At 43.2% G+C, this 64,665-nt stretch overlaps 1 pseudogene across 1 annotated transcript; it reads left to right on the top strand.

Annotated features, from left to right (window-relative positions):
• Window positions 1-28,274: 28,274 nt before the first annotated feature.
• Window positions 28,275-47,677, top strand: LOC311103242 (annotated as a pseudogene). Its single transcript has 4 exons — window positions 28,275-28,476; window positions 28,615-28,713; window positions 31,038-31,268; window positions 47,574-47,677. The product of its transcript is annotated as an uncharacterized misc_RNA (transcript).
• The last annotated feature ends 16,988 nt before the right edge of the window (window positions 47,678-64,665 follow it).

Consider the following 64,665-nt stretch of genomic DNA (forward strand, 5'->3'; position numbering starts at 1 on the left):
GAAAGAAACATTTGAAGAGTATTCCAACAGGACCAAAGAGTGACAGAGATGCTCCCTCCCCTCTGCCCTTAGATAGAGAGAGAAGAGAGAGACATGGAAAGAGACATGTAGCCAGCTGACTTCCCCCTGTCTCTTCCAACCTCTCTGTGGACAAAACAACAGACGGAGCAAAACAAAAAGCCATTTCAGAGCGACTCCAGAGTGCAGGGAAAGTTCAGCAGGGTCATTGAGACTACAAAGTCAAGTGACGGTAAATACTGGGAAATATAATACCACTTTTGAGGTTAACTGTAAGGACTTCTGGGATCTGGGCATTCATAAAGCATCTCAGAGTGTGATCAGTTTTGCCTTTTAGATAATAATGAATAAGATGATATGGACAGGGGGGGACCTGACACTAGATCAGCCCAGCTACTTTGAGACGCTTTATTAATACAGGCCCTGAACTTAAGATGAGAACAGAGGACACATCACACTACCACAACACCCTGTGTGATGATCCTAACTTGGCGTCAGGACATCAGCGCATTACACTCAAGTGTAATCACATAGTAGGTTCTGAAGGACATGCCCGACCGTGTGGCATCTGCTACATGGGGGTGACATGACAATTAACGCATTCTTAGTCAAAGATAGCAGCAGCGGTTGGAATTGAATGTTTCAAAAATGTTCCTGGAGACGTGCCCACACCAAAGAGTGGCAGGCTAGCAGCAGCAGTAGTGCCTGGCCTGACTGCAACAACGGAGGGGGAAGCTAGCCAGGAGAGGGGTCAGAGACAGGGGCAGGGGGAGATAATGTGGGCACACCCTGCTGCCAGGCTTTACTGGAAGCACCAAGCCAGCTGTGCCCTCTGGTTTCCCTTCCTTGACACATTCAATGGTAGCCTGGTCCCTGATCTGTTTGTGTTGTCTTGACAATGTCAGGCAAAGACAATGACCACAGGAGTTGGCAAGAGAGCACAAACAGATCTGGGACCAGGCTAGGAGTTGGCAAGAGAGCACAAACAGATCTGGGACCAGGCTAGGAGTTGGCAAGACAGCACAAAGAGATCTGGGACCAGACTGATTCAGAGGAGGCTCGTACAGTAAGGAGGGGCAGGGACATGCGGATAGAACCGCCCTTTTATGGGCCATCAGGAAGACAAAAGATGTGGTCACTCAGCTCAGACACAGCGGTCACTCAGACAGAACGGTCACCGCAGTCTCCTCTGGGATAGAGGACAATAAAAAAGATAACACTTCCTATGAATACCCTCTTCATAATGCATTATAAGCACATTTATATGATGTATTATGAACAAGGTTTTTATAGGAAGTGTAACCAAAAGCTCAGATGGTAGCCTTTGGAAGTTTAGAGATGTATAAAATACATAAATTAATAAATCGCAATCTTACTCAAATGTGGAGTCACAGACATTCACAGTATTGCTGCAGAGATTACACAATTAGGAGCAGTTCAAGAGAAGAAATGGTCTGCTTCTACTGGTTGATTAACTATGAATACCACTGTAATAACCTAAGTGTATTCATAAACTGGGTGGTTCGAGCCCTGAATGCTGATTGGCTGACAGCCGTGGTATATCCGTTTAACCCCTGTAATAACCTACTATAGGACACACTACAGATGAGACCTAGTGAAGTCTGGTTAAGAATAAAACAGGGATGATCTATATTTAGAACATAGGTCCAATAATAAGGCCTATAACCAAAAATGTCTCTCACTATAAAAAATATGCCGTGCCATAACTTCTGGCCCTTATCTTCATTTCTGAATAGAACATTTCAAATAGAACTGTGAACAGGCTTACTGCTTACTGTACACAGTCTGTCTGAATGACCCAGATGATAGTTGATACATCTTGATGAATGCTGACAGCTGGTTGAGGCCAAAGGAGCGTGAACGTAAGAATGAAATACAGTGTTACCCTGACACCTAGTGGCAATAACATTGTCTAGGGCAGAGACAGTAGTTCATCATTTGTGAAATTGACATTGAATTTGACTGACCAGGGTTTCAGAAATGTAATTGTTCAAACCATTATATTTCAAAAGAAACTGTATTTCCCTGAGAAGAAATTGTAACAATCCTACACTACAGATGCATGCATTCAACAGTTACTTTTCTAAATGCCTGTGCTGCAACTGTACATCGTTAGTGTGACAAACTATCTTGTAGGGTGACGTCAAGCAGAGATGGGCAGTATTTCTGTATTTAAAATACGTATTTAGTCATTTAAATTACACTGGGCTGAACTATACTCCAATGTGTTTGGTATTTTGAAAATACAAATCTATAAAAATAATTATAGCGGTTTTATAGCAGTGCCTCATATGGAACTCCCTGTGGAGGGGTGGCGGTAGCCATAATAACTTTGGTAGCTGGTTAGCTTTCGCCTTGTAGTGTGGGCTAACGGAGTCTTAAAAGTCTCCATGTTCTCTTCCACCGTGGTGGGGAAATTGCAGCACGAAGCAGGTAGTGCTAGGTGGGCTAGTGGGTACAGAATCTAGCCGTGTAGCACTAGCTTGGACCGGAGACTGAGAAGAAGTAAACTTTTCATTTCGGTAAAAGCACTCAACACTCTGGACGAGCGGCTGTAATCCTACACTCCGTGGACGTCCGAGAGGCTGTAATCCTACGCTCCTTGGACGTCCTAGCGGGTGACCTGCGAACAGTTAAACAGGAAAACAGGGATTCAAGTCATGCTGAGGAGTGCTTAGAGAGCTTGTGATCTCCGTAAGGAAGAAAACAAGAATGTCAGAGGGCGGGACCGTGGCACCTTATAAATAAAATAAAAGAAAATGTTATTTGTCACATGCGCCGAATACAACAGGTGTAGACTTTACCGTGAAATGCTTACTTACAAGCCCTTAACCAACAATGGAGTTTTAAGAAAAATAAGAGTTAAGAAAAATATTTACTAAATAAACTAAAGTGAACAATAAAAGAGCAACAATAAAATAACAATAATGAGGCAATATACAGGGAGTGGGGGTTAAAAGGAGTGGGAGTTCCCCACAAGTCGCCACGCTTCCAGTCTATCTCTGTCACACCCTGGCTCTGGGACTCATTATGTTGAGCCTGGGTGTGTTCATTTCTATGTGTGTATTTCTATGTTGGTGTTCATTCTAGTTTGTTGTATTCTATGTTTGCCTGAGTGACTCCCAATCAGAGGCAACGAGTGTCAGGTGTTGGCTGGTTGTCTCTGATTGGGAGCCATATTTAAACTGTCTGTTTTCCCTTTGGGTTTGTGGGTTTTTGTTCCGTGTTCGGTCATTGATACCGTGGACGTCACGAGTCGTGTTTTGTTTTGTATTTTGACGCTTTAACTAATTAAAGTCATGTTTGTTCATCACGCTGCGCCTTGGTCTACTCCTTACCTCGACCTTGACAATCTCCGACAGACGTTGTGTGATTGGAGCTTCCTGTGGTCCCTCCCCGAACGGGCCTGTCCCATCGTGAGATACCGAAACGAGTATTTGAAAGCTCTCCTTTTACTTGTATCATTGAACATCCTGCAAATAACCAGCAGAGGGCGACCATTTTGAATCCATTCACATTCACTATGTTGGTAATGCTTACAAATTAGACCTTAACTCTAAAACAGGGATAGGGAACTGGCAGCCCCTTTTGTAGGCCCGCGGATCAATTTTCACTTAGGGCCCCCGAAAGGCTAGGGTCGGCTCTGACTGCATGTGTGGGTATGAATGTATGGGTATGCAGACCCGTGAGCAACTATGGCACCTAATGATGAGTTCAGATTTTTTGTGGCCCACAGCCCCATCAAAGTTGCCCATCCCTGCTCTTTAAACGTCAAACTTCTAAACTTCTTCCAATGGATGCACATCATATTTCTCTCCCCAAATAATAGCCTACATTTTTTCTAATTCCTTATGAGTAAAAGTGTAGTAGTTTGAGTTTAGCTATTTGTGATGAAATATGTGGTCTAACTCACCAGATATGTTAATGTATATACACTGAGTGTACAAAACATTACTAACACCTGTTCTTTCCATGATAGACCGTAGACTGACCAGGTGAATCCAGGTGAAAGCTATGATCCCTTATTGATGTCACTTGTTAAATCCACTTCAATAAGTGTAAATGAAGGGTATGAGACAGGTTAAAGGAGGATTTTTAAGCCTTGAGAAAAAATTGAGACATGGATTGTGTATGTCTGCCATTCAGCCAACTTCACACAACTGTGGGAAGCTTTCCCTGTGGAGTCAACATGGGCCAGCATCCCTGTGGAACGCTTTCGACACCTTATAGAGTCAATGCCCGACGAATTAAGGCTGTTCTGAGGGCAAAAGGGGTTACAACTCAATATTAGAAAGGTGTTCCTAATGTTTTGTACACTCCGCGTATATGATTAGCCTAAAATAGTGTACAAAATAGTTTGCAGATGATGTAAATAATATTTGTTTGTCTGATGTGATTAATAAGGAACATCCAGACGAGATGGGGCAAAGGGAGTGGCTAATGAGTCTGGCTGCACATCTGACTTGCTGACTTACTGCAAAATTAGAAATTATGTGACTAAACTCAACAAAAATAAAAAAATTAACTGTATTATGAAGCCAAGATCAATGATATAAAGCCACATTGATAATTTTTAACAGAAGCTTTACACAAAGTCTCTGTATGACCCAGCTGACTAATAAGTGTCTCAGTGTTCAGTGTCTGCAGTTTCTCTGCTCTAACTCACTCTGAGACTTTTATACTGCCACATATGAATATTCATAAACATATCATAGGTGAGACAAATGTGTTGTCCACTTCTTAGAGGTCCAATCCTGCGAGGGCGGATATCTCATTCTCTCGTGCTGTATCACGAACGCACGCGACACACACACACACACACACAACGAGTACACACACAGACGTGTACACAAACACTAAAGTGTGACACTGATTTTATACTTGTTGTGCATGATACATTATACTGAAGGGATTTGAAAAATACATTTTATGATGCACTTGGACACATCATCAGTGATGTAACCTGGGGTCATGGAGTATTTCGAGTCTTTCAACATCAGACACCCTCGCCCAGGTGACCCAGTCATGGTTGATCAAGCCCAGACTTGCGTTCAAGTAGCACTATGGTTTTGATGGCCTTCCGCCTGTTGGCCCCTGTGATGCCCCCACACACACATAAACACACACACACGAAAACACGCTCACACACACTCAGGTAACACTTTACTTGATTATAGATAGGCATTCATAACACATATATGAAACCACTCATGTCATCAGCGGAGAGAGATTTTCAAAATAAAATTCCCAATAGAACACATTTTACTTAGCCATTGTACAACTGGAACTTGTCTTTTTGATGTCACAGTACCCTACCCCTGACATCAAGATGAGTAACCTTGTTTGAGACATTGTGGTGCACAGGAGACCCGGGTTGGAATCCAGTCTGTGTCCGGACGGGTCTCTGCTAGGAGGGGGAGGTCAAAGGGGGGTGAAGTGTAACAGAGGTGGTTTGGTAGTTTGATGAACCCTACACTTGTGTGTTGAGTAACTTTGTGTGAGACCTGAAGACTTGTGTTAGCTCCCCCAGAGATAAAGAAGATCACACCTTGGAACCGTTTTCTGGTTGTGCCTTGCTTAAGGGCAGGAGATATCCCCTGGGATTAGATACCAGCAACCCTCCAGTTGCCGCTTCTCATCCACCAGATTTTTCCCATCAGACCTACGATTCAAAGCAGCATAGCTCAGTAAGTCAACAAGAGACCCAGGTTGTAACTCAGTTGATAATGCCAGCAAACTGTCAATCCCTACTGCGGTGTTAAGCAAGGCATATCAGAATCAGAATCAGAATGGTATGTGCATAAACCCCTGAATTGCTAATGCTACCTGGGTAATGCTCTGAGGCTTACCCCGGTGCTCCCAGACTCACTGTGTAAATAGTGTGTCAGGGGGCTGGTATTATGACAGTAAAAATACGCACTTCCATTATACTGATAAATAAAGAGCTATACGAAGGGACTTTTATTTTGAAAATTGCTTACAAATGATGTTGAATAAATGTGTTATGACTGTTGTTATGAATTATACTGCAACACTCATGAAGGTGTTATGACTGTTGTAATTAATTATACAGCAACACTCATGAAGGTGTTATGACTGTTGAAATGAATTATACAGCAACACTCATGAAGGTGTTATGACTGTTGTAATGAATTATACAGCAACACTCATGAAGGTGTTATGACTGTTGTAATGAATTATACTGCAGCACTCATGAAGGTGTTATGACTGTTGAAATGAATTATACAGCAACACTCATGAAGGTGTTATGACTGTTGTAATGAATTATACAGAAACACTCATGAAGGTGTTATGACTGGTTCCATAAAAGTGTTATGTATACCCCATTAATATGATGTTACCTGTGTGTGCATATGTGTGTCTGTCGTCCTCCCGTTCTTCTGTACCATATCTGTTTGTGCTAACATTCCACTCCGTGCTATAACTTGTTATGCCAATCATTTTTGTTAGCACAAACAGGTCTGGTACTAGGGCTGATGTGTGCATGTGTGTGTGTGTGTGTGTGTGTGTGTGAGTGATGGTGTTTGACTGAAAAAGGTTACCTGTTCAGAGAGGTATTTGTCCCATTAGAAAGACTGCTTCCTTGACTGGATGGACACCTTCCAAAGAATGTTGATTTAGATTCTAGGTTGACATTTTAACTATTCGTATCTGTTTAAAATCATTTTAACCCACCTGAGGAGGAGCACTATGCCCGAGACTGCTTTTAGTACATTTTCAATGGAAATGGACATAACCCTTTTAACCCCTAATAAAAAACAACATTGATAATGCATGCCTTCTACAACATGTATACTTACCTGGAATGGCCTTAACGTGAAAAGAACACGTGAAAAAACACCTGGTTTTTGGACACTTATATCACGTGATTTTTTTAAATTATTTTTTTGTACGGGCACTTCAGGTATGTACATGTGAAGTAATAACTTGTGAAAATATGGTTTCACGTGTGAAATTAAAGCTCAACATGTGAAAACAGCTATTTCACATATGAAACTGTAAATTTGACGTGTGGCCTTTTAAAACATCAATACTTACCTGATGTGCACGGAGTATCGCTGCTCTGGAGAGGACCTGACCTGTGCTTAACCTTCTCTGCCCGCTCCTGTTGGACAAAGGAAAACAAAGCTCATTACAAAAACAAAAACAACAACAACCACAATTACTTATCCATGCGTGTGTGTCTGTGTGTGTTATTGTGTGTGTCTGTATGTGTCTGTGTCTCTGTGTATGTGTGTGTGTGTGTGTGTTTAACTATACTTGTGGGGACCAGAAGTCCCCACAAGAATAGTAAACCAAGAAAAATTTGACCAACTGGGGACATTTTGTTGTACCCCACAAGGTCAAATGCTATTTATAGGGGGTTTAGGGTTAAGGTTAGAATTAGTGTTAGGGTTAGTATTAGGTTTAGGGTTAGGGTTAGGAGATAGGGTTAGTTTTAGGGTTAGGGTAAGGAGCTAGGGTTAGGTTTAGGATAAGGGTTAAGGTTAGGTTTTTGGGTTAAGGTTCGGGTTAAGGTTAGGGTTAGGGTAAGGGTATGGGTTATGGCTAGGGTTAGGGTTAGGTTCAGGAAAATAGGATTTTGAATGGGACTGAATTGTATATCCCCAGAAGGTCAGCTGTGCAAGACTGTGTGTGTTTGTGTGTGTGTGTGTGTGTTGGCACTAGACTGAAAAATTTACCTGTTCAGAGACAGATCTGGCCCATGACAAAGACTGCTTCCTTGACTAGATGTACACCTTCCAAAGAACGTAGATTCAGAATCAGATTCAAGTTTACTGTCCTACAAGAGAAAAACCTTAGCACAGCTCACACATTATATACACAAAACAACAACCACAAACAATCATCCAACAACTCACAGCCACGAAACACCCCTGTATCACCCCTCCCCCAACCCTGTCTTTCTATTTTAATAAAGTGATTTATCCCCTCCCCCAATCCAAACCCCTTACCCTAAACCGGGCCTAAATTCTATTCCCAACTCTATACCGTAAACCTAAATCCTTACCCTAAACCGGGTTTGTAACCTATACCCAACCCCCTCTTCTTAATTTTTCTTGTGATTTTTTTTTACCCAATAAAGGATTGTTTTTAATAAAAGTCAAGTCAAGGACAACAAGAAAATGTGAACTATAATGCCCCTCCACCCTTGTCCCTTGTCCCTTGCCCAACCCCAAACCTCAACCGGAAACTGAAAATTGCATGCACGAGTGTCTGTGTGTGTCAGTGTGCGATTGTGTGTGTGTATGTGTGTGTGTGTGTGTGATTGTGTGTGTGTGTGTTGGCTCTAGACAGAAAAGTTTACCTGTTCAGAGAGGGATCTGTCCCATGACAAAGACTGCTTAATTGACTGGATTGACGTCTTACAAAGAATGTAGATTCAGAATCAGATTAATGTTTATTGATACCTGTTACTTGTTATGGACCGTGTGGCACTGCAATGGAGGCCACCATTTTAACCATCAACAACAATTTCACTGCACTGAAAGCTGAATATATATTTTTAATGTTATCTCACTCATAACGAGATCAAGTGATATCATGTTAAATTATCGATATTGGTGCCCACCTCTAGTTTGGCCCCAAAGCATCTGTCACATCTCCTCCTGTTGCTCCCCTCCGGCACTCTGATTCGCCGGTCTACTGAGCCACCGGTCTGAGTGCACCACCTCGGCAACACCAGAATGGAAACCCAACGCACCCTAATCACCTCCAGCGCACCTGCACCTCATCATTTCATCACCACCCCTATTTAGCCCTGGACTGTTCTGGATGATGTTGTGTGTGATTGTTTAGCTTCGTGTCGGTTGCGCTGTCTTTGTTATTTCTCTTTCTCATTGTTAAGTTGACCTTGTTAATGTCTGCGTCCCGCCTCTTCGTGTACTCGTCACAGCATCGTGCTTGTGCTTCTGCACTCTCCTTAGTTACAACAGACAGAGAAGGTTGTAGCTTACATCCTAAATTAGCCTACAGTAGATAAATGTTTCTGGAATGTTCATTCAAATTGCTGCAGGGTTTTTATTTCAGCTAATCAGAAATATGAAGCAGAGACCTAGCCTACATCATCACGTCGTTCACATTGGTTGAGAGTTCAGAAGAGGGTGAGTAAAGAGAGAAACGTGAAGGGAGGGGAGGGTAAGCAGCAGTTACTCACATTGTTTTTGCAGAATGTGAATCTGGGGGGAGGAAAGGGGCAGTTATCAGACAATGGATTTTTAAACACTTCTGAAGCGTGAGCAAACTGATTTCCTGTCTTGTATTTGTAGCTACTGGTCCTGGTGAGCCTGATGGTGGCAGAAGGGAGAACTGTGGCATGCTTTGGACACAGTACGAGACCTGGAATGAAAATGTGTGCTGCAGGGCTACCCTGGATCTGTGCGAAATATGCATATGTTTAACAACTCATAATCTATGCATGTGCATGCATAGCACATACACACACGCTCATTCAAAAGGATCACGTCACTCTCTGTATCAAACCTGCTCTCTCCCTTCCAACACATCCTGAACAGTAAGGTCATCAGCTGACCAAGGACTGTACAGACGTTGACACTTGATTCATACAATTGTGAAAATTTGGTTGAAACTGTAAGACATGCTTTGTTGTCTTTTATTTTAAATTATCGATTTGTTTATTTTCTTTACCTGCAAATAAGTAGCATCCTGACCTACCTTATGTTATATTGACCTATCTTAAAGGCCCAATGCAGTCAAAAACGTGATTTTCCTGTGTTTAATATATATTTTTTCACACTATGAGGTTGGAATAATACTGTGACAATGATGATAATGCCCTTTTAGCGTAAGATCTGTTTAAAAGGACTGCCTAAAATTTCTGCCTGTTTTGGAGTGATGCAGTTTTGGCCTGCCTGGTGACATCACCAGGAGGTAAAGTAGTTAATAGACTAATAAGTTCCAAACCTCTCTGCCAATAACAGCTAGTTTTCAGTTTTCCCCCTCCACACCCCTCCCAGACAGTCCTAGCAAAATTCTTGCTTGTGAAATTGCTCTTGCTAAGAAGCTATTTTTGACTGTTTTTATAACACAGTAAGGGACTTAATTGTTACACTATAATTATTTGATACTGAGATGAAAGCATCTGCATTGGGTCTTTAATTGTCCTGTAAAATAAAGGCAAAATAGAAATAAATTATACTGTTTTATATCTTGTGCTAATAAAATGAAATCCATCATTTCAGATACTGGTATGACGCTACAAGCTTGGCACACCTGTATTTGGGAAGTTTCTCCCATTCTTCTCTGCAGATCCTCTCAAGCTCTGTCAGGTTGGATGGGGAGCGTCGCTGCACAGCAATTTTCAGGTCTCTCCAGAAAAGTTAAATCTGGTTCAAGTCCGGGCTCTGGCTGGGCCACTCAAGGACATTCAGGGACTTGTCCCAAAGCCACTCCTGCATTGTTTTGGCTGTGTGCTTAGGGTCGTTGTCCTGTTGGAAGGTGAACCTTCGCCCCAGTCTGAGGTCCTGAGTGCTCAAGAGCAGATTTTAATCAAGGATCTCTCTGTACCTTACTCTGTTCATCTTTCTCTCAATAATGACTAGTCTCCCAGTCCCTGCCGCTGAAAAACATCCCCACAGCATAATGCTGCCACCACCATGCTTCACCGTAGGGATGGTGCCAGGTTTCCTCCAGACGTGATGCTTGGCATTCAGGCCAAAGAGTTCAATCTTGGTTTCATCAGACCAGAGAATCTTGTTTCTCATTGTCAGAGTCCTTTAGGTGCCTTTTGGCAAACTCCAAATGGGCTGTCATGTGCCTTTTACTGAGGAGTATCTTCCGTCTTGCCACTCTACCATAAAGGCCTGATTGGTGGAGAGCTGCAGAGATGGTTGTCCTACTGGAAGTTTCTCCCATCTCCATAGAGGAACTCTGGAGCTCTGTCGGAGTGACCATCTAGTTCTCGGTCACCTCCCTGACAAATGCCTTCTCCCCCGATTGTTCAGTTTGGGGGAAGGACAGCTCTAGGAAGAGTCATGGTGGTTCCAAACTTATTTCATTTAAGAATGATGGAGACCACTGTGTTCTTGGGGACCTTCAATGCTGCAGAAATGTTTTGATACCCTTCCCCAGATCTTTGCCTCGACACAATCCTGTCTTGGAGCTCTACGGACAATTCCTTCGACCTCATGACTTGGTTTTTGCTCTGACATGCACTGTCAACTGTGGGACCTTATATAGACAGGTGTGTGCCTTTACAAATCATGTCCAATCAGTTAAATTGACCACAGGTGGACTCCAATCAAGTTGTAGAAACATCTCAAGGATGACAAATGTAAACAGGATGCACCTGAGCTCAATTTTTTGTCTCATAGCAAAGGGTCTGAATACTTATGTAAATAAGGTATTTCTGTTTTTTCATTATGGGGTATTGTGTGTAGATTGAGGAACATGTTTTATTTAATCAATTTTAGAATAAGGCTGTCACGTAACAAAATGTGGAAAATAGGAAGGGGTCCTAATACTTTTCGAATGCACTGTAGGTTTATATTCATACAGCGTACAAAAAAGTTAAAGATGTTTGTTTGTGATCAACTATTTACCCCTTACTGCAATCACTAATAGGTGGTGGTAAGCCCAGAGATGTAGACAGACCCAAGTTTGAATCCTCCTCAGTGCAAGGTTTTTATTTGACGAAAAAAATGCTGCATATAAAACGTTGTAGGCCTACATTTAAGATAAGATATACTTTGTAGACGGGTTGATTGTTTAGCAACAAAAGGGTTGGATTAGATTGTTGACAACATGTAAACTATATTTCGTCTCCAATGTTTGTTGGAAACCTAAATACATTTGGATAATGACCACTTGCAGCACTTGTTGTCTCTCAAATACAGTGCCTTGCAAAAGTATTCATCCCCCTTGGCGTTTTTCCTATTTTGTTGCATTACAACCTGTAATTTAAATTAATTTTTATTTGGATTTCATGTAATGGACATACACAAAATAGTCCAAATTGGTGAAGTGAAATGAAAAAAATGTATAATGGAAAAGTGGTGCGTGCATATGTATTCACCCCCTTTGCTATGAAGCCCCTAAATAAGATCTGGTGCAACCAATTACCTTCAGAAGTCACATAATTAGTTAAATGAAGTCCACCTGTGTGCAATCTAAATGTCACATGATCTCAGTATATATACACCTGTTCTTAAAGGCCCCAGAGTCTGCAACACCACTAAGCAAGGGGCACCACCAAGCAAGCGGCACCATGAAGACCAAGGAGCTCTCCAAACAGGTAAGGGACAAAGTTGTGGAGAAGTACAGATCAGGGTTGGGTTATAAAAAAAGATCAGAAACTTTGAACATCCCACGGAGCACCATTAAATCCATTATTAAAAAATGGAAAGAATATGGCACCACAACAAACCTGCCAAGAGAGGGCCGCCCACCAAAACTCACGGACCAGGCAAGGAGGGCATTAATCAGAGAGGCAACAAAGAGACCAAAGATAACCCTGAAGGAGCTGCAAAACTCCACAGCGGAGATTGGAGTATCTGTCCATAGGACCACTTTAAGCCGTACACTCCACAGAGCTGGGCTTTACAGAAGAGTGGCCAGAAAAAAAGCCATTGCTTAAAGAACAAAATAAGCAAACATGTTTGGTGTTCGCCAAAAGGCATGTGGGAGACTCCCCAAACATATGGAAGAAGGTACTCTGGTCAGATGAGACTAAAATTGAGCTTTTTGGCCATCAAGGAAAATGTCTGGCACAAACCCAACACCTCTCATCACCCCGAGAACACCATCCCCACAGTGAAGCATGGTGGTGGCAGCATCATGCTGTGGGGATGTTTTTCATCGGCAGGGACTGGGAAACTGGTCAGAATTGAAGGAATGATGGATGGCGCTAAATACAGGGACATTCTTGAGGGAAACCTGTTTCAGTCTTCCAGAGATTTGAGACTAGGACGGAGGTTCACCTTCCAGCAGGACAATGACCCTAAACATACTGCTAAAGCAACACTCGAGTGGTTTAAGGGGGAACATTTAAATGTATTGGAATGGCCTAGTCAAAGCCCAGACCTCAATCCAATTGAGAATCTGTGGTATGATTTATAGATTGCTGTACACCAGCGGAACCCATCCAACTTGAAGGAGCTGGAGCAGCTTTGCCTTGAAGAATGGTCAAGAATCCCAGTGGCTAGATGTGCCAAGCTTATGGAGACATACTCCAAGAGACTTGCAGCTTTAATTGCTGCAAAAGGTGGCTCTACAATGTATTGACTTCGGGGGGATGAATAGTTATGCACGCTCAAGTTTTCTGTTTTTTGTCTTATTTCTTGTTTGTTTCACAAGAAAAAATATTTGTCATCTTCAAAGTGGTAGGCATGTTGTGTAAATCAAATGATACAAACCCCACAAAAATCTATTTTAATTCCAGGTTGTAAGGCAACAAAATAGGAAAAATGCCAAGGGGGGTGAATACTTTCGCAAGCCACTGTACATCGTTACAGTTGTTGGTTAGCTACCTAGCGAATTTTTGCCAATTAGCATTGACATGAAATCAGATGAAACTCCCTTGAACAAGCCACTTACGATTCCCCACATGGCAGTTTCTTGTCATTGTTGCTCGCTACTGTATCTGGCCGTCCAGAACCACAACAGCACACCAACTTCTACCCCATTGACGCATGCACATCTTTTTTATGACGTTGTTAACTAACCCATCTATCAGTCCAGGCGAGATGGACAATAAGTGTACATGTCCATGTAATATAACATATATGACTATTAGGCCATAGCAGTGTGTTAGTCTGCAAGGCTGAAGAAAGACACAGCTCCTTATTTAATGAATTCTTAATCTTCATTTTCAAGCCATTGGCTGCACTTCCCTTCTCAGCACACTAACACAATAAATGTAATTCTAAATTACAAAGGGGGGAAAAAACTCATGTGGGATTCAAACCCGTGCCACAATCTGTGACAATTATCAGGAGCTAGGCGCTCTACAATTTGACCAGTCAGTCAAATGCATGTGATCTACATAAAGTTGCTTTGACTATCAGAAGGTGCTGTTGGACTTCTGTTAAAGGCCTAGTGCAGTCAAAATTCAGATTTTTTCCTGTGTTTTCTATCATATTATATAATAGCTGATGATACTAACGCTGTAAAATTGATCAGATTAGCAAGTCCTGTCATGATCACTTGGTTGGTACAGGCGAGCACATCAGCGGTGGAGCTCGAATGATTGCTCTCTGTCTCATGGAAATAATTATAGTGTTTAGCTGTATATGGTCAGCTAACTAGTTGGTTGTTTTGTCTTGTTTCTACCAATGTAATTCATGTGGAAACTGCCCAAGCTGCTTGGTATAGCTAGCTAGCTGTCAGGCAAGAATCGTTATGTGGCGGTAAAATTGGGAGGCGCTCGCAAAACGTCAACCTTAAATGTCACTTTCATTAGCTAGCCATACAGACAACCTGCTAACTAGCCACCGAACTGGAGATTAGAGGAATTTCTGTTTATCTTTGAAGTGAGACGATCAAGTGACAGCGTCGCCAGCTAAGCACAATGTAGCCTCCAATCAACTTTAGTTTTCTTGCCTGACAGACTAACTACAGAGTTCGCCAATGTTAGCTGATTAGTTAGGAAGCTGGACAGTTTCCAAGTGAATAGCATCGGTAGAAACAGCAACAATTAAGCAACTTGTTAGCTGGCTATGTAAACAAATATCACTGCATCTCAATATCATATGAGCTACACTGCGCAGGCATCTACCCTAACACAACAGCTAAGCTGTCAAATAATAGGAAAATGAGGCAATGTATAGCCTATGAATATCTGTACCTAGCAAACATGATAAACCATAACCTAAGCCCAACAGATAAACAGAAATTCCTCTAATCTCCAGTTCGGTGGCTAGTCTCCTCATGGGAGGCGTGTAACTGTACCACAATTGATTATGGAAACCCCTAGAGGTGATTATTAGGAAAAGATGATGTGTATGGTTGAGAAAAGGAGAGGAAGGGTGAGAGAGAGATGATGTTCCTGACACAATTGTATCCTATTTGTTGCTCCGGTCCTCTCTCTCTTTCTCTCTCCCTCTCCATCTGTTCCATGACAGCAGTAAGGGAAGTGATGGGGAGAGTCAGGGCTCAGCACCAGAAGGTAGGGAGGATGAGGTGGAGATTATTGGAGGGATAAAGATGTGGAGCAAGGAGGGAGAGAGGAGAGGAGGGAGAGAGGAGAGGAGGGAGAGAGGAGAGGAGGGAGGGAGGAGTGGAGAGTGGAGACAGAGAGAGAGAGGAAGAGGAAGAGGAGAGTGAAGAGGAAGGAGGACTGGAAGGAGAGGGGAGTGGAGGAAGAGGAACATGGAGAGGAGCAGGAGGAGGAGGAGGAGGAGGAGGGAGAGCTTGGCTTAGCCTAAAGAGTTGTAATAGAGCACATGATGGACTGTCTCTTTTCACATCATCATGTCTGCTGACAACTTATTTTCATCCATACCTCTGGTGAGAGATCTTCTTGATGCTGACACATACTATTTTGGCACGGTAAGGCCCATTAGGAAGACTTTCCCCAAGGCCATTATGGAGGGCAAGCTCCACAGAGGTCAGAGTCTAAAATGGTCTGTGGATAATGTTGTGGCATGACGCGGGAGGGACAAACGAGATGTGGTACTTTCTATGTTCTAACAGCACAGGGAATAACACCCTAAAACCAGTATCAAAAATACAGACAGAATTAACTCATATCTGTTGCAGAGCTCGTCCTGGATTATAACAAGAAAATGGGCGGGTTTGACCATCTCAGGAGCTACTATAATGTTGGACGCACAGGCAGGAAATGGTGGAAGTATGTGTTTTGGGGGATGGTCAACATTGTTATTATCAATGCTTACATTGTGTGTGGGACCCTGCAAAGGCCCTTTTCCAGAAACCGCAGGCACGTGTCCCTGAAGGCATTCAAAATGCAACTTGTGCATTCGCTTTGTGATGTCTACAGTAGCAAGAAGCAGCGAGCTAAGAGTGTGTCACCAGGGGGTGTGGACCGAGTTGTTCCTCATAATTTGAAAGCAGGTTACTCCCTGGTAAAGTTTGAAGGGGCGCAAGAGTGTTGGGTGCATCTGGATTGGATGCAGAGCAAAGAGTGGGAGATGTGTTGAAACTTCCTTTGGGTGCCCTACTGTCACGGATTCTGCCGAGGCTGCTCCTCCTCCTTGCTCGTGCAGGCTTCGGCGTTCGTCGTCCCCGGAGTACTAGCTACTGCCGATCGATGTTTCGTTGTTTGTCTTGTTTTGTCTTGAGTAGTTACACCTGTTGTCTATTATGTTTGATTGTATAGCCTATAATTACCCTTGTCTCACGTTTGGTATTTGTGTGTTATTGTTTTGTGTCTAGTCGATATTCGGCATTGCTGTATTTTCCATATTACGTGTATGGTGTTTTTCCCTCCAGGTTCGGAGGTTTTGTTTTGGGCTTTACATTCAGTAAAGTAAGTCTGCTAGTATCTCTGTGTCCTGCGCTTGACTTCACTCGCCGCATACACATCGCACCTTGACAGAATAACACACCACACCATGGAGTCAGCAGGATCAGCGGTACCAACGGGATCATTGGAGGAGCGCGTAAGCAGCCAAGACGCCATGATCCAGAGACTGGGGACCGCCATGCAGGATGTTATGGACACTTTAAGCCGATGAGAGAGAGGAGGTTTGCCCACACCTCCTCCAACAATACCACCACCCTCGGCCATACCCATCGTTCCATCTCCGGAGTCCAGTGGGATTCGGCTCTCGCTCCCGAGGGCTTATGATGGCACCGCGGCCGGGTGTCAGGGTTTCCTGCTCCAAGTAGAACTCTACCTGGCAACCATTCACCCGGCGCCCTTGGGATACGAGAGCGTTTCCGCCCTCATCTCCTGTCTGTCAGGCAAGGCACTGGAGTGGGCCAATGCCGAATGGAGGGGAATAGACGCCGCTACAGTCAGTTATGCGGAGTTCTCCCGCCGCTTCAGGGCGGTTTTCGATCATCCCCCAGAGGGGAAAGCGGCGGGGGAGCGTCTGTTCCACCTCAGACAGGGGAAGAGGAGCGCGCAGGAATTCGCACTGGATTTCCGGACTCTGGCGGCCAATGCGGGATGGAATGAGAGGGCCCTCATCGACCACTATAGGTGCAGCCTACGGGAGGACGTTCGCCGAGAGTTGGCCTGCAGGGACACCAACCTAAGCTTCGATCAGTTGGTGGACATGTCGATTCGTCTGGATACCCTGTTGGCTACCCGCGGACGTCCGGAGCTGGGGCCGTCCATTCCATCCCCCAGCACCTCCGAGCCGAGCCCTATGGAGCTCGGGGGTGCTGGTGCTAGAGAGAGGAGGAGAGAGACCAGGAGAGAGGCCGTCCCCTACACCAACTGTGGCCGCAGAGGACACACTGCGGTTCGGTGCTGGGGAGAGTCTCCTAGGGATCGAGGCAGCAGGTCACGCACTGATGAGTCATTCCAGGTGAGTAAGCACCCAACTCACCCAGAGCTCTCTGTTGTCCACATGTGTATCCAAGTTGTGTTTCCCGAGGTTTCTTCTCACTCCCAGCATAAGGCGCTAGTCGATTCAGGCGCAGCTGGGAATTTTATTGATCACAGTTTCTGTTATAAGTTAGGGATTCCCCTCATACCAGTTGATGTGCCCTTCCCTATCCATGCCCTAGACAGCCGCCCTTTGGGGTCGGGATTGATTAGGGAGGTCACAGCGCCACTTAAGATGAAGACGCAGGGGGGTCATGAAGAGATTATACAGTTGTATTTGATCGACTCTCCTGCGTTTCCCGTGGTGTTGGGGCTTCCTTGGTTAATATCTCATGACCCCAACATTTCATGGCAACAGAGGGCTCTCAGGGAATGGTCTGATCAGTGTGTCGAGCGGTGTATAGGTGTTTCCGTAGGGGCGACAATGGTGGAAAGTCTGAACCAAATGCCCGCACTGCACATTCCTCCTGAGTATACAGATTTGGCACTCGTCTTCAGTAAGAAGAGGGCGACTCAATTACCACCTCATAGACAGGGGGATTGTGCGATAGACCTCCAGGCAGGCGCTGCACTTCCGCGTAGTCATGTGTATCCTCTGTCTCAAGAGGAGACGGCGGCTATGGAGACATACGTCACCAAATCTCTGGGACAGGGATACATACGGCCCTCCACTTCTCCTGCGTCCTCAAGTTTCTTTTTTGTGAAGAAGAAGGATGGAGGTCTGCACCCGTGTATTGATTACCGTGGTCTCAATCAGATTACCATTGAATACAGTTATCCTCTCCCTCTGATTGCGAGTATGACGGAGTCATTAAACGGGGCGCGATTCTTCACAAAATTGGATCTCAGGAGCGCTTACAACCTGGTGCGCATTAGGGAGGGAGATGAATGAAGAACAGCATTTAGTACCACCTCGGGTCACTATGAGTATCTCGTCATGCCCTACGGGTTAATGAATGCTCCTTCAGTCTTCCAATCATTTGTGGACGAGATTTTCCGGGATTTGCATGGACAGGGTGTAGTGGTGTATATTGATGAGATTCTAATATACTCCGCTACACGAGCCGAGCATGTGTCCCTGGTGCGTTTGGTGTTGGGTAGGCTGTTGGAGCATGTCTTGTATGTGAAGGCGGAGAAATGCCTGTTTTTCCAGGAGTCCATCTCCTTCCTGGGACATCGGTTGTCCGCGTCAGGGGTGGAGATGGAGATTGACCGCGTTTCAGCCGTGCGTAATTGGCAGACTCCCACCACGGTTAAGGAGGTGCAGCGGTTTTTGGGTTTTGCCAATTACTACCGGAGGTTTATCCGGGGTTTTGGACAGGTAGCAGCTCCCATCACCTCCCTGCTAAAGGGGGGCCCAGTGCGTTTGTAGTGGTCGGCTGAGGCGGACAGGGCGTTTAGACATCTGAAGGACCTGTTCACCTCAGTTCCGGTGCTGGCACATCCGGACCCCTCTTTGGCGTTCCAAGTGGAGGTGGACGCGTCAGAGGCGGGGATTGGTGCGGTACTGTCTCAACGCTCGGGCACGCCTCCTAAACTCTGTCCCTGTGCCTTTTATTCTAAGAAGCTCAGTCCGGCGGAACGTAATTATGACGTGGGGGACAGGGAGCTGCTAGCGGTGGTTCAAGCCCTAAAGGTGTGGAGGCATTGGCTTGAGGGGGCTAAACACCCTTTCCTCATTCTGACTGACCATCGTAACCTGGAGTACATCCGGGCAGCGAGGAGACTGAACCCTCGTCAGGCTAGGTGGGCCATGTTTCTGGCCCGGTTCGTATTTAAGCTCACGTATATACCAGGGTCACAGAACGTGAAGGCAGACGCCCTGTCCCGGCGATATGACACAGAGGAGAGGTCCATTGAGCCCACTCCCATACTTCCGGAGTCTTGTCTGGTGGCACCGGTGGTGTGGGAGGTCGATGCGGAGATCGAGCGGGCGTTAGGTACAGACCCTACTCCTCCTGAGTGTCCAGAGGGGCGGAAGTACGTGCCGCTCGAGATCCATGATCGACTGATATATTGGGCTCACACGTCACCCTCCTCTGGTCATCCTGGTATTGGCCAGACAGTGCACTGCCTTAGTGAGAAGTACTGGTGGCCAACCTTAGCCAAGGACGTGAGGGTTTATGTCTCCTCCTGCTCGGTGTGCGCCCAGTGTAAGGCACCTAGACACCTGCCCAGGGGGAAGATACAACCCCTACCCGTTCCACAACGGCCGTGGTCTCACCTATTGGTGGACTTTGTCACGGACCTTCCCCCCTCCCAGGGGAATACCACGATTTTGGTCGTTGTGGATCGGTTTTCTAAGGCCTGCCGTCTCATTCCAATGCCAGGTCTCCCTACTGCCCTACAAACTGTTGAGGCCCTGTTTACACACGTCTTCCGGCACTACGGGGTGCCTGAGGATATAGTGTCTGATCTGGGTCCCCAGTTCACCTCTAGAGTCTGGAGGGCGTTTATCGAACGTTTGGGGGTCCCGACTAGCCTTACCTCGGGTTTTCACCCTGAGAGTAATGGGCAGGTGGAGAGAGTAAACCAGGATGTGGGTAGGTTTCTGAGGTCCTATTGCCAGGACCGGCAGGAGGAGTGGTCGGGGTATATCCCCTGGGCAGAGATTGCCCAAAACTCACTTCGCCACTCCTCCACTAATCTTACTCCTTTTCAGTGTGTGTTGGGGTATCAGCCGGTCCTGGCACCCTGGCATCAGAGCCAGATCGAGGCTCCTCCGGTGGATGAGTGGTTTCGGCGCTCGGAGGAGACATGGAACGCTGCGCATGTCCATCTGCAGCGGGCTATCAGTAGGCATAAGGCGAGCGTCGATCGCCACCGCAGTGAGGGTCCAGTTTATGCACCTGGAGATCGAGTCTGGCTCTCGACTCGAAACCTGCCCCTTCGCCTGCCCTGCCGGAAGCTGGGTCGGAGGTTTGTGGGGCCATTTAAAGTCCTGAGGAGATTGAACGAGGTATGTTATAGGTTACAACTGCCCATAAATTACCGCATTAACCCCTCGTTCCATGTGTCTCTCCTCAGGCCGGTGGTAGCTGGTCCACTCCAGGAGAATGAGATACGAGAGGCTCCTCCGCCCCCACTAGACATCGAGGGGGCTCCGGCGTACTCAGTCCGGTCCATCGTGGATTCGAGACGTCGGATGGGGGGTCTGCAGTATCTCGTGGAGTGGGGGGGGTACGGTCCGCCGTACCCCAGTTCCACCGGAGTCATCCGACTCGCCCTGCTCCGCGTCCTCCTGGCCGTCCTCGAGGCCGGGGTCGGCGCACGGCTGGATCCGCGCGTCAAGGGGGGGGGGGGGTACTGTCACGGATTCTGCCGAGGCTGCTCCTCCTCCTTACTCGGGCAGGCTTCGGCGTTCGTCGTCCCCGGAGTACTAGCTACTGCCAATCGATGTTTCGTTGTTTGTCTTGTTTTGTCTTGAGTAGTTACACCTGTTGTCTATTATGTTTGATTGTATAGCCTAAAATTACCCTTGGTATTTGATATTTGTGTGTTATTGTTTTGTGTCTAGTCGATATTCGGCATTGCTGTTTTTTCCATATTACGTGTATGGTGTTTTTCCCTCCAGGTTCGGAGGTTTTGTTTTGGGCTTTACATTCAGTAAAGTAAGTCTGCTAGTATCTCTGTGTCCTGCGCTTGACTTCACTCGCCGCATACACATCGCACCTTGACACCTACGTGTTCTGTGCCTGTGTTGCAGGATGGGGCCATGCTTCCAGAAGTTCCCTAACATGTTGTAGGCTAAATGCAAACACTAAAGTTTCCTACAAATCTCAAATTGTGTATCTGAATCTAGCCTAACACTTAGTGTGTTTTGTATATTCTCTATTTATCTGTCTCTATCTAATACTTGTTGCATTTACTGAATTGTTGTCAAAGTATTATATTTTTACATTTTGTGCCATTTTGTAGGATGGGGCCATGCTTCAACAAGTTCCTTGACATGTTGTAGGCTAAATGCAAACACTCACATGACAGTGTGACATTAATTTGTCCTACAAATCTTGTAGGCAAATTGTGAATGTTTTAAAATAGTTTGTGCTCTTTAAAACTAGGTTAACTTGTAATTGTAATTTGTTCTTTGTTTCTGAGCTATGTCTGTTTGTTAGAAATGTGTGAGAAAATTAGCTTTATATTGAAAATTATCAGTAATATACAGCAGCATTCTAGAATTCTATTGAGGTCAAAAGGGTTAATAGACCAATACCAAAGACAGTTCCAATTCTCTCTGCCAATTTTCAGTTTTCCCTCCCCACTCAGACCACTCCCAGACAGTCCTAGCAAAATTCTTCCTTTCAAATTTTTGGTTGTTGCTAAAAGGCCAATTTTGCCCATTTGAATGGGAACCTATTACAGTAAGGCACTTACTTGCCACCTAGAAATGATTTCATATTGATATAAAACAGCTGCATTGGGCCTTTAAGTACACTTTCATAAACAAGTGTTGGATCACGTCAAACTACGTCAACGATTTGAATTGGCTGATACGGAATATGTTACCGGATATAATCACAGACAGCTGTGTGAGTTAGCATAGGGCTAAATGTGCCAGGTTATGTAAAGGGGACAGCTAACATGTAGCGTTTTTTATCACGTGTCAATGATTGCTAAACGGAGGTCCAGGTTATACTTAAACGTTTTCTAATGTTTGCAAGTGTGGACACTGTATGTTTGCAATTACATTGATTATACTGCAGAATGATAAATAAATAAAAATATTTTTCTTATCTCATTCAATGTGTTATTGATTGGATTTATTGCACCCGTTGTTGATTTGGATGTTGGGAAAATGGGTGCATCCGTAGACTTTACCAGAAAATATTTCTTTCCAAACACCAGCAAAAAGTGTTCTGACTCATTTGCCACCAGTTTTGGGGATTCAAAACATTTTATTTGAAAACACATGATCTGGAACGTTCTAGGCAAATTAAGTTTTGGCTAGCTGCTCCACCAAACACCAAAGGTATAATAATTAGGATGTTTTCCTCACATGCAAATATGTACATGTATTTCCTGACCTACCTTGTTTTAGACATTTCTACTGCATGTTATACTTTATGTTGAATGCTGTTTTTTTAATCTTGTGCTAATAAAAATAAATACAGCAATTCAGATACTGGCTCTGTTCCACTATATCCAAACTGTATTAGAGATCAGTGCGGTCGGTGCTGTTTAAGATAAGGGAGGACGATTTATTTTATTTTAGGAGCATGGCCTTTCTATTACAGCATATGGGATGACTGTCATTCATATTCCATTCACCCAGGTCAATGTAACATCGATAGGTTTAGGCTACTACATGATAGTCAAATGTTCCCTGTACCCATCATGAGGTTGCTACAACCTAGCCTATGAATGAATGTTTACAAGGTAGGTGCACAGGTCGAGAGAAATTTGAGTGGTCAAAGTGACAGACATTGACACATTTAATACCGCCTTGCACACTCTTGCCTGTATCGAGTTGATCTAGGTTGTAATCATCAGTCCAACAGTTGCAAATGAGAGTTTCTATTGGACAAATTCAGGTATGTTTATCCCCGTTTTGTTTTCCGTTTGCTTCCGTTTAAGAAACATTTTTTAACAGAATTGGCAGAATGAATACACCACTGATCACATGCAAACACAGAACTAGCAGCCACATATAAACAGCATGATCACTTTACTTGTTATATATATATAATTCCTTCTTCTTCCGCTCTCTCCTCCTCTCACCTTTTCCCTTCACTTGTGGACTATACAAAAGCTGTCTGTGACCAGGCGAAAAAACCTTTCCAAGCCAAACCTTCATATCATAACCGCTAACCTCTAAGTACAGCCTACATTGTTGTCACCATATTAACGTCATAGTCAACATAGCTACTAGAACTAAAGCATAGTAGACCCGTTACAATCATGCAGTACAGTGTACAGCAAGCAGTTTAGCCGTTACACCGGGCGGGCCCCACCGGCAATAAATTAATACAACCAAAAGCTTACCTTGACTAGGAAGATTTCCAGTGTTGGATAGCCAGCCAGCTAGTTAACATACACTACATGACCATAAGTATGTGGACACCTGCTCGTCGAACATCTTACTCCAAAATCATGGGCATTAATATGGAGTTGTTCCCCCCTTTGCTCCTATAACAGCATCAACTCTTCTGGGAAGGCTTTCCACTAGATGTTGGAACATTGCTGTGGGGACTTGCCACAAGAGCATTAGTGAGGTCGGGCACTGATGTTGGGCGATTAGGCCTGGCTCGCAGTCGGCATTCCAATTCATCCCAAAGGCGTTCGATGGGGTTGAGGTCAGGGTTCTGCGCAGGCCAGTCAAGTTCTTCCACACCGATCTCAACCAACCATTTCTGTATGGACCTCACGTTGTGCACGGGGGCATTGTCATGCTGAAACAGGAAAGGGACTTCCCCAAACTGTTGCCACAAAGTTGGAAGCACAGAATCGTCTAGAATGTCATTGTGTGATGTTAAGATTGTTGCTCTATGGAGATTGCATGGCTGTGTGCTCGATATTATACAGCTGTCAGCAACGGGTGTGGCTGATATAGCCGAACGCACTAATTTGAAGGAGTGTCCACATACTTAGCGTCCCTCTCTGTTTGAACCGGGTGTTTGAGTAGGCTAAACTAGCTAGCTGCATTAGCTAGCTGTAAGTTAATTTTTTTATATATTTTTTACCTACGAAATCTCTCTCTCTCCTCCTTCATATTTGAAAAAATGTATTTGTTCAAAACTGTTCAACTATTGTCTTTCTCTCTCTTCGAGTCAACCACTCACCGCATTTTATGCACTGCTGTGCTAGCTAGTTGTAGCTTATGCTTTCAGTACTAGATGTATACTCTGATCCTTTGATTGGGAGGACAACTTGTCAGTTCATGCTGCAAGAGCTCTGATATGTTGCAGTAGACCTCGAATAAATGAAATCAAATGAAATCAAATGTTATTTGTCACATGCACCGAATACAACAGGTGTAGACCTTACAGTGAAATGCTTACTTACAAGCCATTAACCAACAATGCAGTTTTAAGAAAAATAAGTGTTAAGTAAAAAAGAGAGAGGTAAAAAATAGACAAAAAATACGAAAAATAGAAACATAACTAATAATTAAAGAGCAGCAGTAAAATAACAGTAGCGAGGTTATATACAGGGAGTACCGGTTCGGAGTCAGTGTCAATGTGCGGGGGTACAGGTTAGTCGAGGTAATTTATGTAATATGTACATGTAGGTAGAGGTAAAGTGACTATGCATAGATTATAAACAGAGAGTAGCAGCAGTGTAAAAGAGGGGGTGGGGGATTATTTCACTATTTTTATTTTTATGAAATTCACTGAGAAAGATGGTCCTCCCTTCCTCCGCTGAGGAGCTGTTAGAGATACATGTCAGTGCCAGAGTCTAGTGTAGCAGGCTAAGCTCCTGACTCCAGACTACACATGGCCCCTTGGTGATGGGGTTTTAGTCCTGGCTCGGCCGTCTGTCTGTCTGTGCCCCTACATCCTTTCTGTCACTCTCTATGTCTATGTGATGGAGACTCCAGAAAAGGAGTTCTTAAACTACCCCATCCTGATCAGACCAGTCACCTCCGATTCACTTACACACACACACACACACACACACACACACACACACACACACACACACACACACACACACACACACACACACCTATCAAGGTAGACTGCAGGTGTATTGCTGGAGTGAGAAGGAGAGCCAACAGCAACACCATCGTAGCAGCAGAACAGTAAATGAATGGTCCAATATGCAAACGTGAAAGGAAGGAGATTATACATTTCTTTGTGGCTTTTCCAGATAACCTTGTTTTCTTCCTTCCTTCTCTTCCTGGTATGGCAGTTCCCTGTGCATCTTGGTTACTACACACTGGTCACAGATGTCAATTGAACGTCTATTCCACGCAGTGGTGTAAAGTACTTAAGTAAAAATACTTTAAAGTACTACTTAAGTAGTTTTTTTGGGTATCAGTACTTTACTTTACTATTAATATTTTGATTACTTTTACTTTTACTTCACTACATTCCTAAAGATAATAATGTACTTTTTTACTCCATACATTTTCCCTGACACCCAAAAGTACATTTATTACAGGAAAATAGTCAAATTCACACACTTATCAAGAGAACATCCCTGGTCATCCCTACTGCCTGTGATCTGGCGGACTCACTAAACACAAATGCTTCATTTGTAAATTATGTCTGAGTGTTGGAGTGTGCCCCTGGCTATCCGTCAATAAAAATTAAAATAAAAAATATTGTGCCACCTGGTTTGCTTAAAATAAGGAATTTTAAATGGTTTATACTTTTACTTTTGATACTTAAGTACATTTTAGCAATTCAATTTACTTTTAATACTTAAGTATATTTAAAAACAAACTTTTACTCAAGTAGTATTTTACTGGGTGACTTTCACTTTTACTTGAATCATTTTCTATTAAGGTATCTTTACTTTTACTCAAGTATAACAATTGAGTACTTTTTCCACTACTGATTCCACGTTGGTTCAGCATAACTTTATTGAAATTATGTGGAAACAGAGTTGATTCAACCAGTGTGTGCCCAGTGGGTGTCACACATAACAACCCCAGACTGACTGGACGGCTCTCAAGTTGAGACAGTGGTAGACCATGGAGATGTCTGGGGACATTGTTTATGCCAATGAAGATGTTAGGGGAAAACAAAATTTTTCAGGGGACCAGTTTTATAATGGAGTAGACCACATCTATGCTAAGATGTCCGGGTTTGGCCGGTGTAGGCCGTCATTGTAAATAAGAATTTGTTCTTAACTGACTTGCCTAGTTAAATTACAAATACAAATACAAAAGGCTCCTGAACAGCTTCTACCCCCAATATATAAGACTGCTGAACAGATAATCAAATGGCTACTCGGACCATTTGCATTTTATCCCCACCAACATGTACACTACCAGTCAGAAGTTTGGACACACCTATTAATTCAAGGGTTTTTCTTTATTTTCACTATTTTTTACATTGTAGAATACTAGTGAAGACATCAACACTGTGAAATAACACATATGGAATCACATATGGAATCACATATGGAATCCCCCGACCTCAACCCAATTGAGATTGTTTGGGATGAGACGGACTGCAGAGTGAAGGAAAAGCAGCCAACAAGTGCTCAGCATATGTGGGAACTCCTTCAAGACTGTTGGAAAAGCATTCCAGGTGAAGCTGGTTGAGAGAATGCCAAGAGTGTGCAAAGCTGTCATAAAAGCAAAGGGTGGCTCTTTGAAGAATCTCACATTTCATTTGTTTAATGATTCCATATGTGCTATTTCATAGTTTTGATGTCTTCACTACTATTCTACAATGTAGAATATTGTCAAAATATAGAAAGACCCTTGAATGAGTAGGTGTGTCCAAACTTTTGACTGGTACTGTTCATATGACCTTATTCACCTCACCTACCTCGTACCCCAGTACATTGATTAGGTACCGGTACTCCTTGTATATAGCCTTGTTGTTGTTATTTTATTGTGTTACTATTTCCTTTTTTTATTTGCTACTTTTCTTACTTTTTAACTGCGTTGTTGGGAAAGGGCTTGTAAGTAACTATTTCACAGTAAAGTCTACACCTGTTGTTCTCCTACTGGCTGGGATCATAAGACTGTACCTCTAAATCAAATAAAATAAAATTTGATTGGTCACATACATGTGTTTAGCATATGTTATTGTGGGTGTAGCGAATTGCTTGTGTTTCTAGCTCTGACAGTGCAGTAATATCTAACAAGTAATATCTAACAATTTCACAACATGTACCCAATACATACCAATCTAAGTAAAGGAATGGATTTAAGAATATATAAATATATGGACGAGCAATGTTAGAGTGGCATAGACAAGATACAGTAGAATAGTTTAGAATACAGTATATACATATGAGATGAGTAATGCAAGATATGTAAACATTATTAAAGTGACTAGTGTTCCATTTATTAAAGTGGCCAGTGATTTCTAGTCTATGTCTATAGGCAACAGCCCCTAATGTGCTAGTGATGGTTGTTTAGCAGTCTGATGGCCTTGAGATAGAAGCTGTTTTTCAGTCTCTCGGTCCCAACTTTGATGCACCTGTACTGACCTCACCTTCTGGATGGTAGCGGGGTGAACAGGCAGTGACTCTGGTGGTTGTTGTCCTTGATTAACTTTTTGGCCTTCCTGTGACATCGGGTGCTGTAGGTGTCCTGGAGGGCAGGTAGTTTGCCCCCGGTAATGCGTTGGGCAGACCGCACTACCATCTGGAGAGCCCTGCGGCTGCTGTGAGTTCATGTGTTACTGGCTGGGGATCAAAGGACTGTACCTCTACTGTGAGTTCATTTATGTAAATTTATTATCATCAAGTTAGAAATGTTGACTATTAATTTCCTGGTCTTGTAATCAGTAACTTTTGGATGTTTTGAGCCTTTGCAGATGACAGAGCAAATATTGTGCAGGACATCACTGGAGCGAGGAGGAGAGCCATTAGCAACACCATCGAGGCAACAGAAAAGTAAATGAATGGTCCAATATGAAAATGTGAAAGGAAATGGAGGATGAATTTGTTTGTGGCTTTTCCAGATGACCTTGTTTTGTTCCTTCCTCCGCCTCCTGGTTCATTGAAATGACGTGGAACCAACGTTGATACAACAAGTGTGTGCCCAGTTGGTATCACATATAGTAAGCCCCAGACTGACTGAACGTCTCTCTAGTTGAGACGGTGGTAGAGCATGGAGATGTCTGAGGACTTTGTTTATGCCAATGAAGACGTTAAGGGAAAACAAAGTGTTTCAGGGGACCAGTTTTATAATGGAGGAGACCACATCCATGAAGACAACATCTATGAAAATCCAGACACCATTGAGTTTCCTGACTTGAAAAACATGACTGAGGATGTTACCCCAAGGAGCAGACCAGGAGCTGAACACTCAGGTAACGTCCAAATACATGTACACAAGCATGCACGCACGCACAAAGGCACACACACACACACACACACACGCGCACACACACACACACACACACACACACACACACACACACACACACACCTCCTTTATGTGTCCACAGAGGCTGAGCAACAAAAGAGATCTTTAAGAGCTGCTGCAGTGTGTCTGGGGCTGCTGAGTGTTCTACTACTGGCTGGGATCATAGGACTGTACATCTACTGTGAGTTCATATATTAATGGCTGGGATCATAGGACTGTACCTCTACTGTGAGTTCATATGTTACGGGCTGGGATCATAGGACTGTACCTCTACTGTGAGTTCATATATTAATGGCTGGGATCATAGGACTGTACCTCTACTGTGAGTTAATTTGTTACTGGCTGGGATCATAGGACTGTACCTCTACTGAGAGTTCATACACTACCAGTCAAAAGTTTTTCTTTATTTTTTATATTTTTTATATTGTAGAATAATAGTGAAAACATACAAACGATGAAATAACACATATGGAATCATGTAGTAACCAAAAAAGTGTTAAACAAATCAATATATATTTTATATTTGAGATTCTTCAAATAGCCACCCTTTGCCTTGATGACAGCTTTGCAAACTCTTGGCATTCTCTCAACCAGCTTCATGAGGTAGTCACCTGGAATGCATTTCAATTAACAGGTGTGCCTTGTTAAAAGTTAATTTGTGGAATTTCTTTCCTTCTTAATGCGTTTGAGCCAATTGGTTGTGTTGTGACAAGGTAGGGGGGGTATACAGAAGAGAGCCCTATTGGGTAAAAGACCAAGTCCATATTACGGCAAGAACAGCTCAAATAAGTAAAGAGAAACGACAGTACATCATTTCTTTAAGACATGAAGGTCAGTCAATCCGGAAAATGTCAAGAACTTTGAATGTTTCTTCAAGTGCAGTCGCAAAAACCATCAAGCGCTATGATGAAACTGGCTCTCATGAGGACCGCGACAGGAATGGAAGACCCAGAGTTACCTCTGCTACGTAAAAATGTATGCACACATGACTGTAAGTCACTTTGGATAAAAGCGTCTGCTAAATGGCATATTATTTTATATTATATTTAGGATAAGTTCATTGGCGTTACCAGCCTCAGAAATTGCAGCCCAAATAAATGCTTCACAGAGTTCAAGTCACAGACACATCTCAACATCAACTGTTCAGAGGGGACTGTGTGAATCAGGCCTTCATGGTCGAATTGCTGCAAAGAAACCACTACTAAAGGACACCAATAAGAAGAAGAGACTTGCTTGGGCCAAGAAACACGAGCAATGGACATTAGAACGGTGGAAATTTGTCCTTTGGTCTGGAGTCCTAATTTGAGATTTTTGGTTACAACTGCCGTGTCCTTGTGAGACGCGGTGTGGGTGAACGGATGATCTCAGCATGTGCAGTTCCCACCGTAAATTATGGAGGAGGAGGTGTTATGGTGTGGGGGTGCTTTGTTGGTGACACTGTCTGTGATTTATTTAGAATTCAAGGCACACTAAACCAGCATGGCTACCACAGCATTCTATAGCGATACGCCTTCCCATCTTGTTTGGGCTTAGTGGGATTATCATTTGTTTTTCAACAGGACAATGACACAACACACCTCCAGGCTGTGTAAGGGCTATTTTACCAAGAAGGAGAGTGATGGAGTGCTGCATCAGATGACCTGGCCTCCACAATCCCTCTACCTCAACCCAATTGAGATGGTTTGAGATGAGTCGGAGTGAAGGAAAAGCAGCCAACAAGTGCTCAGCATATGTGGGAACTCCATCAAGACTGTTGGAAAAGCATTCGAGGTGGAGTTGGTTGAGAGAATGCCAAGAGTGTGCAAAACAATCATCAAGGCAAAGGGTGGCTATTTGAAGAATCTCTAATATAAAATACATTTTGATTTGTTTAACACTTTTTTGGTTACTACATGATTCCATATGTGTTATTTCATAGTTTATACAGTATTTCATGTAGAAAATAGTAAAAATAAAGAAAAACCCTTGAATGAGTAGGTGTGTCCAAACATTTGACTGGTACTGTATGTTAATTGCTTATCATCTTGTTATACGTTTTGGCTATTAATAACCATTTTTTTTTACTGAGTAACTTTTGGATGTTTTGATCCTTTGCAGATGACAGAGCATGTAACAACCTGACTGAGGAAAGATACCAGTTACATACCAGTTACAACAATCTGACTGCAGAGAGAGACCAGTTAAAGACCAGTTACAACAATATGACTGCAGAGAGAGACCAGTTACAGACCAGTTACAACAATCTGACTGCAGAGAGAGACCAGTTACAGACCAGTTACAACAATCTGACTAAAGAGAGATACCAATTACAGACCAGTTACAACAATCTGACTGCAGAGAGAGACCAGTTACAGACCAGTTACAACAATCTGACTGAAGAGAGATACCAGTTACAGACCAGTTACAACAATCTGACTAAAGAGAGATACCAGTTACATACCAGTTACAACTATCTGACTGCAGAAAGAGACCAGTTAAAGACCAGTTACAACAATCTGACTGCAGAGAGAGACCAGTTACAGACCAATTACAACAATCTGACTGCAGAGAGAGACCAGTTACAGACCAGTTACAACAATCTGACTGCAGAGAGAGACCAGTTACATACCAGTTACAACAATCTGACTGCAGAGAGAGACCAGTTAAAGACCAATTACAACAATCTGACTGCAGAGAGAGACCAGTTACAGACCAGTTACAACAATCTGACTGCAGAGAGAGACCAGTTACAGACCAGTTACAACAATCTGACTGCAGAGAGAGACCAGTTAAAGACCAGTTACAACAATCTGACTGCAGAGAGAGACCAGTTAAAGACCAATTACAACATTCTGACTGCAGAGAGAGACCAGTTACAGACCAGTTACAAAAATCTGACTAAAGAGAGATACCAGTTACAGACCAGTTACAACAATCTGACTGCAGAGAGACACCAGTTACAGACCAGTTACAACAATCTGACTGAAGAGAGAGACCAGTTACAGACCAGTTACAACAATCTGACTGCAGAGAGAGACCAGTTACAGACCAGATACAACAATCTGACTGCAGAGAGATACCAGTTACAGACCAGTTACTACAATCTGACTGCAGAGAGAGACCAGTTACAGACCAGTTACAACAATCTGACTAAAGAGAGATACCAGTTACAGACCAGTTACAACAATCTGACTGCAGAGAGAGACCAGTTAAAGACCAGTTACAACAATCTGACTGCAGAGAGAGACCAGTTACAGACCAGTTACAACAATCTGACTAAAGAGAGATACCAGTTACATACCAGTTACAACAATCTGACTGCAGAGAGAGACCAGTTACAGACCAGTTACAACAATCTGACTGCAGAGAGAGACCAGTTAAAGACCAGTTACAACAATCTGACTGCAGAGAGAGACCAGTTACAGACCAGTTACAACAATCTGACTAAAGAGAGATACCAGTTACAGACCAGGTACAACAATCTGACTGCAGAGAGAGACCAGTTAAAGACCAGTTACAACAATCTGACTGCAGAGAGAGACCAGTTACATACCAGTTACAACAATCTGACTAAAGAGAGATACCAGTTACATACCAGTTACAACAATCTGACTGCAGAGAGAGACCAGTTACAGACCAGTTACAACAATCTGACTGCAGAGAGAGACCAGTTAAAGACCAGTTACAACAATCTGACTGCAGAGAGAGACCAGTTACAGACCAGTTACAACAATCTGATTAAAGAGAGATACCAGTTACATACCAGTTATGACAATCTGACTGCAGAGAGAGACCAGTTACAGACCAGTTACAACAATCTGACTGCAGAGAGAGACCAGTTAAAGACCAGTTACAACAATATGACTGCAGAGAGAGACCAGTTACAGACCAGTTACAACAATCTGATTAAAGAGAGATACCAGTTACAGACCAGTTACAACAATCTGACTGCAGAGAGAGACCAGTTACAGACCAGTTACAACAATCTGACTGCAGAGAGAGACCAGTTAAAGACCAGTTACAACAATCTGACTGCAGAGAGAGACCAGTTACAGACAAGTTACAACAATCTGACTAAAGAGAGATACCAGTTACAGACCAGGTACAACAATCTGACTGCAGAGAGAGACCAGTTAAAGACCAGTTACAACAATCTGACTGCAGAGAGAGACCAGTTACATACCAGTTACAACAATCTGACTAAAGAGAGATACCAGTTACATACCAGTTACAACAATCTGACTGCAGAGAGAGACCAGTTACAGACCAGTTACAACAATCTGACTGCAGAGAGAGACCAGTTAAAGACCAGTTACAACAATCTGACTGCAGAGAGAGACCAGTTACAGACCAGTTACAACAATCTGATTAAAGAGAGATACCAGTTACATACTAGTTATGACAATCTGACTGCAGAGAGAGACCAGTTACAGACCAGTTACAACAATCTGACTGCAGAGAGAGACCAGTTAAAGACCAGTTACAACAATATGACTGCAGAGAGAGACCAGTTACAGACCAGTTACAACAATCTGATTAAAGAGAGATACCAGTTACAGACCAGTTACAACAATCTGACTGCAGAGAGAGACCAGTTACAGACCAGTTACAACAATCTGACTGCAGAGAGAGACCAGTTACAGACCAGATACAACAATCTGACTGCAGAGAGATACCAGTTACAGACCAGTTACTACAATCTGACTGCAGAGAGAGACCAGTTACAGACCAGTTACAACAATCTGACTGCAGAGAGAGACCAGTTACAGAGGGAGATAGACATGTTTCGGAATTTAACTTGTGGTCAGTGAGCAGCTATTTATTTACTTTCTCCACTATATATTGAATTTCTCATTAAGATCTAGTCCAGTGAATCGTGGTTTATAACATGTGTTATTATTATTAATATTATTAATATTATTAATATTATTAATATATTTAATATTATTAATATTATTATTATTATTAGTGGTAGTAGTAGAGTATTGTTATTATTATTATTATTATTATTATTATTACTGATGTTATTTTTATTATTGCTATTATTATTATTGATGTTATTTTTCATTATTATTCTTATTATTTATGTTATTATTCTTGTTATTGTTATTATTATTATTATTATTATTATTATTATTATTATTTTGTTTTGTTGTGTTGTGAAACAGAGAGAAGTGGTTGTCCTGATGGATGGACGAAGTTTAACTGCAGCTGTTACTCCTGGGAGGAGAGCAGACAGGACATGCTGAGTATAGGAGCAGACCTGGTGATCATGAAAAGCAGAGAGGAACAGGTGAGATGCTCTGTTGCAGGTCCATTTTTGGAATGTTGTTTGTTTCAGTGTCTGAATATTGTTAGTACATTGACTATATTCCAGAAAGATTAATAAAAATCACTTTCCTAATCTAATTCAATCTATTAGTGGTTGGATTAATTGCACCTGTTGTTGATATGCTTGTTGGTAAAATGGGTGTACCTCAAATCACTCAGGTCAAAACACAAAAAATGTGTTTCCAAACACCAGCAAGAAAGTTATAATACCAGATCTATACCAGATCATAGCTAGATCTAGCTAGTTAGCTAGTTAGCTAGCTACAGGAGGAATTAAAATTATTAAACTTTCTTTACAGCACATCACACAATACATTATCTTTCACATACGCTTTAAAAGCAATTAAGTTTTCATCTTAAAACACGTTGTTTAACTAATTCTAACTAACTAACGTTATCACATTGTTTAACTCATTCTAACTAGCTAACGTTACTAGCTATACATGTTGTTGGTTTGCCATGAGCAGATCATCTCAGTTCTAATGTGTTGTTGTGTTAGTAAGTTTCACTCTTCTTCCAATTTATGATTCGCCGACACAAGCGCTCTCAATACCTTTTCATTGGATCTGCAAACTGTCCATTTGTGTCAGCGAATCATATCGCTACAATTTCATGGACATTTTGGAGATCCAATGAAAATGTATTGAGATTCGCTGAAATTTGAAGTAGGATTATACATACTAACACAACAACACATATTCTCATTGTTAGCCTATGCAGGGTTCCCAGAAATTACTAACATCTGGATGTGGGAACTTCGCACAGGCGTTTCTTTTTACGCCTGCTAAGTTATATTAGATGTATTCGGAAAGTATTCAGACCCGATTACTTTTTCCACATTCTGTTATGTTACAGCCTTATTGTAAAATATATTAAAATGTTATATTTCCTTCATCAATCTACACACAATACCCCATAACAACAAAGCAAAAACCGTTTTTTTGAAATGTTTGATAAAAATAAAAAAGTATTCAAACCCTTTACTCAGTCCTTTGTTGAAGCACCTTTGGCAGCGATTACAGCCCCAAGTCTTCTTGGGTATAACACTACAAAGCTGTATTTTGGGAGTTTCTCCCATTCTTCTCTGCAGATCCTCTCAAGCTCTGTCAGGTTGGATGGGGAGCATCGCTGCACAGCTATTTTCAGGTCTCTCCAGAGATGTTCCATCGGGTCCAAGTCCGGGCTCTGGCTGGGACACTCAAGGACATTCAGAGACTTGTCCCGAAGCCACTCATGCGTTGTCTTGGCTGTGTGCTTAGGGTTGTTGTCCTGTTGGAAGGTGAACCTTCGCCCCAGTCTGAGGTCCTGAGCGCCCTGGCACAGGTTTTCATCAAGGATCTCTCTGTACTTTGCTCTGTTCATCTTTCCCTCAATTCTGACTAGTCTCCCAGTCCCTGCCCCTGAAAAACATAGCCACAGCATGATGCTGCCACCACCATGCTTCACCGTAGGCATGGTGCCAGGTTTCCTCCAGATGTGACACTTGGCATTCAGGCCAAAAAGTTAAATCTTGGTTTCATCAGACCAGAGAATCTTGTTTCTTATGATCTGAGAGTCCATTATATGCCTTTAAGCAAACTCCAAGCGGGCTGTCATGTGCCTTTTACTGAGGAGTGTCTTCCATCTGGCCACTCTACCATAAAGGCCTGAATGGTGGAGTGCTGCAGAGATGGTTGTTCTTCTGGAAGGTTCTCCCATCTCCACAGAGGAACTCTGGAGCTCTGTCAGAGTGACCATCGGGTTCATGCTCACCTCCCTGACCAAAGCCCTTCTCAGTTTGGCCGGGTGGCCAGCTCTAGGAAGAGTCTTGGTGTTTCCAAACTTCCTCCATTTAAGAATGATGGAGGCCACAGCTTTCTTGGGGACCTTCATTGCTGCAGACATTTTTCGGGACCCTTCCACAAATCTGTGCATCGACACAATCCTGTCTCGGAGCTCTACGGACAACTCCTTCGAACTCATGGCTTGGTTTTGGATATGACTTGCGCTGTCAACTGTGGGACCTTATATAGACAGGTGTGTGCCTTTCCAAATTATGTCCAATCAATTGAATTTACCACAGGTGGACTCCAATCAAGTTGTAGAAACATCTCAAGGATGACCAATGGAAACAGGATGCACCTGAGCTCAGTTTCGATTCTCATAGCAAAGGGTCTGAATACTTACAGTACCAGCCAAAAGTCTGGAAACACCTACTCATTCAAGGGTTTTTCTTTATTTTCACTATTTTCTACATTGTAGAAAAAATTATAAAACTATGAAATAACACACATGGAATCATGGAATCATGGGCGGCAGGTAGCTTAGTGGTTAAGAGCGTTGTGCCAGTAACCGAAAGGTCGCTGGTTCTAATCCCCAAGCCGACTAGGTGAAAAATCTGTCGATGTGCCCTTGAGCAAGGCACTTAACCCTAATTGCTCCTGTAAGTCGCTCTGGATAAGAGCGTCTGCTAAATGACCAATTTATTTTTATTTATGTAGTAACCAAGTGTTAAAAATTAAAATATATTTTATTTCTGAAATTCTTCAAATAGCCACCCTTTGCCTTGATGACAGCTTTGCACACTCTTGGCATTCTCTCAACCAGCTTCACCTGGAATGCTTTTCCAACAGTCTTGAAGGAGTTCCCACATATGCTGAGCACTTGTTGGCTGCTTTTCCCTCACTCTGCCGTCCGACTCATCTCAAACCATCTCAATTGGGTTGAGGTAGGGGGATTGTGGAGGCCAGGTCATCTGATGCAGCACTCCATCACTCTCCATCTTGGTAAAATAGCCTTTACACTGCCTGGAGGTGTGTTGGGTCATTGTCCTGTTGAAAAACAAACGATAGTGGGACACTAAGCCCAAACCAGATGAGATGGCGTATCGCTGCAGAATGCTGTGGTAGCCATGCTGGTTAAGTGTGCCTTGAATTCTAAATAAATCACAGACAGTGTCACCAGCAAAGCACCGCCACACCATAACACCTCATCCTCCATGCTTTACGGTGGGAACTACACATGCAGAGATCATCACCCACACCTCGTCTCACAAAGGACACATTTCCACCGGTCTAATGTCCATTGCTCGTGTTTCTTGGTCCAAGTAGGTCTCTTCTTAATATTAGGGGTTTCTTTGCAGCAATTCGACCATGAAGGCCTGATTCACATAGTCCCCTCTGAACAGTTGATGTTGAGATGTGTCTGTGACTTGAACTCTATGAAGTATTTATTTGGGCTGCAATTTCTCCCGAGTGGCGCAGTGGTCTAAGGCACTGCATCGCAGTGCTAGCTGTGCCACTAGAAAATGGACTGTCGTTTCTCTTTGCTTATTTGAGCTGTTCTTGCCATAGTATGGACTTGGTCTTTTACCAAATAGGGCTATCTTCTGTATACCCCCCTACCTTGTCACAACACAACTGATTGGCTCAAACGCATTAAGGAAAGAAATTCCACAAATTAAGTTTTAACAAGGAAAACCTATTAATTTAAATGCATTCCAGGTGTAGTATCTAAACAGTTTATGACTTTGCTGACGTTTGCAAATGGTGTGTTAGAGGAAGTTGACTCAGCTTCCGGAAGCATCTGGAAAGCATTACTATAGGGGCCCCCTAAAACAGAGGAAGTCTGTTATGTGAAGGCCAGGGATTGGTCTATTCAAATCACGCCATCTTATGTTACATAGGGCATAGGATATATATACCATGGTTGGAACAAAGGACGGGGAGAAATAATATATTAGTGATTGGGTTGGTTGTTCTCCGGATTTTCTGCAGAAATCTGTAAATTGACGCTGAAATCTTTGATGTAATAAACCATTATAATCAAGGACAGTGTCAGCGGATTTCTTGTCATCACAGCATCTCAGCATCGTTATCTCGACACTACACAGGTGACTACCTCATGAAGCTGTTTGAGAGAATGCCAAGAGTGTGCAAAGCTGTCATCAAGGCAAAGGGTGGATATTTGAAGAATCTCAATTTGTTTAACACTTTTTTGGCTACTACATGATTCCACCCTTTCAAAACTATGTTATTTCATAGTTTTGATGTCTTCACTATTATTCTACAATGTAAAAAATATTAAAAATAAAGAAAAACCCTTGAATGAGTAGCTGTTTCCAAACTTTTGACTGGTAGTATTTCTGTTTTTTGTTTTTAAAACATTTGCAAAAATGTCTAAAAACCTGTTTTTGTTTCGTCATTATGGGGTATTGTGTATAGAGTGATGAGTAAAACAATTAATTTAATCAATTTTAGAATAAGGCTGTAATGTAACAAAATGTGGAAAAAGGGAAGGTATCTGAATACTTTCTGAATGCACTGTACATGGGTAATAGCTTGTTAGAATGAGTTAAACAACATATATTGAGATGAAAAAGTAATTGCGTTTCAAATGTATGTGAAAGATAATGTATTGTGTGATTTGCTGCTGTGGTATCAAAATAACGATGCTGATTATGCTGTGATGACAAGAAATCCGTTGACACTGTCCTTGATTATAATGGTTTATTACCTCAAAGATTTCAGCGTCAATTTACAGACTCCTGCAGACATCTGGAGAACAACTGACCCAATCTCTAATATGTTATATTCTCCCCGTCCTTTGTTCCAACCATGGTATTTATAATATGTAACATGATATGGGTGGTTTTCCCATAAACCAATCCCTGGCCTCCACATAACAGACTTCCTCTGTTTTAGGGGGCCCCTATAGTAATGCTTTCCAGATGCTTCCGCAAGCTGAGTCAACTTCCTCTAACACACCATTTGCAAACGTCAGCAAAGTCATAAACTGTTTAGATACTACATATTTCCCCCCATCGAGACTAATTAAGTCTCGAAAACAAAAAGAATAGGATTATGACAAATATTTTTTTTTCTTATTGAGTAACTTTAGCAATAAACCAAATTTATGGAGAGTAAACAAATTTTTCTATGGAGTGTAAATACATTTCTATGAAATATGAACAAATCTTTATGGAGTGTGAGAGCTTTCTTTCCAAATATCCATCAATCAATCAAGACAGTAAAATTCTCTCACGGCCCCTCTGCCCCAGTTGACCACCTAAGTACTCCAGATCAATTTATAAATCTTTATCAATGCATTTTAAACCATGATGCAACTGAATACACATGAAAGCCTCAGAAAACAAAATACATTCAAAAATGTCCAAATTCAGGCTGGTCGACCCATCGGACCCGCCTGTGGATTCTCTCTGTCCCTGCCTAGACCCAATATCCCTAAGCATCCACGAAAAAACAAAAACATCTGAGGTCCCCACATTTATCCAACAACAGAAAATATCATTCTTCAAAAATTAATACAGAAAGAATATGACACAAATTATTTATTACACATGCAAATATGTCTATATATCATTGCAGACACTGGAATGTAGTCCACTACACTGCATCTCCTCAGCAGTGTCGACTTTCAATGCAACGTCGATGATGGAATCTGAACATTTCCACACCTTCCTTGTTCCACTTCCTCCAGTCCATTCATATTGTTAATGTTTGAGTATTTGAATCCCCTCTACACATTCCCCCATATGCTTCTGGAAGAAAAGAAAACACCAACCAGTATCTTTTGCAAAACAAACACATGCAAATTAAAACATCAATATCAACAATAATATAAAAATGATATATAAAATGAATCACATTCCATTTCCCCCCTTTGATTCATAAGAAAATACTAAATATCACAATAATATGTAAAGACGTGAAAAATTATCGGATATTCAACATTTCCTAGAGTTATTTCAACCCTAGTTTCCATAACTTTTTTGTCTGACTTTTTACCCCAATTTTTTCAAAAACCATTTCACTGTTTTATCCACAAAACTCTTTCCTACTAATTTGAGGATATTTCGATCGGGAAGTCCCCACCTGCTTATGACTTCTTTACACAAGAACTTGGCAACCGATTGAGCATCTTTTCGCTTGGTTGGACAGGCCTCCGGCCATCGTGAAAATCTATCTACAACCACCAACATGTATCTTTTCCCATCAACTGGTTTTATCATATCAACAAAGTCGATAACCAACTCACGCATAGGACCTCTCAGTGTAGGAATGTAACCAGGAAGAACAGTCACACCCCTGCGAACATTATTTTTCAGACAGATTGTGCACCTGCCTATGACATAGTCAACCTGTTCAAGCAAATATGGTGCCCAAAAACCATACTCCTTTGTGATCTTTCTCCTAACCTCCCCCCTTGCAACATGAGCTAACCCATGTGCTCCCTAATTCATCAGACCTAATAGGTCTAGAGGCGCTACTATCAACCCATCATGGTTTCTCCAAAGACAACAAAGGATTGTTACTCTGAGGATTTTTTATTGTCTTCAAAACACCTGCTTTTGAAAGTCCTTCAATTTGTGGTTCAATCCCTTGGATTGCTTCATCTTTCAATGGATACTGATTCTTCCAAAGAGGTCTGGCTCCTGGTCGAAGTTCAACTTTCACCTCAATTGGGCTGATTTCACAAGTCCAATATCGGTACTGTGGTGAGACCACAAACATTCTGGAACTTGTTGCAACATCTCCTCTTTCATAGTGTCTGAATCCATCTTCACACTGCAAATAGATTCATGTGTCATCCGTACAGCTTGTGGCTCTCCTTGTCCTTGAGCCGAAATCATGATTTTAAGAAATCGCTGATCTTCACTCCTCCAAATCCCCAAATTCTCTTTCATCGGTACGAAAACAGCTTTCTCTGCTTCTGTCATCATTTCTCCTATTTGCTTCTGCTCATAGCCTTCAGAAACCAACAAGGTCACATGTGGCACACTCTTCTCAATCTCAAATTCTTTATCCAGATAATCGTCTGTGTTTATCTTCATAGCTGCTCCTTGTGGTCCTAAAATTATGCAACATGAGCTGAGTTGAACTTTCTTTGGTTGATGACTCAACCATTCCTCTGAGTTTGATTGGGCAGCATTCTTGAAATACTTGAGCGTACAATGAAATGGATATTCCGGAAGCCTCGCATCTGGCATATTTGCCACAATGAATTTCTCCCATATCTTAGCCTGCTTCAAAAAATCTTCACTGAGATTTCCAATCCAGAATACTGAAGAAGAATCCATCTCTGTCATCATCAACAATTGGTAAACCTTTTCCTTTGGCACTTCTACCAGACAGCCGTCTGGTGTACATTTTATTGTACAGTTCAACTTACATAATGCATCTCTTCCCAACAATGCAATAGGTGTATGTTCTGATACCAGTATGGGTATTGTAATTTTCTGATTTTCATAGCAGAGCTCCATTGGTTCCGTAAGAGGAATCAGCTGTTTCACTCCCTCAAATCCGATTGTCCAAATTAGTTGATTGGACATAGGGAGATGTGTAGCATCTTCAGGCCGAACACAGGTAAAAGCAGCTCCACTATCCGCCATCACTTCCAATGGTCGGTTGTTTACTTTCACCTCAATTGTTGGATCTTTTTCCGGTCCTGATGCTACCAGCTGACACCCCCCTTTCGGATCTTCTGGGCACCCCTAGAATCCTTGCTCCGGGCCCCTATAAGGGTTCACCGGTCCTCCAGATGATCTTGACTGGCCCCTGTATCTTCCTCTGAAATTCCCTCTGGTGTTTCCTCCTGGCCCATTACACTCATGGGCAAAGTGACCAACCTGTCCACAATTATAACACACTTCTGAAGATTGCTGGAAGTATGGCTTAAATCTTCCTCCTCTTCCTCTTCCTAAACCTTCTCGTCCTCTTCCTCTCCAATTCCGTGTCTGTCCAGAAACTGGCTGTGGATATGAAACACCTGGTATCGCTATTGGTGGCTGGTACAATTGCGGTTGGAACTGGTCCGGTTGAAGCTGTGGCAGTGATTGTTGACTTGGTGCACACTGATTCTGCATAACCAAAGCTTGTTTCTTCTCCTTCTTATTCTCCACCAGTTGTATTTGATTGAGTTTTCTGAGAGTTTCTTGGTCCTGTTCTTTCTGGTTGTGTTCCTTTTTCCAGTACAGATCCACTTGATGGGCTATATGATCTTTATAGACACCTTTTGTCATGCTTCCAAGTCCAACCACCTCTGCCAGTTTGCTCCTTACTGGTGAGGGCAGTCCCATCTGCAGTTTAGCTCTCAAAATTGACTGCTCAATTTGACTCACATCTGGATCATTTCCGGTAATATTTCTCCACACTTGATGAACTCTTGACACATAGGCTCTCTGATTTTCTTGTTGTCCTAGTGGGTCAATCAGAATGTTGTCAGGATGCACATTTGTTGGAAACGTATCTTTCAGTGCTCTCCACAGCCAATTTCTACTTGCAGCCAACAATCCAGGATCATTCACCGCAGTCCCCACATATCGATGAAGTCCAGCTCTCTGAAAAATGTCTTCCATATCTGGAATCCCAAGGAGATTAGCCAAAAGTATCTTAATGTCTCCTATGGCAGACTGTGTTCCCACTGTAATTTCTTCCAATTTTGAAATCCAAGGATATGCTCCATCTTGAAGAGTAGGCAGCTTCTCAAGTATATCTGACATATCGGTATTCTGTAAAGGCTTATACTCCAGGTTCTGTCCTCGAATTATCACTGGCATCATCTTCTTACTTGTGCTCTCTTTTCTTGGCCTCAATGTATACCTCTTCTCCAATTCTTGGGATCCTTTTTTCAGCAGTTTTTTCTTCCAGTTCTCTTACTTCTTCTAAATTATTGGCCTTATCCAGGCATGATACGCATCGGTCTATATCTCTTTCTATTTCTTCTGTGCTAATCATTGTAGGATAAAATCCTCTTGAATATGAAGCACCTTTAATCTGCAAATCTTCATCGCTGTCTCCATCTTCACTTTCATCAGAGATCAGATCTCTTGTATCCTTCTTCTTCCAACTTCCATCACCCCTTCTTTCCGCTCTGGCCAACCTCCATCTGATCACAGGGTCATATCCACCCATGATCTCTTCTGAATCACTCTGATCATTATCATCATCATCTTCAAGTTCCATCCTCCTGAACCTCACTCCACCCTTAGTTTCCAGACATCTCGTTTTCTTCTTACTTTTGGAGTTTGGATTCATTTTTATGGTCGTTTCTGCTTGTCCTCTCTCTATTATTCGTTCATCTTCATCTCTGATGCAATAATCACCCTCCTGAATGATCACTGGAAGCTGAGGATAGACGTCCTTAAACTCTACTTCTTCCTCGTAAGGTGGGGGTCTTTTTGCTGAATCCGTATGTGAGAAAGCTGTATTGACTTCTGCCATTAGTTTTTCTGTCTCCTTCACCTCTTTTGCCATTTTCTCTATACCTCTGTTTATTTTATCTTTGGTAACTTTTATCAGTTTTTGTCCTTCATTTTCAAACAGCTTAAGAACACCCAGCTCTCTTTGTCTCTTTTCTTTACGTTGTTCCCTTTTTTTCCCCTTCTTTTGATCTGCCTTATAAATCGACACAAGCACTTTCATTATGTTGATGACGTCAGGGTTAAGAGTCCCTTCCACTGGCCATGGTTGTTCAATGTCAGGCCAACGTTTATTCCATTTTCCAGATAACCTTGCAATACCATTAACTAGAGGATTACTATTTTCTACTACATCAACAGGACTTTCGTAGTTTTGATGTCCTTTTTCCCCATTGTAACAACTCTTTTATATTCCTTTATTGTGAATTATTTTATTATTATTATTATTATTATTATTATTATTATTTTAAACCAATTAATTTGTAAACCAAAAAATACTTTAGACTATATATTTTTTTTTATATAAATAAATAAATTAATTAATTAATTAATGAACATATTTTTTTTTTTTATTAATGTTTTTTTATTTTTTTTATTTTTTTATTTTACCAAATTATTGATTAGTGGCAATCTTACCACATCCGATCAGGAAAAGTAAAGGAAAGTAGTCAACTTCAGAGCAAGACCTGTAATCCAGCAACACTTCAGCACTCACAAACCAATTGCTTAATAAGCACCCAATTACCTTAATTTTACAGAATAATGTCAGTGCTGGATTTCCAACACAACTCTACTCAAACCAAATCGTGCACAAAAAACTGCAATGTGCAATTCTTAATTACATCAATTGATCAGTCTGTTGCCAAGTCCCTGTCAAATTGTCACAACATGAAATATGCTAGGCACACACAATATCCTGTATGGGAAGGTAAGTTTTGTGAACAGAACAGTACTGGCCTTGATTGGACTGGATCCGGGAAAGCACACACTGTCACGTGACGCACTGGTCAGCACCTTCTCTCTCTCTCTGTCTCCTACTTCTCGTCTCTCACATGACAGAAGAACAAAGGAACAGACGAGAATGTAATCTTTTATGCACTGACTGGGTAATTTCAACCATACAATACCCTTTTAGACATACCTATGTTCACACTCGCGCTAAGAAATAAGCAAACAGCTTAACTCAGGAATATTATAAATAGCGCAATAACATTTTATTTTATTTATTTAATTATTTTTATTTTTAATCTGTCAACATATCTCTCATTTATAAATTCAATAGATCTCAATCAAATAGTTTCATCGTTAAGCAACAGCCGATTTAACAAACAGAATACTTTATTCATGTGTAAGTCTCCCCCTCCTTCTCTGTCTGCATGTCACAGCAGCTCAGTGCAGGCAGGGGAGTGGCATGTTTGCTCTACGTAACTCTAAACTCATAAAATCCCACACATGCGCAGTTCATTCACCAGTGCTATTTCAGAGTGAGAAGAGCTCCCAAGCAGCTCTCTCCAAGCTAAACAACAGAAAGTAGACAGACCAGCTGTCCCTCCGTTATTTCCAACACAGACAAACAGTAACACTTAACAGAACTCCCAAACCAACATAGAACACAAATCCTACTTCGAAGTTTCTTATCTTTACTTATCCTAATCTGCAGATTTATAGTTATTTTCTTATCCATTACAAAACATCTCTATACACTCTTAAAATCCTCCCTGTAGGCTCAGTCTTTTAACAGTTATTAAACATTCTCTTTTTATAGAGACTCATAAGATTTTAACCTTAACTTCCTCCCAGGGGGCTCATAGTTTTTTAACAATTATTAACATTCTCGCTAATGGAGACTCATAAGATTTTAACCTTAACTAACATATTTCCTTACCAAAAAACTAAAACCCCTGTTCTCAACCAAAACATATATATGTATATATCTCTAACATAAATCTTATCATAACATGAGTCGACACACAGCTGAAACACAACAGAGACATCTTTAATTTTATTTTATTTTATTTCCGCACACACACACAATTCAAGAGGAATGCATCCGTTCCTACGGTCCTCTAAAGCATGCTACCATCGTTCCTTATTTCTCATAGTTCCTTCCTAAGTTTCTGCTACCTCGAGTTTGCAGATATTCAATGAGAGGTTACTTCGAACATATACCTCGTCAACCATATGTCGAGGGGTAATATGCAAATTAATGTATCTACCACAAACTCCAGTTCCCAGAACTGACCTTAAAAATCAACCTAGTGAGTTTTCAGGATTTTCTTGTGATTTCCTAATGATCGCCTCGTTTGAGGGCTTCCGTAGATCAACGACGTCCTAATTAGTATACATTTTTCCTTAGTTCCTGGCCTTATTCCTTCATTCTATTCTTTTTCAATTTTATTCAAACCAAATATCCCTGTGCCCAGTGTTATCAATTCCTATAGACACTCCCCCCTGTTTGCATTGTTTTCAACGCAAACAAATTTAGAAATTTAGAACGGATTCTTATCCCACAGAAAATAACAGCAAAGTGCACAAATAAGTCTTTAAACGGTACATCTCCTCAGCGCACACACCCACACAAGCACACGAACCGACCAGCACCCAAAATTGTGAGAAATCTCACCTTATGTGCCGGCGTCTTGAGCGGGAGTCACTTCGTAGCTCATGAATGGAACGCTGGAGAGACGCAACACGTCCCAAAGATCCTCGTCGCCATTCTGTGGTATCAAAATAACGATGCTGATTATGCTGTGACGACAAGAAATCCGCTGACACTGTCCTTGATTATAATGGTTTATTACATCAAAGATTTCAGCATCAATTTACAGACTCCTGCAGACATCTGGAGAACAACTGACCCAATCTCTAATATGTTATATTCTCCCCGTCCTTTGTTCCAACCATGGTATTTATAATATGTAACATGATATGGGTGGTTTTCCCATAAACCAATCCCTGGCCTCAACATAACAGACTTCCTCTGTTTTAGGGGGCCCCTATAGTAATGCTTTCCAGATGCTTCCGCAAGCTGAGTCAACTTCCTCTAACACACCATTTGCAAACGTCAGCAAAGTCATAATCTGTTTAGATACTACACTGCAAAATAAGCTTTAAATCCTCTTAGATGTAAGTCCCCTGTTTAGGGTTCTGGTACTGGTTCCGACGGATCACATACACATCGATCTGTGCATACCGTAGATCGAAATTATTTGCATTGAGCGATAGCCCTGGTTTTCACGGACACATCAGTATATATTTTTGGAATGTGGGACGCAAGATGTGAAATCTGACATCTCTTGAAACTTGGATGTCCCTCCTACCATTTAATTCGCTCTTCTGTCTGTCCTTCAATGCCTGGCTGAACCCTACATCACAGACACTGTCAAAGCACGTTAGTGATGGGTATTCGAGTCTTTTCAGTGAGCCGGTTCATTTGGCTCCCAAATACAAAATTAAGCCCAAAAGGTAGGCTACCGTTATGTCAGATCGTGAAATGCGCGTTCAAATTAATAGTCTCAACCCTCGCTCACCATGGTTGCCTATGCAAGCATTGTGCCTTTTCCTTTTCAATGATGATCACATGTTTTGATTGCACCTCGACTGACGTTGATTGAGCTCCCTCCACTTCTTTCCATAATAATTTACAGACACTCTAGCAAGCTATAGCCTGATCGTATTTAAGTGAATTTCCTTGGAAAGATAACTGCCACGTGATTCTCCTCCCATGCATAGTGTGGGGATCTATTTTCTTATAACTAGATGTGATGCCTAGCTTAGAAAGAATGCATTAATGATTAAACATAATAGGTTTGTACTGTACTGATATAAATTGTTTAACATAACAAGCTGTGATTCATGTGAGAGGTTAGCATGTCTTTGGGATATGATCTTTGTGCGTCTGTAACTTTTTCACTCCTCATTATTCACATTTCATTCTATAACACTTCTTTACACTATTTAAAATGGCTTATGACAGATTATGACACATTTTATAATTCATAAAGGCTTAACGAATGCATAAATAAGGACACCTACAGTAAAGTGTTACAAAAAAGTGTTTTGACTCTGTTGCAACCAGTTTTGGGGTTTCAAAACAGTTTCTTTAAAACCAATATGATCTGTGCAGTTCTATGGAATATTCAGTTGTAGCTACACCACCAGAGAGCTAATCTATGGTTTATTTATATGGTTTAGCCAGTTTAAAAGTGCTGTACGGCATCACATTATTTATGGGGTTTTATACAGTATATACAATGTTAAATAAACCAGAATCTGAACCATTCATTTAGAAAATGCTCTTTTGCCATTAAAACAGGACTACTTAAAAACGTTTAAGGTGTTGTCCTGGATTTGGTCTGAATGACAAAGATAGTGAGGGTCTCTGGACATGGGTGGACTGCACACAGCCGACTACAGCAGGGTGAGAGATGTGTCCATATGGTCCTGAATTCAATCATGGCAGACAATGGATTTTCTGATTTTTAAACACTTCTGTAGATTGAGCAAATTTAATTTCTGTCTTTCCTTTGTAGGTGCTGGAATACTGGTGAACCTTTGGATGCAGAATGATGCCTGGAATGACGCCTCGTGTGCTGCAGGGCTACCCTGGATCTGTGGGAATTATGCATATGCTTAAGAGACGCATCTCATATAATCTATGCATGCATACATGGCACACACACACACACACACACACACACACACACACAGCCTACCTAAGTGATCTGGTTGAACACTACTCAGCAAACTCATCATGTTTCAGGCCAGTCTGTGAATGACACAGTAGTCTCTATGAGCTCATTCACAGGGATCACATGTCACTCTGTATCAAACCTGCTCTCTCCCTTCCACCACAACCTGAACAGTGAAGTCATCATTACTTAGTCAGAGCTGATCAAGGAATGTACACACTGTGACACTTTATTTATGCACTACAATTGTGAAAAGCTTGCGGACATTGTTAGACATACAGTACTTTGTTGATTTATTTCGTAATATCAGTTTATGTTTTAGTTGCTGTTGAGGCTTCCCATAGTACAATGAGGTTATTTTTATCACATATGATATGTATTTCCTGATTGGTTATTTTTATCACATGTGATTGTGTATTTCCTGACCTGCCCTATTATATACCTTAATGTTGTATGCTGTTTTTTAGTCTTGTGCTAATAAAATTAAATACATCATTTCAGATACTGTCTCTGTTCCACTATATCCACACTATATTAGAGATACATGGCAGTGCCAGAGTCTGGAGTAGCGGTCCAAGCTCCCGTCTCTAGACCAAACATGCCCCCAGTGTCTGTTTAAATCCTTTCTGACCCTCTCTATCTCCAAAACTTTAACTTAATCTGTTCTGTTATAAAAATACCACTTACTGTGAGAAACTCTAGCTCCTCCAGTCTGAGGCAATGGAAGCTGCTCTCCAGACCTCTGTGTAGTTTAGATCAGATAACAGTTATCTTTCCAGATCTCTGTGTAGAGTAGACCAGATAACAGTTATCTCTCCAGGTCTCTGTGTAGAGTAGATCAGATAACAGTTATCTCTCCAGACCTCTGTGTAGAGTATATCAGATAACAGTTATCTCTCCAGACCTCTGTGTAGGGTAGATCAGATAACAGTTATCTCTCCAGACCTCTGTGTAGGGTAGATCAGATAACATTCCAGGAGACGAGGGGCTGAACTACTTCATTATTAATCACCTCTGTGCTGTGACACACATCCTCTCTCTGTCTCGCTGTCATGTGTCAATGTGCAGCGGTAGGACGGAGTCAGGCGCAGGACACAGAACTGAGTAAACAATGTACTTTACTCGAAAAATAAACAACACGATTTCCACGCAGGGAAACACACCAGCTCACATAAGTCTTAGACACAAAACAAAGAACAAACACGCACAAAACCATGTGGGAACCAGAGGGTTAAATAGGGAAATAATTAGAATTAAATGGAACAAGATGTGTACAATAAAGACAAAACAAATGGAACAAGAAACATAGATCGGTGGCAGCTAGAAAGCCAGTGACGACGACCGCCGGAAGCCGCCCGAACAAGGAGAGGCACCAACTTCGGCGGAAGTCGTGACAGTACCCCCCCTTGACACGCGGCTCCACCATTGCGCCGACACCGGCCTCTGGGATGACCCGGAGGACGAGGCGCAGGACGATCCGGGTGGAGACGGTGATATTCCTGCAATAAGGAAGGGTCCAGGATGTCGTCCACCAACACCCAGCATCTCTCCTCTGGACCATACCCCTCCCAATCCATGAGGTACTGAAGGACCCTCGCCCGACGCCTTGAGTCCATGATGGCTCGTACAGTATACGCCGGGACCCCCTCAATGTCCAGAGGGGGCGGAGGAACCTCCCGCACCTTAGACTGCTGCTGGAGCGGACCTGCCACCACCGGCCTGAGGAGAGACACATGGAACGAGGGGTTAACACGGTAATCAGGGGGGAGCTGTAACCTATAGCATACCTTGTTCAGTCTCCTCAGGACTTTAAATGGCCCCACAAACCGCGGACCCAGCTTCCGGCAGGGCATGTGAAGGGGCAGGTTTCGGGTCGAGAGCCAGACCTGGTCCCCCCCATACACCGGGGCCTCACTGCAGTGGCGGTCGGCGCTCGCCTTCTGTCGCCTGATGGCCCGTTGCAGGCACACATGGGCAGCGTCCCATGTCTCCTCCTAGCGCCGAAACCATTCCTCCACTACAGGTGCCTCGATCTAGCTCTGATGCCATGGTGCCAGGACCGGCTGATAACCTAGTACACACTGAAACGGAGACAGGTTAGTGGAGGAGTGGCGGAGGGAGTTTTGGGCCATCTCTGCCCAGGGGATGAAAGCCGCCCACTCCCCCGGCCGGTCCTGGCAATAGGACCGCAGAAACCTACCCACATCCTGGTTAACTCTCTCCACCTGCCCATTACTCTCGAGGTGAAAACCTGAGGTCAGGCTGACCGAGACCCCCAGACGTTCCATGAATGCCCTCCAGACCTTCGATGTGAACTGGGGACCCCGATCAGACACTATATCCTCAGGCACCCCATAGTGCCGGAAGACGTGTGTAAACAGAGCCTCCACAGTCTGTAGGATTTAGAAAACCGATCCACAACGACCAGGATCGTGGTGTTTCCTTGTGATGGAGCAAGATCCGTCATGAAATCCACCGATGGGTGTGACCACGGCCGTTGTGGAACGGGTAGGGGTTGTAATTTCCCTCTGGGTAGGTGTCTAGGTGCCTTGCACTGAGCACACACCGGGTAGGGGTTGTAATTTCCCTCTGGGTAGGTGTCTAGGTGCCTTGCACTGAGCACACACCGAGCAGGAGGAAACATAAACCCTCACGTCCTTAGCTAAAGTGGGCCAGCAGTACTTCTCACTAAGACAGCGCACTGTCCGACTGATGCCAGGATGACCAGAGGAGGATGACGTGTGAGCCCAACAGATCAATCGATCGCAGACATCAGACGGAACGTACAGACGCCCAACTGGACACTGGGTGGGAGTGGGTTCCGTACGTAACGCCCGCTTGATGTCTGCGTCAACCTCCCATACCACCGGTGCCACCAGGCAAGAAGCCGGGAGTATGGGAGTGGGATCCGTTGACCGCTCCTCTGTGTCATACATCCGGGACAGAGTGTCTGCCTTAGCGTTCTGGGAACCTGGTCTGTAGGATAGGGTGAAAACAAAACGGGTGAAAAACATGGCCCACCTTGCCTAGCAAGGGTTCAGTCTCCTCGCCGTCCGGATGTACTCCAGATTGCGGTGGTCAGTCCAAATGAGGAAAGGGTGTTTAGCCCCCTCAAGCCAAAGCCTCCACGCCTTCAGAGCCTTGACAACAGCTAATAGCTCCCGGTCCCCCACATCATAGTTTCGCTCCGCCTGGCTGAGCTTCTTCGAAAAGAAAGCACAGGGGCAGAGCTTTGGCAGCGCTAAGACAGCACAGCTCCTATCCCAGCCTCGGACGCATCCACCTGTACTATGAATGCCAAGGAGGGATCAGGATGAGCCAGCACGGGAGCTGAGGTAAACAGAGCCTTCAGGTGACCAAAAGCCCTGTCCGCCCCAGCTGACCACTGCAGTCGCACCGATCCCCCCTTCAGCAAAGAGGTAATGGGAGCTGCTACCTGACCAAAGCCCAGGATAAATCTCCGGTAGTAGTATGCAAACCCTAAGAACCGCTGCACCTCCTTTACCGTAGTTGGAGTCGGCCAATTACGCACGGCTGAAATGCGGTCATTCTCCATCTCCACCCCTGACGCGGACAGGCGGTACCCTAGGAAGGAGACGGACTGTTGGAAGAACAGACATTTCTCAGCCTTGACGTACAGGTCATGCTCCAACAGTCGACCAAGCACCTTGCGCACCAGGGACACATGCTCGGCATGTGTAGCGGAGTATATTAGAATGTCATCTATATACACCACTACACCCTGCCCATGCAGGTCCCTGAAAATCTTGTCTACGAAGGATTGGAAGACTGATGGAGCATTCATCCACCTGTACGGCATGATGAGGTACTCATAGTGCCCAGAGGTGGTACTAAATGTCGTCTTCCACTCATCCCCTTCCCGGATACGCACCAGGCTGTAAGCACTCCTGAGATCCAATTTGGTGAAGAAGTGCGCCCCGTGCAATGACTCTGTCACATTGGCTATGAGAGGCAGTGGGTAACTGTACTTCACAGTGATCTGATTTAGACCTCGATAGTCAATACACGGGCGTAAACCTCCATCCTTCTTCTTCACAAAAAAGAAACTTGAGGAGGCAGGTGAAGTGAAAGGCCGAATGTATCCCTGTCCTAGAGATTCGGAGACATATGTTTCCATAGCCGCCGTCTCCTTCTGAGACAGAGGATACACGTGACTCCTGGGAAGTGCTGCGCCTACCTGGAGATTTATCACACAATCCCCCTGTCGATGGGGTGGTAGTTGAGTCGCCTTCTTTTTACAGAAGGCGAGAGACAAATCTGTATATTCGGGGGGAATGTGCATAGTGGAGACCTGGTTTGGACTCTCCACCATAGTTGCACCTATGGAAACACCTACACACCTCCCCGAGCACTGACGTGACAATACCTTGAGAGCCCTCTGTTGCCACGAAATAGTGGGGTCATGGGAGGTGATAGAAGAATTTGGTAATGATTAATTATTAATGACTAATTATTACACCCTGAAACTGTGTGAAAAGTGTTAGAATCATAAGACTATAATCTGATAATATGTGTAGCTTAGTTAGAAGTACAATGAGGCAGTCAGAATATTGTGAGAATGGCGATAACTGAGGAATGCAGGGAGTAAACTATGATAACAACATATGTGTGTGCCCTGATGGTTAGGAGAGCAGAGGAAAACATGAGCTAAACCCATGTACAGTGGAAAAATACAGCCCGCCTAAAGCGGGGTGGGATTTTTGTATGACGTGTGTGTATAAAAGATGGACTCTGAAATTGTGATAACAGAATTCTCTGAATAAAGATCTCTGACTATGCAGACTGGGACTCTGTCCGTTTCTGATCCAAAAGCCTTACAACCTTTTGGGAGACGCACAGAGACACTGAAATAGTTAGTTAATAAATTATCTTAACAGCTTGGTCCTTTCGAGCCGGATTCCAATACCTGCCTCTGTCATTCCAGGTAACTCTGAAAACCGTCGACGGGCGAATGATACATTCGTATATAGAAAGACCTGCCCTTTGGCATTAAGGGATCAATAACACAGGCCAGAGAACACCTGATAATGACAGAGACGGTGACGGAATCCAACCTACATGGAATCTGGGCTGCAAGGATAAGGTCAGTAGTCTTTATTCATTAATTGGGGAAATTTATTTGAGAACTTGCTAAAATATTGACTGAAGGTTAAACGTCATAATTTAAAGTAGCAAATTGATCAATGCGTAGCCAATTTAAAGTGAAGCAGTCTGGGAATGCTTAGGGTGGGTCCGTAACGATTCACGGTAATAGGCCATTACCAAAAGAAACTACCCGGTGTTGAAATAGAAGGAACTATTAAAAGTACACCTAAGGGAAGGAACCTGTAGTAGATTATAGAACAGTAATGTTCAACAAATAATCCGGGTTAAACAAATACAAAAAGTAAAAGAGAAGAGGGAGAACCCATTTCTGTTGTATGAGACTGTCAGGAATTGTCAAGATTACATTTGAGGGGATAAATTCCTCTGTAACAGTATGAGATCATTCTGGGGGACTAGTCAAGACTACCTATACAGGAAGGGGTGATTCCAGGTGGTTGTATAGAGAAGAGGGAGAACCCATTTCTGTTGTATGAGACTGTCAGGAATTGTCAAGATTACATTTGAGGGGATAAATTCCTCTGTAACGGTATGAGATCATTCTGGGGGACTAGTCAAGTCTACATAAACAGAGAGGGGTCATTCCAGATGTTGTGTGAATGTGATATGAAAGTCGTATGAATATGGGAATGTTCGAACCCCAAGAGGGGAGCCAAATGTTGATATACGTCGATGATATACTGGTAGCAAATCCCTCAGAGGAGGAGTGTAAAAAGGATACTCTCCAGTTGTTAACCTTTATGGCAGGACAAGGACACAAGGTCAGTAAAAATAAACTACAACTCTGGCAGAAAGAGGTAATTGATTTAGGTCACACGATAACGCAGGATGGGAGAACCCTAAACTCGTCAAGAAAAACGGCAATATTAGAAGCTCCTAAACCTCTGAATAAGAAACAAATGAGCTTTTTGGGAATGATTAATTACTGTTGAGCATGGATTCCCCATTATGCGTTACACACTGGAAAATTGAGTGATCTTATCTATGGAAAAGCTATGGCAGCACATTATAAAATAATTTGGAATAACGAGGCTGATTTGCAATTTGAGGAAATTAAGCAATTATTGACCTCTTCAACGGTGCTGGCGTTTCCTAGATATGATAGACCATTCACTCAAACTGTGGATTGTAGAGAGAGATATATGACATCAGTACTGACACAAAAACATGGGGACAAAAATAAATGGTTGCATATTTTTCTTCAAGACTTGATGAGGTGGCTCAGGCAATGCCTGTCTGTTTGCAATCAGTTGTGGCAGCTGCTAATGCAATGCAGGATTCAGCTTCAATTGTACTATACCATGATCTAACCTTAAAAGTTCCACCTGCAGTATCAATTCTGCTGTTGGAACACAAGATGGCGTACATGTCACCAGCACAACATCTATGTTGTATGATAGTATTGCTGAACATGCCAAATCTAACTATTGAACGATGTACAACATTGAATCCTGCAACATTAGTTCCTGTTGTAAATGATGGTAGTCCCCATAACTGTATTGAAGAAACTGAAAAAATAGTACTACCTACCCAGGCCTGACTTAACAGACTTAGCTATACCATGTTGTGAAGCAACAATGGTTGTTGATGGATCTTCTAGGAAGAATCCTGATGGCACCAATGCAACTGGTTATGCTGTGGTGACAGAGAGCGAGGTTCTAGCTGCTGATCCCTTGCCAAGAAACTACTCTGCCCAGCAGGCAGAGATAGTGGCATTAACAAAAGCATGCCAACTGGGTAAAGGGAAGGTTATAACTATCTATACCGATAGTGCATACGCCTGTAATACTGTACATGTCTTTGCTGCCCAGTGGAAGAATAGAGGAATGGTTACGACTTCGGGTAAACCAATTACACATGCAGAATTGATTCTTGACATCCTAGATGCAGTACTATTACCAGAAAAGCTCGCAATATGTACATGCGATGCACATACTACAGGGAAGGATCGTATTACTTTGGGTAATGCAGTACGTAGTGAGGAGAAGGAGAGTGCAGGGGAACAAAGTCGCCCCCCCACCGGCCCCACCTCCCTATGATGAAGGAGGGGCTGGAGGAGGAAGGGAAGACGAAGGTGAGGAAGAGCAAAAGGTAGAGGAGTACAGGACAAGGGCAGAGAAAGTCAGACAGGAGTTGAAAAGAGAGAAAGACGAGACAAGGAGAAAGCTAGAGAGGTACATGGCTGAGGCCAAGAGAAAGGTGTCATGATTTAACTGGATTAGAACCCAAATGCAGACAAGTACACCAAGCCAGAGAAGGTTTAACAGGTTTATTTACAATGTTCAAAAAGTCCAGGTTTCCAATAATAGGGGAAGAGCAAGTCCAGGTTACAGGGAGGGTAACAGATCCAGGTCAGGGCAGGTGTGGTACCGTAATGTCCTAGTGTCCGTGGTGAGTCCAAAAGGGAGGTCCGGTAGTGGGGAGCAGGATGGTGGTGGCAGGAGTGAAGCGGAGGCAGAAGTCAGGTTCCCATAATCTGTGGCACAGGAGAAAAGTAAATAGAACAGGCCAAAAACACAAAGAGCGAAAACAAACAGGTTGAGTCGGCAGCGAGACTAACATGGTCGTCTTGACTATGATCTGACGATGAGTGGAAAGTTTGACCGGGTCTTAAAGGCTGAGGTGATTATGGTGAATGAGCTGCAGCTGGAACCCTGACTCCCGCACACCAGACTTCACTCCTGCAATCAAGGACAGACAGAGGGGAGGGGGAGAGCAGAGAGAGAGCTACCTAGCAGCAGTAGGCCTAACAAAAGGGAGAAGAAGAGACAGAAAAAGGAAGTTAAAGAGCAGAAAGCCAGAAAGAGAAGGCTAAGAAAGTAACTAGAGTACCAGGGTACAATAGGGGGGTCAAGGGACCGAAGGGTGGAAGACCCAGGCCCCTGAGGAGACTTGAACCCCGCAACAAAAGTCCAGTTAGGAGAGAGGAACAGGAGGATTCAGAGCTAAGCTCGGCAGGGAATGAAGGGGCCCCAGCAACCTTAGATATATACAGGCCATGAACACAGAGGGACATGGCCCGAGCGGTAGAAGGAATGACCCACCCCAAAACAGGAATAGTAAGGTTTGGGCTGCCGTTAGAGGGCAGTGGGTTTCAGGGGGTGCCCAGAGGGCACTTTTGCCATGGGCCGATCACGGAGAGTATGTTGGGAAAATAACTGGATTTTGTAATAGCCTCAGAGAACATTACCATCGTCATGCAAACTTCTCTAAAGTACATGAGTGTAAACAAGAGGATAGTGAGACTGTCAGCCAGTACTTAGAGAGGCTTAAAGATGTGTTTAACGCAAACAGTGGCATACCCGAGCCAGACAAGAGACAGGGGAATGATACGCCCTACCATCAGCAATTAAAAATAAAATTCCTCAGTGGAATGAGACCAGAGATAAGCAGGACCATTAAAAATACTTTGATAGGGTGGGAAACGGCAACACTGTTTGAGATTAAAAGGTATGCAGTTCAAGAGCAGAACAAAAGAGAGAAAAGAGGAGTGTCAACTCTAGGGGAGATAGTGAGGCCAGAACAAAGGGGCAGTGTCCTGGAAATCACAGTCTGTTTAGTTTTTTTGTCAGTTCTGCTGGGAGTAGATTCTAGTGAGGAAGAGACTGAGGAGCCCATTGATCCAAGTTGTGAGGTGTTTGAATTGGCTACTATTGACTTAGCACTTCAACAGGAACAGAAACCTTATTTGACATTGACAGTAATTTTTATTTATTTATTTATTTATTTCACCTTTATTTAACCAGGTAAGCCAGTTGAGAACAAGTTCTCATTTACAACTGCGACCTGGCCAAGATAAAGCAAAGCAGTGCGATAAAAACAACACAGAGTTACATATGGGGTAAAAAACATGAAGTCAAAAATACAACAGAAAATATATATACAGTGTGTGCAAATGTAGCAAGTTATGGAGGTAAGGCAATAAATAGGCTATTGTGCAAAATAATTACAATAGTATTAACACTGGAATTCTAGATGTGCAAGAGATTATGTGCAAATAGAGATACTGGGGTGCAAAAGAGCAAAATAAATACAATATAGGGATGAGGTAGTTGGATGGGCTAATTTCAGATGGGCTGTGTACAGGTGCAGTGATCGGTAAGGTGCTCTGACAACTGATGCTTAAAGTTAGTGAGGGAGATAAGAGTCTCCAGCTTCAGAGATTTTTGCAATTCGTTCCAGTCATTGGCAGCAGAGAACTGGAAGGAATGGCGGCCAAAGGAGGTGTTGGCTTTGGGAATGACCAGTGAGATATACCTGCTGGAGCGCAGACTACGGGTGGGTGCTGCTATGGTGACCAATGAGCTAAGATAAGGCGGGGATTTGCCTAGCAGTGATTTATAGATGGCCTGGAGCCAGTGGGTTTGACGACGAACATGTAGTGAGGAACAGCCAACAAGAGCGTACAGGTCACAGTGGTGGGTAGCGTATGGGGCTTTGGAGACAAAACGGATGGCACTGTGATAGACTACATCCAATTTACTGAGTAGAGTGTTGGAGGCTATTTTGTAAATTACATCGCCGAAGTCAAGGATCGGTAGGATAGTCAGCTTTACGAGGGCATGTTTGGCAGCATGAGTGAAGGAGGCTTTGTTGCGAAATAGGAAGCCGATTCTAGATTTAATTTTGGATTGGAGATTCTTTATGTGAGTCTGGAAGGAGAGTTTACAGTCTAACCAGACACCTAGGTATTTGTAGTTGTCCACATACTCTAGGTCAGACCCGTCAAGAGTGGTGATTCTAGTCGGGTGGGCGGGTGCCAGCAGCGTTCGATTGAAAAGCATGCATTTAGTTTTACTAGTGTTTAAGAGCAGTTGGAGGCTACTGAAGGAGTGTTGTATGGCATTGAAGCTCGTTTGGAGGTTTGTTAACACAGTGTCCAATGAAGGGCCAGATGTATACAAAATGGTGTCGTCTGCGTAGAGGTGGATCTGAGAGTCACCAGCAGCAAGAGCGACATCATTGATATACACGGAGAAAAGTGTCGGCCCAAGAATTGAACCCTGTGGCACCCCCATAGAGACTGCCATAGGTCCAGACAACAGTCCCTCCGATTTGACACACTGAACTCTATCTGAGAAGTAGTTGGTGAACCAGGCGAGGCAGTCATTTGAGAAACCAAGGCCTCTACATAATGGGTAAGAAAATTAAATTCCTATGTGATACAGGGGCTTGCAGGACAGCAATCTGTGCAACAGACAAACCAGAGGGAGTGAGGATTAATGGGGAGAAAATCGATCTGCCTCTGGTCATCAATTTATTGAAAGGTTATCAGCCCCAATAACCCTAAAACATGACCAATCAGGAGGAGAGGCAACCATACCCGTCCTGATATATAAGCTGTGTCCGGTAAATTTACTAGGACGTGATGTAATGACTAAACTGAATGTGGCCGTCATTTCCACTGAGATGGGAATGAAAGCACACATAGTCAGAGACAATATGGTGGTCTGTGGGGAAGGGGAACCATGTTATTGGTATAGTCAAGACTTGTTATGGGGGGGAATAACTGATATTCCACGAACCTTAATGGAACTTGCTGATGATGTGGTACCAGGCCCCACTAAAATGTCCCCCGATGACCTACACTGTACTCTCTGGTATAACCAACACCCAGGTCCAAATTCAATCTATGAGGAAGCACTATTTAAAACCACAGAAAGAACTGTAGCACTAAAATGTTTTCACTATGACAACACCCACGCAGCAGTGGAAGTGGAACTAGGGCCTTAAAGTAAACAATAGGTTTATATTTTAATAAATTAATGCAACAGATTTAAATCAGTAGATTACCGGAAGGTGGTTATGGGCTTGTTATTTATAGGTCTAGTGAATTTAATGAAACGTGGAGTTATCCGATGTGTTCTGAGGGGGATTTTTTTATTTTTTATAATTATTTCCCAGGATTGAGGGAAATCCCCTACAGTATATGTTAAAGGACAGTAGGAGACAACGTATCAAAAAATGTTTTAATAGATGCCTGGAATAAAATATCACTGCTTACTTATACGAAGTAAGGGATTATATTGGCAAATGAGTGAAATATGACATTAAGAAGGGTGACAGGAACAATACACGGGGAAACAGATATTTCCTATGTTCTTGATTACATTTTGCATTTTGGCCAATTGGCAGACGCTCTCATCCGAGGCGACTTACAGTTGGTGAGTGCATACATTTTCATACTGTAAAGAAAGGGGCAATCCTACGAGATGATGTCTGGCATAAGGATAAATTATTAAATGTATTAAAGTCACTGTTTTGATATGGGGAAATATTGACACATGGGTAAAGCAATGTGTCAATAGGGGGGATGGTAGAGCAGGTTAGATGGTAGAGCAGGTTAGGAAACACTTTGTGGCCTATGGTATAACGAATTACTTAAAAAATAAATATTTTTGGGTTCCAGATGTGTCATCTGTGCGCAGAATAATCACCAAGATAGACAGAGAGCACCCCAGGGGGAATATCCAGCAATTGGAAATTGATTTTATAGAGTTATCACAGAGTGAAAGGAAGAAATTGGGTACAATGTCTACCGATAGTATTAATGACGATTAGGGTAACACCAGATAAACTGGGTTGTCCCCATTTGAGAAAGTGTTTGGAAGACCTTACATAATGCCACAGTTGGCAGGGCCAGAACAGGCAGACATAGAAGTAGAAGACACGTTGGCAGAACACATGAGAAGACTGTTCATTAACCAAACACGTATGTCAAAGATTTTGTGCCCCACAGGAGAACTAAAGGAGAAGGTAAACCACTCCATCCAACCAGGTGACTGGGTGTGGATCCAATCCTTAAAGAAGAAAGACTGGAAGCAGCCCCGTTGGGAAGGTCCATATCAGGTCCTGTTGGTGACGGCCTTCGCTGTAAGGATTGCGGAAAGATCCACCTGGGTGCATATCATACACTGCAAAAAGGTTAACCCAGCTACACCTGACGAACAAACACAGAGTTAGGAGAAAGACCAGATCACCACTAGGGCTCGGGGGTTGGCTCCTTAACGAAGATTCCCTTACCCTGTCTGATCATCCCTGTGTGAGTTTGATAGAAGGTAAAGCAATGGGTTGGCCTCTGGCGTCTGACATGTTCGCAGGGCGAGGGTGAGGATTCACAGGTCTCCTGGCGGTAGGTAGCTGTCTGATTGTGGGGGCCATACTCCTAGCACACTCACACCCACCTGACCAGCCAGAAGTAGTAGTTAACCAGATAGGGAATTACCAGAAATGGCAGTGCGACCCATATAAGGGAGGTAGGTACTGTCTGAAAGTCCGAATTACGCTAAAACAGGTAAAGGCTACTGATGCGGGCTTGTGGTATATTGGATTTGACCGCAAATGTTGTGAAGAACCATTAGTGGCTTTCTGGGTAGTGATCAACCAAGCGGATGTTACAGTACTGACAAGTGAGATATCCTCTTCAACTGAGGCACCCTATAGAGTACACCTTTCTGAGGGAGGTAGTGAGGCCGGGGCTGTGGTGAAGATAGTGCAAACTATAGACCTGAAGGAAGCAGTACAGGGTGGGGCATCTTAGCTCCTGCTCCCACACAGAAAATGTCACAACTAAAGAGACCATGACAAATCTCTCCTCTTTGTTGCAGCCAGAGGATTTTAGAAACCAAAACCAGGCCCGTGCTGACATCTCATGGTTGTGTGGTGATAACAGATTGTGGCCTCACCTACATACGAATTGGACGGGAACCTGTGAGTTAGCTCAGCTGGTAATGCTCTTCACTCTCATCAAACAATCAAACGTGTCAGAGACTGGTGGGTTGTCACGTAGAAAGGATATATATTGATGGGATAGGAGTACCTCGAGGGGTTTCAGAAGAATTCAAAGCTAGGAATCAGATCGCAGCTGGGTTTGAATCAAGTCTCTTCTGGTGGTCAACAATTAATAAAAACGTAGATTGGATAAATTACATTTACTACAACCAGCAGAGATGTATTAACCACACTCGTGATGCAATAAAGGGATTGGCTGAGCAGACAGCGGCAACTAGCTTAATGGCATGGCAGAATAGAATAGCTTTAGATATGCTTTTGGCTGAACGGGGCGGAGTTTGTGTTATGTTTGGATCTATGTGCTGTACTTTCATCCCCAACAATACAGCACCGGACAGGTCAGTAACCAAGGCTCTTCAGGCACTCACCACGCTGGCGAACGAACTGGCCGAGAACTCTGGTATTGATAACTCACTAACCGGTTGGTTTGATCAAATGTTTGGTAAATGGAAAACTATTGTTATAACTATTCTGGGTGCAGTTATAGCTTGTATGGGTATGCTTGTTCTTTGTGGATGTTGTCTTATTCCCTGTGTCTGAGGGTTGGTGAGCAAGGCATTGGAGAATGCAGTATCACAGCAGATGGTGAGAAATGGCCCAATCCCGGACTCCGACCTAAGGAATGAAGAATATGACCCACCAGGCTTGGTGGAGGACGACGACGATTCATATAGTTTGAGACTGGATGAAACTTTTCTTAGTTCTAATGTGTAAAGGTTGCAGTGAAAATCTAACGAAGAACTGTGACTGGAGGTTTTCCTAGAACTATAAATCTCTAGTTTAAAAGTTTTTGTAATGATTTTTTGTGTATTAAAGTCTTGTTTTAAGTATGATGTACTAGTTAACCGATGTTGCAAGATGTGATGAAGCAAATGTTCTTCACTATAGGCTTGGACTGTTGTTTCCAGATAGTGGGTAAACAGGTTAGGTACCATTGCTAAAGAGTAACGTTACGCTTTTAATCAAAATCAATAACCCTGATTAACCTGTATTAAATGAGACAATTTTTGATGTTTAAGTACACTATCTTTTCAATGAAAGTTATGGTTGGAAGTAAAATTTGGTAGTAATGCAAGACAAATTGTATTCTTATAGTCTGTTTTGTACTAGTGATTCATTTTATATGCAAAATCAACTTATATGCTTCAATGTGTGTGATTCATTTCTATAACAACATATATTTTGTGAGTATGTGTGTAATATTTAGTCAAAGGGTGGATTGATAGAAGAATTTGGTAATGACTAATTATTAATGACTAATTATTACACCCTGAAACTGTCACGATCGCTGAAGGAGGAGGACCAAGGCGCAGCGTGGAATGGAACATATTTATATTTATTAATGATTACACGAACAAAACAACAAAACGATAACGTGACGTCCTTGGTTACATACACAAACCAATACGGAACAAGAAACCACACCAAATGAATGCCAAACGGCTACCTTAGTATGGCTCCCAATCAGAGACAACGAGCTACAGCCGTCTCTGATTGGGAGCCACCCTGGCTAACATAGATATACAAAACCTAGAAATAAACACCCTGGCTCCACATACGAGAGTCCCCAGAGCCAGGGCGTGACAGAAACTGTGTGAAAAGTGTTAGAATCATAAGACTATAATCTGATAATATGTGTAGTTTAGTTAGAAGTACAATGAGGCAGTCAGAATATTGTGAGAACGGCGATAACTGAGGAATGCAGGGAGTAAACAAATCAAATCAAATCAAATTTTGTTGGTCACATGCGCCGAATACAACAGGTGCAGACATTACAGTGAAATGCTTACTTACAGCCCTTAACCAACAGTGCATTTATTTTAACAAAAAAGTAAAAATAAAACAACAACAAAAAAAGTGTTGAGAAAAAAAGAGCAGAAGTAAAATAAAATAACAGTAGGGAGGCTATATATACAGGGGGGTACCGGTGCCGAGTCAATGTGCGGGGGCGCCGGCTAGTTGAGATAGTTGAAGTAATATGTACATGTGGGTAGAGTTAAAGTGACTATGCATAAATAATTAACAGAGTAGCAGCAGCGTAAAAAGCATGGGGTGGGGGGGCAGTGCAAATAGTCTGGGTAGCCATGATTAGCTGTTCAGGAGTCTTATGGCTTGGGGGTAAAAGCTGTTGAGAAGTATTTTGGACCTAGACTTGGCACTCCGGTACCGCTTGCCGTGCGGTAGCAGGGAGAACAGTCTATGACTAGGGTGGCTGGAGTCTTTGACAATTTTGAGGGCCTTCCTCTGACACCGCCTGGTATAGAGGTCCTAGATGGCAGGAAGCTTGGCCCCAGTGATGTACTTGGCCGTACGCACTACCCTCTGTAGTGCCTTGCGGTCGGAGGCCAAGCAGTTGCCATACCAGGCGGTGATGCAACCAGTCAGGATGCTCTCGATGGTGCAGCTGTATAATTTTTTGAGGATCTGAGGACCCATGCCAAATCTTTTCAGTCTCCTGAGGGGGAATAGGCTTTGTCGTGCCCTCTTCACGACTGTCTTGGTGTGTTTGGACCATGATAGTTCGTTGGTGATGTGGACACCAAGGAACTTGAAGCTCTCAACCTGTTCCACTACAGCCCCGTCGATGAGAATGGGGGCGTGCTCAGTCCTTTTTTTTTTCCTGTAGTCCACAATCATCTACTTTGTCTTGGTCACGTTGAGGGAGAGGTTGTTGTCCTGGCACCACACGGCCAGGTCTCTGACCTCCTCCCTATAGGCTGTCTCATCATTGTCGGTGATCAGGCCTACCACTGTTGTGTCGTCTGCAAACTTAATGATGGTGTTGGAGTCGTGCCTGGCCATGCAGTCATGGGTGAACAGAGAGTACAAGAGGGGACTGAGCACGCACCCCTGAGGGGCCCCCGTGTTGAGGATCAGTGTGGCAGATGTGTTGTTACCTACCCTTACCACCTGGGGGCGGCCCGTCAGGAAGTCCAGGACCCAGTTGCAGAGGGAGGTGTTTAGTCCCAGGATCCTTAGCTTAGTGATGAGCTTAGAGGGCACTATGGTGTTGAATGCTGAGCTGTAGTCAATGAATAGCATTCTCACGTAGGTGTTCCTCTTGTCCAGGTGGGAAAGGGCAGTGTGGAGTGCAATAGAGATTGCATCATCTGTGGATCTGTTGGGGCGGTATGCAAATTGGAGTGGGTCTAGTGTTTCTGGGATAATGCTGTTGATGTGAGCCATGACCAGCCTTTCAAAGCACTTCATGGCTACAGACGTCATTGCTACGGGTCGGTAGTCATTTAGGCAGGTTATCTTAGAGTCCTTGGGCACGGGGACTATGGTGGTCTGCTTGAAACATGTTGGTATTACAGACTCAGTCAGGGATGACACTTGTCAGTGAAGACACTTGCCAGTTGGTCAGCACATGCTCGGAGTACACGTCCTGGTAATCCGTCTGGCCATGCGGCCTTGTGAATGTTGACCTGCTTAAAAGTCTTACTCACATCGGCTACGGAGAGCGTGATCACATAGTCATCCGGAACAGCTGGTGCTCTCATGCATGCTTCAGTGTTGCTTGCCTCGAAGCGAGCATAGAAGTGGTTTAGCTCGTCTGGTAGACTTGTGTCACTGGGCAGCTCGCGGCTGTGCTTCCCTTTGTAGTCTGTGATAGTTTTCAAGCACTGCCACATCCGACGAGCGTCAGAGCCAGTGTAGTACGATTCAATCTTAGCCCTGTATTGACTCTTTGCCTGTTTGATGGTTCGTCGGAGGGCATAGCGGGATTTCTTATAAGCATCTGGGTTAGAGTCCCGTTCCTTGAAGGCGGCAGCTCTACCCTTTAGCTCAGTGCGGATGTTTCCTGTAATCCATGGCTTCTGGTTGGGGTATGTACGTACAGTCACTGTGGGGACGACATCATCGATGCACTTATTGATGAAGCCAGTGACTGATGTGGTGTACTCCTCAATGCTGTCTGAAGAATCCGGGAACATGTTCCAGTCTGTGCTAGCAAAACAGTCCTGTAGCTTAGCATCTGCGTCATCTGACCACTTTTTTATTAACCGAGTCACTG

This window comes from Coregonus lavaretus (assembly GCF_964263955.1).
Source record: "Coregonus lavaretus genome assembly, chromosome: 28".
NCBI lineage: Eukaryota > Metazoa > Chordata > Actinopteri > Salmoniformes > Salmonidae > Coregonus > Coregonus lavaretus.